Source organism: Curcuma longa, chromosome 11 (assembly GCF_044706935.1).
Source record: "Curcuma longa cultivar G26 ecotype Majalengka, Jawa Barat chromosome 11, ITB_CL_G26_1.1, whole genome shotgun sequence".
Lineage (NCBI taxonomy): Eukaryota > Viridiplantae > Streptophyta > Magnoliopsida > Zingiberales > Zingiberaceae > Curcuma > Curcuma longa.
This window is the reverse complement of record NC_133871.1, coordinates 22,157,828-22,218,775: the sequence shown is the minus strand read 5'-3', so window position 1 is coordinate 22,218,775 and position 60,948 is coordinate 22,157,828. Positions and strand designations below refer to the sequence as shown.

The following is a 60,948-nucleotide window of genomic DNA, read 5'->3' as shown; positions in this document are numbered from 1 at the left end:
ATTAATAGAGTAATAAGAGATGAATATTTTAGAGTTTGATTTTTGAACGTGCATAAATATTAACCTGACTGTTGGATCCTCTTAGAGCATCTGCAACGCGCTGTTAATTGCGCGTTAACAGCGGACGTGGAGGAGCGAGGAAAAGACGTGGAGGAGTGAGGGAAGAGCGAGGGAGGAGTGAGGTATTTAACGCGTTCAGAGTTCTGAACGCGTTAATCGGTGGGCCATAATTTTTTTTTTATTTTTTTAATGTTAACGTCAATCGTCAAATGCCAAACCTGAGTGGTGGTCGACCACATGGTCGATCACCATATAGTGGTCGACCACTGGTCGACCACCACTGCCAACCACGTGGCAGTGGACCCGACCATGCGCATTAACACTGCGATTAATGCCAGCTGCGTTGCAGCTGCTCTTAAGGTGGAATTCTTTTCTATTCTTAATGAATGTAATCAACTAAGGTAAAAGTTTTTTTGTGTGTGTTCTTAATGAATTAAAGCAATTATTAAAAATCAAATAAACATTTTCAGTTTCAATTAAAACATAGTTATCTATTTTCGAAATAAGTAAGTTATAAAAGTAAAAAATTCAGAAAATAATTCCCAAGTGAATTTTGATTCTTAAATCCCATGTAAAAGGACGTGATCGAGATAACGCTTTTAAGGAGGGCTTCGCCGTAAAAAAGAACAAAAATAGCAACGATTAAAAGGAGCGTAATTTTTACAGTTCGCTTCGGTGTGGTGGAGATCATAAACCCTCGCAGGTGGAGGTGCTCGAGCGCCGGACCGGAGCTCCGTTCTCCGCCGCCCGAGACTTCTCTTGAGGCCCTCGCTGCGCTCTCACTTCTGGTCGCGGCGATCTCCCTTCGCCTGCACCGCGAGGGGCTCAAACCGTGATCGCCTTCGAGCGCAGCCCAAGCACCGCAGCCCCGTTCCACGCGTGGGCGCTGCGCCTAGATCTTCCTCTCGTAGGAGGCGCCAACACTTCGGGATCCTTATATACGTCTTCCGGTGGAGTAGGTGATAGATAGAGTTTGGGAGATGGAGGAAGTCTCCAACCAGAGGAAGCGCGTTCCCCACCTGACATGGATGAGGAACCCAGTGAACATCGACCAATTTGAGGATGGCCCTCTGAGTCTCCTCCCCTTTCTGGATCCAAGGTTTTTAGTATTTCATCTCCTGCCTCTTAATATCTTACTTCTCAACAGTAAACTTTGTGTTTGATTTTATAAAGAAGTTTGTAGGATGCATATGCAAAAGCTCATTCAAGATTGTGATTCACGGAGAATTAGAGTATACAGGATGCTTGATGTTTAGATCATAATGCAAGTGAACATAGTGATTATAACAATAAATAAAAAGATTAGTCATGAGTGGTAAACTATCCATAAGAGGATTTCACAATTTGGGAGTATATTATTATGGATCATGAAATACAAGATCAATGACTATGGCTATATGATAAGTGGAAGTTTGAATAGGTTGGTTTGTTGGTTTTAGATAATTTGTATTGTAGTGTGATGCATAACATGCATTCTTTATAGAGAATATTGGCATTATCAAACCAATCTTGTCATTTCATTGTTAAAATGTCTTCTTATTCTAGATTGGAAGAGGCCCTGAAGAAGATGGGTATACAATCACTTTTTCCAGTTCAAGTAGCTGTGTGGAATGAGACAATTGGACCTGGTGCATTTGAACGTGATATTTGTGTAAACTCTCCAACAGGGAGCGGCAAGACACTTGCATATGCTTTACCAATTGTTCAAACACTTGCACTGAGGAAGATAAGGTGCCTGCGTGCTTTAGTAGTCTTGCCTACACGGGACTTAGCCTTGCAGGTCTGTCATGAAACTTTTGTCTAACTCTAAATTGCTGCAGTTGTAAATTTTGTTATTGTTTCTTTGCCTTTAAATTGGGCCATTGAAATTATAAATGAAAGGACAAACCCTCAAGACTAGGTAAGAGCGTAACCATGGTCTTCAAGTAGTTCTGAATTAGGACATAAGCAAGACTCTATACTTCATGTATGTACATGCTCCTCATTGAATATACAAGTTGAACCAAACAAGGTGTCTTCAAATAGTTTTGTAGTTAGGACATAAGAAACATACTGTAGTTCATGTGTCACATGCTTCCCATTGAATATACAAGTTGCAATGAACAAGGTTTATCATGCAGATTTGAGTATAACATGTGCTTCTTGGTCCATTTCCATGTGGGTAAAATGCTAGAAAGTTAGGCATTTATTTCTCCTGCTATTGTTGCTACAGATTTATATCTATGTGACCTTTCTGTTTGAAATAAGCGAGTTCCATCTGTACAATCTTGTTTTATAATGAGGTTATGCATAAAGACCCAGATATCAATTGTTACAATGAATGTTCATTTGAACTCTAATAAAGTTTGATGCTGACCATCAGCATAGTACACTGCAGGTGAGGGTCTTTGTGTTCTAGGCAGCTAGGCAAGCACCTTGTTTAGATAGCTCTTGAAACCCTATTCCATCTTCCATGCGCTAGAATTAACTGCATGTGTTGCCCATGAATTTGCATAACATGTCTACTAAGTGGTTAACTACCATAACAACTTTTCATCATTAGACATTGTTTTGTCTGTGGTGACAAAGGCATAGGTTTTTCATCATTAGAAATTCATCTCCTGTGGTGACAAAGGCAAATTTGTATAGTTGGTGTATGATCATATTGGATTAATGAATTCAGTTCTTATTTATATGCTTTAATTTTGCTAGATTTGTGAAGACACACAATCCCTATACTCATTATGGAAGCCCAATATTATTGTTATCATATTCTCATGTGAAATGATAGTTGTTTCATGTGATTATATTAGCTTTTCTAAATCTTATTTTTGATAATTAAGCAATACACAAGGAAAAAAATCAGTTTATCATTACTATGCATTTTTACTTATTTTATAGATATGATTATATTGTGGTTCAGGTTAAAGATGTGTTTGCTACCATAGCATCCGTAGTGGGTTTACGTGTAGGCTCAGCAATTGGCCAGTCATCAATTGAAGATGAGAGATTGGAACTTATCAAGAGACCTAAGCTGGGGATGTATTCTCCTTTTGATCCAGAAGATGGAGAAATGGAGCTACAGACTGCAGTTGACATATTGGTTGCAACACCTGGAAGGCTAATGGATCACATTAATATGACAAAAGGTTTTAGTTTAGAACATCTTTGTTATCTGGTAATTCAATATTCTCTTATACTAGGACAGTATTTCCTGTTTCTATTATTTTTATATTTACAATGCATTTCCTTCCAAATCCTTTATCATTAAGTTATTTTTCAGTAAGTTATTTCCTAAAGTTTTCAATGATATTTTTGGTATGTCTATTTAAGTTTAAAAAATACGTCTTATTTTTTCTTTTTGCAAACTAGCTAGCCTATCATAACCCAGTAGAACTTGATTGAATTCCTGATCAACTCTTTTTTGGTGAGATTGAGTTCAGGTCCTGTGTTCCTCATGTCATGATACATGAGTAGCAACCAATGCACAATGACAGGCCCGGCTTCTTAAACCCAACATACCTCTCCCTGTTCTTATTGGTTTTTAATTTTCAAGAAGGATCTGACTTTTTTGGTCATTAGATATTTCTTGCAAGATGAGGATACAAAGAGTTTATTAACGTGTATCAAATGTTTTGTTTGGCTTTTGTTTTCATAAGTAGCATTCTATTTGATCATTTGATGCATCCCTTCATCAATGCAGTTCCAGTGCAGTATAAGTGGTTCCAATGTGGTTCTTCACTGGAAGCCTATGCGGCTGCTATATAAAACATTGTTCCAACTGAAGAAAACTAGCCCCCTTTATTTTTTTTCCTCGTCCTCTCACTTCATAAATTACGTTCCCTCGTCCAATCCTTAAAATAAATAGCGTTAATCCTATTTGACAGGGGAAGGGGATTCTTGTGTCCTTATAAAACTTGAAGATATCCCTATTTTCTAACACCTGGTACCAAAAGAGTCAATGCCTTAGTGGACCATGAATTTGAACGTAGGTCAGTGTGTAAAAGTTATCTCATTTGACCTCATTTGTAGAATGACACAAGTGTTCTTCCAACTAGGAACTTGATGAGGGCCATTTGAGGAGGTAAAATTTATGAGAATATCATTCCCAATAATATCTTTGTCGATCAGCAATTCTCCTTTAATGTGCCATTATTCTAATGAGTCCTGATGAGGACTTAAGAGTCCTGATGAGAACTTAAGGGTTTGATTACTTGGATGGAAGATATGAGGAAGAGACCAAAAAAAAAGTGCATAACTGATGGAGCTCCATTTGTAATTTTGTGAACTTTCCCTCCTCTCCCTCATAATTTCTGTTCAAATAATGGGGACTCTAAAAGTGCTACATTATCCGAGGATGGATAGCCTCATAACTTATTTAAGGCTTTGGTTACTTAACTATTTGATATAGCTTTCAAGAATGGAAAATTTTCTGGGTCTCATTCTCATTGCCATAGTGGATAATACCTTGGCTGATCTGTAGGTGTAGACCAATGTGAAAACAAATGAACTCCTCATGGAGTAACTTGAGTCTGTATCACCAATTTTACTTATTAATTTCAGCTTGTCTAATGCTACATTGAATTACCTAATTATCCATTAAGTTAAGCTGCAAGCTTCAAAATAATTTTCTTAAAGATCAAATCTCATTTGTAAGTGTAAATTGTGCATTTATATTCGTATCTTCAGGTAATTGATGAAACAGATAAGTTATTACGAGATGCATATCAATCCTGGTTGCCAACTGTGCTTCAGCTCACCCAATCAGATTATCAAGCTGGCCGTTCAAGCAACATTTGTGCTTTACGTGGTTCATTAACTACCCTTAGAAGATGGTAATTTCATCACTTTCTGCATTGTTCTTAACAAGGTTTAAGTACCTGCCCAATATTATGTTAGACTTTTGACATTCAGCAAGCATGGAAAAAAAGTAATTCTAACAACTGTTGGAATCTTTTGGTCCCTACTAGAAACTAAACCCATGATTCCTAATATTGAATGTAAAAGAGCCCTGAATCAACAACTAACTCCACTGAAATTTTTGTCGACAGTTTCTTTCTGATATCTTTTATTTTTCTTTTGTAGTGGTGTTGAAAGAGGGTTTAAAGGTAAATTTTATCCAAGGCTTGTGAAGTTTATTCTATCTGCTACACTGACTCAAGATCCTAGCAAGATTTCTCAGCTTTATCTACATCATCCTTTATTGTTGACTAGCGGTGATAAGCGTTACAAACTACCTAAAAGTCTCGAGTCATTCAAGCTGGTACATTGCATTCAAAGTTTTGTAATTTGAACTTTCAAATAATTGATTTGTTTGCCAATAAAATATCTTTGATGTTCAAACTGCTTGGGAGTCTTGATACAAACATTTTTCTACTGTTGAATGGATGTCTCTAAGGTTTGAATAAAATTGTTTTATTTTTTGCTTTGCTTACAGTCATTAGGTATATAACAACAAACTGTTTCAATTGTAGAAATACATACCATATTAGACTATTAGTTGTAAGACCAGTTCTTTTGTTTGATATAAGGGTGTAGGCTGAATTTGACTTGTACAAATAGTTGATATTAATTTACTTGATCACTTGAGAATACCATTTAAAGATGAACGTGTGGGTGTCAAATAGAATAGAAACTGTAAAGTAAGTGTACTGCTAGTATGGATGGACGGGGAGGAGTTATCTAAGGGAGCCTGTAGCAATTCTGTTCTCAGGAAACCAATAGGTGTATTGTTAGATATAGTAATTTGATTATTACTTCTTTAAAGAGTTAGAGGAGAGTTAAGAACACATCATTGAGAAGTTGTAACAATAGGGTGCATACCATAGTTATCAAATGATTCACAATTTGTATCGTATAATACAGTACAATTCACATATAAAATAATACAATTCTTACATATATATCATAAGTGAAAAAAGAACCGTGATGATCCTATTCAATACAAATCTTCTTCTATGCGATTCTTAAAGTAATGATGAAAACTTAAATCTAACCAACTAAAAGTAAATCTAACCCATTAAGAAATTTAATTAAATCCAATATACTAAAAATTAAACTGAATTTATTTTAAAAGAAGAAAAAATGATTATGTTTATATCAATAGAAGCACAATGGTCAGATAAAGTGAAATTTCAAAGTTCACAATGATATAGAAGAGAAAAATCTTGTTAGGTGGAAATACAATGTGAACTTAACACAAGAATAGATCTTGTCATGTTATATATAGAATGATAATAAGGGTGAAATAGATATGGGCTTAGAAGCATGCCATGAATACATTCTTCCATTTCATGGCAATGATTTTTCATGTTAAAAGCATTTGTTATGGAAGTTTGCTATTGCTCATATAATTTCAATTCTTAATGAAAAGAAATGGAGAATTTTTTTTTTATTGTTAACAATGGAGGATATGAACTTATATATTATATTATGAATCAACATCAACTTACTCTACTTATTCTATTTTGTTATTAAATTGAATATTATATTATTTTACATACTTTTAGATACCAAACCTATTCTAAATAAAGTAGAATTATTTTAAAAATATTTTATAATTTTATTTGAACCTTATGATTTGTGGTTCGATACAATTCATGATTTGTTAATGCATCAGCCTCAATTTGTCAAGTGCATGTACTTTGTTTAACTAATATCTAGCGACATAAACCTCAATGGTAGCAAAGACCATGTGACCAGCCCAAAAATTGGTATTCACCCCTTTTTGTTGTTCAAATCATCTATCAATCTGTTTAACTTATGCCAGGTAATTAGTAATTGTGGATAGATGGATAAATATAGTTGTCTTACTCTTTCTCTTCTGTCTGGATTGTGAATATTTGCAGGTCTGCAGGTCTAAATTGAAGCCGCTCTATTTGGTTGCTCTATTGCAAAATTTGGTAGGAGAGAAGTCCATAGTTTTTACATCATCCGTGGAGACTACTCACAGGCTAAGCAATTTATTGAAGTTCTTTGGTGATTTGCCATTTAAAATTAGCGAATATTCACGTAATCAGCATCAGGCCATGCGAAGGTAAATCATGAATATTAATTTCTATGATAAGCTTTCTTATATGTAAACTTAAATAGTAATGTATCCCGTCATTGTACTGATAATATTTTATTTATTCAAGGTGATTAAGCATGTAATGATCTCACTCTCTAAATGAACCATAGGGAGCCTAGCCCAGTTTGTCTTGGACATCTTGGTTTACTGGAGAGTACCTGTATCTGCATTGGAAATGATTGAATGCATATTTATAAGGGAATACTTATGTCTTTGATAAAAAATTATTGTTTGCTAATCTATGCAACATTTATGAGCCTGAGTTGTATAGTAGTGTCTACTATCTAGTGACAGATTATGTTTGGATGTTTTCTTTTAATCTTGCCCTACCTGTGCTAATTATTAGTTATTTTCATTTCAATTTGTCTGATCACATGTGCACATCCTAATTCTTTTCTTAATTGTTTTTAGCATAAGAATTTGAATAAATGATTTGTTATTTTTGGTAACTTCATTTAAATTGGTATTTGAAGTCATGTTCTATTTCTCAGTGACAGTATATCTATCTTGCAGCAAGAAACTGAAGTCTTTCAAGGAAGGAAAAACACATGTGCTGATTGCAACTGATGCAATGACACGTGGAATGGATGTTGAAGGAATTAGAAATGTTATAAATTATGATATCCCTGCTTATATTAAGACATTTATCCATCGAGCAGGTCGAACTGCAAGAGCAGGTCAATCAGGGTGTTGCTTTACATTACTGAGACAAAATGAGGTAATGAGATCAAACTTTGTATAGCTGATGCTAGGAATTAATTGTTGTGTGAGTATTTTTTTTTAAGCATGCTTATTTATTTGGAACTTGGAAGAAAAATTGGATGCTTACATGTTTGTTTTCTTGTAAGCATTCACATTCAATCTGCAGCACCTGAAGTTTAATTTACTGTACTTGCCTGAAGCACACTGCAAGGAATATCATTTAGTTTACTGATTTTGCAAACAATTGTCTTATTGAATTTTCTCATCCTTTTCATTATAGAATTTTGTTAATTTGATATTACAATAAGTCTTACCATGGATTGTTGTTAGATCAAGACATTTTTATGGACTATGGAATGCTATCGATCTTAGAAAGTCAGTAACAAATCACATGAGCATCATGATGAGTGATTCCTTTTATTCACAGGTGATTGTACTTTGTATAAGGTTGGATGAGAATTTTTAAAAAAATCATTGAACTGAAGAAATGTAATTAACTACACTGGTTTCGGTTTCATAGGCGACTGTGCTTTAGGTATTCAACTTATAATTGTAATGTTTGCTAAGATTGTAGGGACTGGGAAAAAATGGTGTGCAGAAGTATGGGCTTTGGTGGGTATATATAGAGTAGTCAAAGTGGTCAAATATCACTACAGTTTCCTTCATGGATTGTTTACATGTAAATTTGCATAGGTCAGGATCTCTGTAGGAATGAAAATACATAAGAGCTACCATCAGAATGTTACCATTTCCTGTTTGACTGAGGTGGTATGGAATGTGAGAGGGATTTGCATCTGGTTCTGGTGGATTATATGGGATGAGAAACCTTGATTCTTTCTAGGTTTGGTTCTCTTACCAATCCATTAGAGTATCAGGTCAGGTACATGAAAAAAAAAATATCATCATCCTGAAGTAGTTTCAAGACAAAATACTTTTTTGAGAAAAGTTGCCCTTGTTGTCAAGCTTCTTCTAGCTTAAATTTTCCTAATGTTCTTCATATGCTAGTTATGTTATTCACATGCTATGTATTATTTAATTTCATTTGAGTTGCTTAATCTGCAACTGCTCGATAACAAGCATGCTTCCCTCTTCATGATGAACACCTGATGTTTCAGGTCAAGCGATTTGAAAAGATGCTTGAGAAGGCTGATGCCAATTCTTGTCCATCTTACTCTTTACCTAAAGATTCTGTGGAAAACTTCCATCCACTGTACTTATCTGGTAAACGTTTTAACTCCTATTGTTCATACCTTGGTCTCTCATGAGGTTCAAAACTCATTTTGTTTGGTTCTCCTGAAATCTTAGCCCTGGAGAAGCTGAAGGAATGTGAGGAAACAAGAAAAGGAAAGAGAACCAGTAGCAGTTTTGGATCAGCTCGAGCAAGTAAGAGACAGAAGTCAAGAACAGAAGAACTGAAGGCATAGTGTGTTTTAACTTGGTGCGACAATTGCAACACGCGACGTGACTGTAGACTGTCTAACATTAACACTCCTGTTTTCCCACTCCTGATTACTTTCACTTATTGCAATTTTGTTGTGGCTACTACTTATCATAGATGTAGTAAAGGTGAACTTGTCGTATCAATGTGCCTACTGTAACCTTAGTTTTTTTTAATGTTACTTAAAGGGTTAAGTTGCCATGTTGCTGAGTTTTCATGTTTCTTTCTACTAACATGATTAGTTTACAGCCTTAATTATGATCATGTTGCCTGAATTAATTGATGTTGAAGCCGAAGTTCTTGCAGAAGCAAAATGTTAAATCCTAAAATAGTGTATGCCACAATTACTGAACAGGCAATGAGACACACTCCCTGCCAACATTGCGCATAAGCTGAAAGGAAATACAAAATCTCAGTCCAAGGTTAATTTAGCGGAAACAGGAACCATTTTGCACATTTTGGCTGCATCTGCCACAAGCTTGTACGGTTCTTTGTTTAGATTGCAGGTTTGATTGTCATGGGTTATACCCCACATTTGTTGCATCTTAATCTCTTATATCCCAGGACAAAAGTTTCATTTATCTACCATGCTAAACTTTGCTAGTTCATCAGTTAACATTTCCACAACTGTAGATTTACTTGATTCAAGAATTGTCATATGTTCTTTTTGTGTGTTACTATTAGTTCCATAGAAGATTTTTCAACCAAGGATGGACTTCCTTTAGTTCCATACTTCACATGTAAGCCTCTACTTAGTTTTGCATAGAACTAAATAAATTTGTCTACCATTTTCTCTTATTATATAACTTTTTTTTATTAAAATACAAGATATGGGGCAGTAGTTTTTCATATAACTTAATCAGTATCGCTTTCTGGAGATTGGATTTCATGTTGGTGCTTGAACAAGTATACGATGACAGGGAGAGAACATGCAACTCTGTTTAAATCCTGAAGGAAAACGTCTCCAACTACTAAGAAAAACGAATAACTAATAAATATTTTTGAGTGCGCATCAAACCTACGAACATTATATTTGTATCAGTTCATAACATTTCACCTGAATAGGCATTGTTTTGTGGCCAAAAAGTAAGCGAAAGATCTTCTCAACTGTAGTGGCAGAACACACTGGTTAACTAACCATACGTTCTTCTATTCACAATTACTCTGATAACAAACCAATGTAACATGGATAAAGCATGTCAATGCTACAACACAGCTATGCAATTGAATAAGATAGATTGTAGCACATTTAATTCAAGAATCGGAGTTTGGCTGCTCTTTCCATATCCGTCCAGTAACCCGCAGCTTCAGCTCCTTCCGGTCACCACCGGAGAAGAAGAGTGCCATGTTCCTTTGTATAATAAGGCCATCATGACTGTCACGTACTTTACGGTGACTATCACGAATGTTCCGCGGAGTACCTTCCCATATTAGTTTCCTGCCATTACCCCCAACCTCAAGGCTGTAACTGAAGTTTCTCGCCTCGTTCTCATCGCCCATGAACCGAAGAAAGGCCATGTAAACAGGAGCCATTCCTAACTGAAAGGCCTCAAAGTGCAAGCAGAAATACTGGCCAAAACAATAAAAAACCTATATAACAAAAGATATCAGTGAGAAAATTGCTTCAGAGTTGTCTAAAATTTACTCTGATGATACTATTGTAGGAACACTTCCTTATCTTGGATGTCCAATTTTAAGATCTAAGATTGGGCTCTTAATATAAGGGTAAATAAGGAAGTCCATGAAGTTCCATTTCAAGCAAGAATTGACTAAAACAAAGTAAGTTTCTTTCACCATATGGTTCTGGCGTTTAACAATCAAGATGAAGCACAAAGTAATAAGAAATTACAAGCAGTTCGTGAATACTTACAGTTAACATCCATGTCGCATTTTCAACCTCGCGTGGATTAGACTTCACATAACGGTGATTGAAAGTACATCCTGTGTGCATATCCACCTTATGGTCATCTCTCAAATGTGCAACCAAGGAAGGAATATCACCAACAACTAAGCACTCTGATCCTGCATATGGGCAGTTGTAAGGTCTGAAGTTGCACTGTGCTTCATGCTTGATCTTGCTGTAGTAAGGGATGATTTCAGAACATCCCAAGTTGTTGTACTTGCAAGGAAGCTGAAGTGATTCTGCTACTTTTTCCAGGGCTAGACACCTTATATCCCCAAGCTCTTGTCTACATGTAGGGCAACGATTGTGCACCCTTGATTTACAAGTAGAGCACAGTGTATGGCCATTACGACACTGCAAAATTATTAGGCGTGATTATGTTAATATTGTAAGAGCAATGAAAACTACATAATCATTTTAAGTCCGTGTTTGCAAAATTTCCCCCATCAAATGTAAGTCCTCTTAGTCTTAGGTTACTGATGCAATTTGCTTGTTTACCAGCCACAACAAAAAGCCAACTACATAACTGGGAGCATTCTACCAAATAGGGATTAAGAATACAGCAGTCTATCATCTGAACAAGGTAACAAAAATAAGGTAAACAGATATGCCTCTCATTGGATAAGACTGACATTAGTAGTATGTGATGATGATTAAGCATATAAAACCTCCAATATATAGTCCTCATCTTGTATGCTCTTGCTGATACATTATTTGTCAATATATTTCTTGATTATGATATTGTTACATTTGATATTTGAATATGATATCGTATGGTCTCATGCTTATCGAACTCTTATGTAATACTTGCATCACACGTGCAGTGTCGGGGGTTATTGAAACATGTCATCTACAATTGATGTTTGTAGCTTGTTAGTTGAACTCTTAATTTATAATGTCCTATGCTTGACCTTATGACACAGAATCCTACTTAATAGTTGCTAATTTATAGTTAAAATGTTATGAACTTTAGCAATATTTGATATGAAGAAATTTTATATTCAATTGGTGTTAACAAGGGCAATCAAGAATTTGGTGAGTTTCTAGTTAGGTAGATACTCTATTAGTCTATCGGATAAAGAAACATATTGCTACTCTGTCAGATGGATTTTGCAAGAAAAATTTATACAGTGCGATTCATAATGTTAAATTGTATTATGGAAAAGGTTGGAAGTGGTTGCCAAGGTCCTGGTTCAGAAACCCACCTTCACTGAAATGGGAGCTTGTGAAGGAAAGTGGGCACTTGTGAAGGAATGGTTAAAGGAGACTGACTATTCTTATAGGCTAACAAAAAATGTCTAACTTCCCTAGTTAAGATGCTTAGAAGGAAAAAATACCAAATGCATGAACAAGACTATCAGCGACATCTTTTTTCTCTTAGCATGGCAGTGTCATCCCTTTTTTGATCAATTAAAAGAGTTGACAGACTGCAAACTACTAAAAATTATAGGATAACACAAAAAGAACTAAACGCACCATCGTGTTTCATATCGATAATCTGTGTCAATTCAATTCAAAGTATTATCCAAGATCTATATATCCGTTATTTATGTCTGAATAAGGACAATAAAAATTAATCGATCCATAGAAATCCCACGCACATTGAATGCTAGGTTTCACTGAAGCGAAACTAACCAAATAAATACGAAAATTGAAGCATAGAGAAACAAGGAAAAGGATTAAAATCCTCAATTCTAGCGTTTAACCAAATCGACGCATGCTTTCACATCGCAGCGAATTGCAGCATGATCTTAATATTTGTAACTCAAAAAAGGCATTTTTTTCGCAAACAGGGATCGTAATACTACAAAAAAGTATCGAAAAAAAATACCACATCAATCCATCCATATACCAGAGAGAGAAAAAAAACAGAACTTCGATCCACCAACCCCTCAGAAAATCACGAAATCACCAGATCTCAATTAGCGAAGGACAACCCACGGATCCAGGAATCGAAGTACCAACCTGATGGATCGGGGGATACATAGAGTTGGCGCAGACGGGGCACTCAAGCAACTCGTGGACGCTAGTGGCCGGCGAACCCCCGGGAACGGCAGCGCCTCCGGCATGCGGCTTGGACGAGACGTGCTGAGCGATCTCCTCCTCATCCAACCCGTCCGCCAAAGAAACGCACTCTAGGCTATCGGATTCCATCGACGGCGAACCAAAAGAGCGGGATCCGAACGGCCGAGCTCTGATTTGCCGATCGAGAGCGAAGTTAGGGATAAAAAGAGGATCTTTGGGAGGAAGATCAACGCGGGAGGGTGATTGAAGTAAATAAGGAAGAACGAAAGGGAAAAAAGGAAACAAATTTGAAACAGCAGTTCCTCATCTTGCAATTTATTTTCCTTATTTTTTTATTGTGCAAAAATACATATTTAATATTTTAAAATATTTATTTTCTTTTATAATTATTTAATAATAATAATATTATTATTATTATTGATAATTTAATAATTCAATTTAAAGTTACATATTATCATTTTTTATTTATTTATTTTCACATTTAAAGACTTTTGAGTTTTATATAATTTTGATACTAAATTTTAATGGCTTGATTTTTTTATATTAATTTTACACAAATATCTATCGAAATTAAATCTATAATATAATCAATCCAATTTGATTTCTATAAATGCCTCTCCCGTAGCTCATAAACCCTAATGGCGGCGAACTCCAAACCCTAACCAGCTCTTGCTCTTCCTTTCTCCTCTGTGATGGGGCGGCGCAAGAGCAAGGCCTTCGCCCAGGAGAACCAAAGCCTCGTTCCGTGCTCCTCCGGGACCGACAGCGTCCGAGTGGAGGTGGAGGACGAGGCGATGGAGGAAAGGGGCGAGAGTGTCAGTCTCGACGATTCGCCTTTGATTGGCGCGGACAACACTAGCGCCGACTACTACTTCGACTCGTACTCCCACTTCGGTACTGCTCACTCTCTCTTCGGCCTTGAAGCTCTGTTTTAATTCCGGTTGTTAGATATCGGTGAAAATTTTGAAAGTAGGATATTAAAAAGAAGAGAGTTTTCGACGGATGAAATTGTTTCGCACGTATTCTCTCTGGATTTGGATTACAAAATGTGATTTTCTGCCCTTGTCTGTTCTTTAGCTATGTTGGATCACTATGCATTTTGGTTTCAAAGTGCAAGTCGTGGAGCTTTCGTTTTCAATATTTCTTACTCGGGATATAGGCAATGAGTATTGAGGTTTCTGAACTCGTTGCCTTTCCCCGATGATATATTGCCATATTGATTTCATATTCCAATTTAAGTCTTTTTTTTTCGTTGTCTTTCTCTCATTATTTCAAATTCGTTTCTTTTGTTTTCCCTCTCACCGCTGCTTTAATTATCGTAGCCTCTGGAATAAAATTTTTCAAGTCGGCCCTTGTCTATAGGACTATGAATTGTTTTGCTTTAATAAACATAAAATCATTTCAATGAATAGTGAATCAAAACTCACAGCCTGATTTGTCTTTCTTTTGCAGGTATTCATGAAGTAAGTTCTTGAGGCAGTGGTGACAATATGAGTAGCGTTGTTATGTTTCTAGTTTAATGACAATTTATAAATTAATCTTGTTTCAAGATTCTACTTGTTTTTTTTTTATCTTAATGGATTCAGCCAACAATTATGTGTATGAGAAGCTAGTTTATACATCGTCTTCACTTGTTTCTGTATGTTTTTTAATGGCCGCTAGCCTAAAGTAACAGTAAAGTACAGAGCTTATAAATATTCTCTGCTTTCTCTTGCTCTGTCCTGTGCAGTACTTCCTGTCTAAAGTTCATTGCCAAACTTAGACATCAATACCCAATTCTTATTTATTAATTAATTGCTAGCAACATTGCTTGACTGGTCTGATGCCTGTGCTATTTTGTTGCCTTTTTTGTACCTCTTTGTTTGTGAAGTTTTACACTCTGATGCGTTACTTGTGATTTTTTTTTTAGTACACTACAAACTTGGGAAGCTTACATGGGACATGATAAACATTTGTTTTGCATATTTTATGAAACACCACTTTATCTGCACAAACCCCATACTTACATTTACATTTCATATAGTTGTTTAATAATTTATTCAAAGCATTTTGGCTCATATAAGACTTTTTTAGAAGCACATGAGTTGTTTGTTTATAATGTACGATTTAAGTGGTTATTGTTAATAAGAAAAGGTTGGTTCTTTGACTTATTAGTAGTTTTAAATTTAATAGTGCAAGAGTGCACATGTTCAATCTGATCTTTTTGGCCAATATCATACAGTCACACTCGTTGGTATTACTTGCTTTAATGATGAATTGAAGGTCATTTAGGATAATACTTCCTTGGATGATTTACACTTTTACAAATTTCCTAGCACGATTGATTCTTGATTTGTGAGATTTGGATTTCTTTCCTTTTTGAATTATTGCTAATGCATTCCTTTATGTGCTTCTGCAAATCATCGATCTTTATTTACATAGTGAATTCTCTTCATTTCTTTTTTCTGCAGGAAATGTTAAAGGATGTTGTTAGAACAAAAACATACCAAAATGTTATTTACCAGAATAAGTTTCTTTTCAAGAACAAGGTTGTCCTTGATGTGGGTGCAGGAACTGGAATTTTATCTCTATTTTGTGCTAAAGCTGGGGCAAAGCATGTATATGCAGTAAGTAGTTGTCTGAAGGATCTTTTCTTCTCCTTTTCTGATTCAGTATTCCTATTTTGAAATTTTATGAGGCATCAATGAAATGTAAATACAGAACAACCATAGAAATATTTGGAATTCCACTCGTATATGTTATGTGTAACAGGGAATTGGCAGTTATTAAATTTTGGAAATCTAAAAGTTCCGCAGCAATATTCAGTCTATTTGCTAATCTGAAACGGCTCAATTTTTCAGTGGTAGCTTATGTTTTTAATATTGTTCTCTGAGAATCTCTAGACCGTGTGACTAGCACATATGTGAGAACCTATATTTATATTGATCTTATATATATACACTAGCATTAATATAGGAATCATAAGTATAAGATCTAATGTGAAACTGAAATTTCCTTCTTGATGTTGTTGTGTCCTGTCTTTGACTTGGTTAGTTTTTAATTGTAACATTTCAAGCCAGATAACATGTAACAAGCACTGAGTTTTAATTATTTGTGATTGAATTTCTAAAATACTTTGGTATCAATATTGTTTTTTTATTCATTTGAAGTAAACCAAATTTACAGGTGGAATGCTCCCAGATGGCTGACATGGCAAAAGAGATTGTTCAGACAAATGGATATTCTGATGGTCAGTAGTGCTCATATATGTGGACTGTGTTTAGAAATGGATACTCTGTTGCTCAAATTTACTGTTTGGCCTATTGTGCTTGTAACTTCTTTTCACTTTTATTTTATCTGAAAAAACAGTGATAACAGTTCTAAAAGGAAAAGTGGAAGAAATTGAGCTTCCAGTGGCTCGTGTAGATGTTATCATCTCTGAGTGGATGGGTTATTTCCTGCTATTCGAGAACATGCTAAACACAGTTCTTTATGCACGTGATAAATGGCTTGTAAGTGGTTTTCGAGTTGATTTTCCTTTCTAACATCTCATACAGTTCTTACCATCTGCACAACCTGTTTAGTTCTTTAACTGTTTCTTGATGTCCCAATTGGTGACTACCGAGCCCATTAGTATTTAAACATCCGCCAATGGGCTTGTGACTTGATTTGGATTTTCTAGTGTTTAATTACAAATTTGATGGCATAACTTGTATAGAATTGGAGTTCAAGTCAGATGCCTATTTCATATATGCTACATAATTTTTCTTATATGATGATGCCAAATCATTCACTTAAGAATTCATTTGTGATATTTTTTTATTTCTTCTTTTTCAGTAATTGTGTTTGTTACTTAAGACTCCTTGTCTTCCTTTTGTTGTGTGGGACACTAATTGACATTTGACACCCTAGTGATTGCATAATAAGACTACCATGGAATGCTAGATAATTTTCTGATTTAAGGCAAGGGCACAAATGATATCAGCTTTATGCTGTTTTTTTTTTTTTGTTTTTTTGCAGATCAACAATGGTGTTATCTTACCAGACAAAGCTTTACTATTTTTGACAGCAATTGAGGATGCTGAATACAAAGAAGATAAGATTGAATGTGAGTCTTTGTATTCCTTTTAGTTCGCTTTATTGTTTCAGCAACTGCAATACTCAATGTCAAAAAACCGTTAATAGTGTCTAATGGCATTCAAATTTGTTCAATAATGCTTCTATGATCATACTTAGAAAAGTCTGGTTTTCTTTTCATGGTCAGAGTGCTCTGTTTTTACATAAGCTATTTTATTTTTCCAGTTTGGAATGATGTGTATGGATTTGATATGAGCTGCATTAGGAAGCAAGCAATGGCCGAACCACTTGTTGATACTGTTGACCCCAAGCAAATTGTTACCTCTGACATTATGATCAAGGTGATTTCTGTTATCATATTTCTTCCTTTCTGATCAGCAGCACCTTATTTTTGGTTGATTTTTTGTAGATGATGGATATTTCTGAAATGACTTCTGGTGATGTCTCATTCACGGCACCTTTCAAACTAGTAGCAGAACGCAATGATTTCATACATGCATTTGTTGCGTACTTTAATGTTCAATTCACCCAGTGTCACAGGGAGATAAGCTTTTCTACTGGTTAGTTTTCTTCTTGAAAGCAATTATTATCAATTTTTGAGATAATGCTAATTTTGTTTCCTATACACAAGTGGCTGAACAAGTTAGTTATGTTTGTATGCAAGTTTATCTTATTCAAAAGCATATATAATTGTTTACATATAAATGTTCGGAAGCCAGTTTCACTCTGTTCCCTAAAAGGAAGGAAACAATTAAGGGAAGAAAAAGAGGGCAGGCAAAAAAGATTATGAAGAGTGTTTCTCTGTACATTTTCTTTGATGGAAGGAAAGAGGGGATTTCAAAAAGTTTACTTGTCAAAGATAAAAAAGAAAAATATTAATAAAATATATTAAAAAAAACTTTTTAAGCTTGGATTTGAGCTCCATTAATGTGAAAGGGAGTTGCTGTTCAAATTAGACGAAAATAATATGGAGGAAAACTAAATCTGTCACATTATTTTGTTGTTTCCTTGCCTCAGAAAACATATAAGCTCAGTTAGATGAGATAGTGAACATTTTTGGAAGCCGATAATGTTGGCCGACTGAGGAAATGTTTGAAATGGTTCATTTGATTTAGTGGTTTGGTATTGTTACTTTGTCTCAAATTCTCCAGACTTATAGCAGCTGCTGGTATTAATGGTTTATTGTGTCTGCTTGATAACACACTCACACTAGCCATATTAACCCCTAGTGTTCTCTTTTAACAAACTCTTGCTTGTCTGTAAGAAATTCCTGTGCATTTCCGAACCCCTAACGTCTACTTGCTCTACTTTGACCTTCCATATTCTCTAATAAAAGCCAAAAAGAAATGAACACCATAGATGGCACCAAGAACGTTGTTGGTGATGTTATTCTTTCCCCCATTCTTTCATCTCTGAGAATAAGAAGATTGATTTCAAATTTTCATTTGCGTGCTTGTCAGTGTTTACGTCACGATTCTGTCAATTTCACATATTCTTTCAATTTGCTTGTTAATAATACAGATCAGGTTTTGAAAGAGGCTAACAAAACATATGATCTTTTTCCTGCAGGCCCAAGATCAAAGGTTACCCACTGGAAACAAACTGTTCTTTACCTTGATGAGGTACTAACAATTTGCGAGGACGAAGTAATTTATGGGAACATGACAGTGGAGCCGAATAAGAAGAATCCACGAGACCTGGAGATAACGATCGACTACACATTAAATGGAAAACGCTGTCAAGTATCATCTAGAACCCAACACTATAAGATGCGATAACCATGGAATTCACAATTTGCAAAAGTTTGTTTATGAGATTATATGGGGTTCTCGCCACAATTTTTTATTCAAAAAATTCTAAGATTTGCAGTGTCTGAAATATTTATTGGCTGGTGACATTTTAGAGGAAAATTAGTGGTGTTCTTGTTAGATGCAGTCGTGGGGGTTAAGTTAATTGTAGTAATTGCATTGCTCCCAGTGGAACGTCAATCTTCCTTGGAATGGATTTGTTTAGCCAGGAATTACTCATGTTTTGGTGAAAATCTGCTGTATTTGTGTAACAGTATATGATTAATTAACCAAACGATTGTTAAAGGACATCTCCTTTGCAACCATTGCTTGGTATTTTGAGCCATTTTTTCCTCTTCATTTTTAATTTTCTTTTATTGCATATGCAGGATGTAAAAATTTTGAAATACGTATGTATTGTGTTTAAACTGTTTCAATTATGGTATGATAAAGAGGTGTTAAATGTAGTTGAAATTAGTAATGAGATGCATGTTATGATCGTCGTCTACCAATTAAAATTTTGTGTGGGTTGTTAAGTTTTACGAAAAAAATCTGATAGTTTCGATTTAAACAGTGAAAAAAATTGAAACTTCGAACCCAAATCTGAAATAAGGACGATTTTTTTCTAAAAAAATGATTATATAATCTATGAATCGGGTCAGTCTGTCCTGATCCATCTACACTTTTCGATTGATTTTAATTGTCAATGAAAACTTTCATCGGATTAGATCAATCACGTTTAAGATTAATTGGATCGTAAAAAAAATTAAATTTGTTTTCACATTATTCCTTGACACCAACCACCACACTTAATCCAACTGCCTATACATTGGGCATCCATTCATTCAAGTTGTTGGATTGAGCTTGAGAATGGTGAGGAAATGATCTCATTGTGGCCACAACTCAAGGACCTGCCTCAGCTCACGAGTCCATGAAGGTGGTGTCGAGTGAGGCTCTTTGGAGTGCAACTTCTCATGCACTCGATCTCCTAACAAAATTCTATTGCTTTATGGAATAAACAAGGATCGAACCATTTCGACAATTTTGCTATTTTAACTTCATTGATAAGGTTTCACATGATGCCTAGTACTTGTTTTGTAGGAGTTCCATGGAGTGAGGAAGAACACAGATCATTTCTACCTGGACTTGAGGAGCTCAGGAGAGGTGATTGGCGAGGTATCTCGCACAAGTTTGTGATCACAAGAACCCCGACCCAAGTCGCTAGTCATGCTCAGAAGTACTTCCTCAGGCAAAGCAGCCTCAACGGTTGAAAGCCGCAAGGTGGTGAACATCTCTTTTTCTTCTTTCAAATTCACAAATGAACTCTGAGTTGATCCAAGCTTAATCTGAATTAGTTGCTTTCAAGTCACAATTTGCCAAAAGGCACCACACAATTCTTTAAGGTTCGAATGGTAGATATGCCAATTCATTGTACATAGTGTCGACAAATGCTAAGCAACTGGGAGATCCACAATTGACAGTATGTAATAGCTGCCGACACGAAATATTGAACTAGGGACCTCAATAAACAAAAAAGATTCAAATTTCATTTAAAACAACACCGTTAGCCTCTTTGAGAAAGAAGTTTGATGAATTTAAATAGTGATCATCGCAATCGATCAACTATAAATTATTGAGCAATGTTATTGCCCCTTCACAAGATGAAAAAGCAGCTCTATCTGCAGCTTCTAAACTGCTAAAGGATTCACTGATGCAAGTAGAACATTCACTTCGAGTGGAATTTGCGGCTGACAGACTCGTAACTTGGAACATGGATTACTAGAAGAAAGTAGGAAGATAATTATGAAATATCAAAGTGAAAACAATATACGTATGAACTTTTTCTATACACTAATTGTTAATTGTAACATACCATCTCCCCAAGATGCCATTGTAAGTGGGGAAGCTATCATCTTCCGAGAAAGGGCGGTAATGTCTTCCAATGTGATTTTGTCGACAGATTCTAAGAAAAACTCTACTGGTTTCCTGCCAAGTCAAGAGAAGAGCCGAAACGAAGATGCATAAGACTCCAGAAAAAATGATTGGATCGGAGACTATGCATGAACTCTACTTCAGTAAGGTTTCCATGCATGCATAAGCAAACCTTACTAAAGTAACTTTACTAGGTGTATGTTAGTTGCAACAGTATGGTACGTGCTAATTGATACGAGTGCCAATAGAATAAATTCAAATCTTGAACTAAGAAAACCTTCGAAAACCAAAAAGTTAGTATTACTAAAATAAAAATATAAAGTTATGATTTCAATAATAAGAAAAATATGGTAGATATCTAAAAAATTATATTGACAAAAATGCAGTTAATAAGATAACGAATTGAAGATTAAAATAGAGAGTTTTCAGACTCTCATGTGATTGCAGTGTCCACTTTAGGCTAAAAGTAAAATAAAGTAATAAGCAAGGAGGAAATAACACATTCAGACGTGTAGCAAAGACTATAATGCTAAGATGTGTGCATAAAGTTGTTAGAAAAATAGAATCAAAAGTCCTACTTGCAAAGTAATTAAATGTAGCTATTTAAATGAAAGGAAATAAGTTAGGATGATATAATATGTTCATCGTGACCAACCAAATCTATAATTAGACAGATTAAATAAATTAGAATTGAAAATGTCATAGCTTAAAGGAAGACTAAAGATTGCCAGCATGAAAAATTCTATAATATTTGTCAGCATGAAAAATATTGAATTTCCAGAACTAATTACAATTTCGGCGCAGAATAATGGTATTAAAACATTCAGAGAAATCATTCAAGTTTCAATCTCCCATGCAAGGAGTTGGCACTAGTTTTTTCTAGTTCTAGAATTCCTTATCATGGACGAGGATCCTTTCTCCAGATACGTTTGGCATGCCATTATACCAAAGTTTAAAATATCATTATGTTTCAGAATTTCAACAGTCAGCTAAAACCAGTATAGTTTGGACACTGTATTGTTGACAATCAGCACAGTTTGACACGCATCAAAATAAGACATATGAGTACATTTGAATCATGTTTAAGATATACCTCTCCCCATAAGTCAAAATCTGTCGGCCAATATCTTCAGATGCCACCATCTGCAGGGGAAAAAAATGTCAAAAAAGGTGAATATAAAAATAAAGTATCAAATCTTGCAAACAGTCAAACAAATGTTACTCTTGATTCCAGATTCATCAATATCGCAGACTTGGTTGACTGTTTAGCTCGATCCAGTTGTACCTGATCAACTTTAGAAAGGAGAAAAACAATTAAACAAATTTAGAATGACTGAGAGAAGTATTAAAATAACAAGAAAAAAAAAAAGAAAACCTTGGCCAGGAGTTGCAATTGCTAGGAGTTCTCGTACGGCCAAATCAATGGCTGTAGAAACAAATTCTGGACTCTGTTGGGCAGAAACAAATTATTAGCAATATTCTCTAATTTCAGGGAAGAAAAATATAAATGTGCAAAAGGGCAACAATTGTGTCATTCTATTTTTAAATCAAGATCAATTTGACATGGAAGCAAAAGCACAAGACTTTCACAGTATTGTACAATACAAGAAATGGAAATGAAAGGATCCCATGTAAGAGGTCACAAGTTCGATTCTCGGAAAGTGTACAATAAACCCTTCCCCAGGACCCTGCATTGACGGAAGTTTCGTGCACCAAACTGCAATTTTTTATTTAGATTGATGAAAGTATGAACCATTATTACATTTAATATAACCTATTTTTTGTTGTCAACTGACTCCTGTAATTTTGATCCTTCAGATTTTTAATTTCCTTTTCTGATGCTTGGTCACGTATTAACATGATACATATCATATTTACTACAATTAAGAGTATTATTCTTAGGAAAATTTGTATGCATGTGCAAAACCTCTGTCAGCACTTCTCCCCACTGATTGAGCAACACATGTTATGGGTTTAATCTTCAATGCCATGAATGTGCTTTCTCCCTTCAGCTCAGTGAAGCTACTCAATTTGCATAGTAAATAGCAAATTCATTTTCACCATACAAATTCAAAATTTTATTCACTAATACATAATAATCAGTGTTCAACATCAACACGTATATTACAAATTCAAGATAACTTTTCAAGATGGCATAAAAAAATTCATACCTATCAGTAACAACATTTTAGCAGTCACAATTCTCGAATATGATGAACAAATTTATTAAAAAAAGATTAGATAAGTCACAGATGTCAATAATTGGAAAGAAAAATGTTGGTGAGTCACTCACAGTGGTGGCATGGATCCCAAAAATTCCAGTATCATTGTAGATACTGTTAAAAGCAGTGAACGATTGAATTTGTTGGTATTCATTTAAGATACGAAGATCTGCAAAAGCAAATTACATCAGAATCATGATGGAAATAAAGGGATAAGAGTAATTTTGGATTGTTTTTCTTGGGTAAAGTGCAATACAAACCAAACCAAAGAAGCCAAGTTAAGCATGATGGAACAGAATCATTGTAGGAAATAACTTACATAGACGAGAGTACATCCCCTTTCCAGGGCCTCCAGCTGAAAAAGAGCCTCCTCCTCCCATAAGCATCTGACGATGAGATGGGAGAATTCTTTTCAGACAATTTCATAAATTGCAGTATCACAATGATACAAAAGCTTTGTTTAACAAAAAGAGGAAAGAAGATGAAGAACAAAAATGGAAAACAGGTTGAGTGTCACTATAACAATCTGAAAACTCAAGTATGTATTTAAACCTGAAGCACAGTAAGTGTTGTTGCATCTTTATCCTGTCGCCAGCCACCAGGTGCTTCGAAAGCAAGTGCAATATGTGTCCTCTGCCCAAGAATGGAACAAACAAATGAGCAACCATATGAAGTAACTCATATAGTAAAAGCCACCACTGCATGAATAAATAAAGCATACATGACAAAATACTAACATCAGAATCTGCTTGACACCGGTAGTCTCCTCCAACATAAACAGATTTTGGTTCTTCATGGTGAAGTACTTTGGGAACGTCTGATAATAGTGGTCTGGCAATGGATACCAACTCTTCATGTTCGACTCCTGAAGCCGCAAGGACAATCCTAGAAGCTGTATAGTTCTCCTATAATTTCCACAAGAGGTAAAAAATAAAGGGTAAAAAGTCAAAGAAATCCATGAGGTTGAAAGATTGGTATGTGAAATCTTAAAAGACTACCAGTATCACCCATGTTTGGCTTGGTAAGGATGGCAATCTATAACAGAATATAACTATCTAATGGTGGTCAATTTACTATGTTCATACTTCATACTAAAATGATTTCCTCCTGTTAAAACAGGTGTTTATCCATATACATAGTATTTTGAACAGGTTTTGTATAGTAGTAAATTTGTATGAGCATTTGCTATAATAGCATACAAAGTTCAGCTTCACTATCAAAATTTTGCAAATTTCAATTCAATCACAGATTTTAGAAATTTTGAATATTAGAACATAAGTTACTCATACTTACTGCAACAAAGTCCTCTAAAATAGCACTATTTAGCCTGTTTATTGCAGATTCTGTAGCCATAAGAGGATTTGCCAATGCACCAGAATAACCAGCAGAGTGAATAGCCTCCAAGAGCAAACCCTGGGGATTGTTAGATATTTCTCCTATCTCTGCTTTGATTTTTTGCAACTGCATTAACAGGCCAAAAACATATCAATATCTTTCACCAAGAAAACAAGAGAAACCTGGAGCATACATTGCTAAGATTAAATACCTGCTCATTAACCTCCCAATCTAGGAACACTGCATTCCTAACACAATCAATTAGCACCTCAACCATTTCAGGCATATAAGTCTTCAGAGCGTCATAAGTGTAACCCATCTGTTCGCGTGAAGCGGAAGCTGTAACATTGCCACCAATTGCCTCTACTTCACGCACAACACGCAAATGGCTCCTGTTTGTTGTGCTCTTAAAAGCCATGCGCTCCAAGAGATGTGTAGAGCCTGATGATAAGGGTGTTTCATACACAGAACCACAATCAACATAGAGCCCTAGTGAGACAGCTGGGTTCTGTCAATCAAAACCATCCAAGTCAAGATAAACTCACGAGCTAAGTAAATCTTAGTGAAAAAACAAAGAAGACATTTGTCATCTCGTTGAACATACTGGTGATGTTTCAGAGGCAATCTTGACACCATTAGGAAGAGTTGTAATTTCTGTCTTCCCTGGCTCTAAATAATCAGGCAAAGCTGGAGGAAGTGCCACATTGGGAAGTGGAAAATCTAGTGGGGGAAGTTGACTAGACTTTTCTCCTGTAAGCCAGCTAAAAAAACCACCAGATGACTTTTTTGCAACAGTTGTGCTTGCATACCTAGCTGCCTGATCAAATAGCACAGTGCCACCTGCATGATTCTGAGAAGCAAGTTTGTTTCCAAATCATTGCAGAATGTAGTAAAATTAATAAAATAAGAGACCTAGATGGTTCTGGTGGAAGATTGCTTAAACTTATTTGGAAGAATAGGAAATTTAACAAAATACTTTGTTATTTAACAGCATGGTGGCATAAAATTAAACCAGAATGCAAGGTGAGAGTTATAAAAATAGAATACTACAGAAAACAAAGAGAAACATAACTGGCATTGAAGTCGAACTAAAAATTTGTAACATTAGTTACTCATCAAATTTTTAAGAGAAGACATCACACCATGGTATCAGTTGTGAAATCTCAGCAAAGAGAGTGAGGCTGCATATATTGGCCCTCGCCAAGACACTGCATTTGAGCAGTCTGACATTTTTCTATTTTTCTACGAAATTCTTGATAGTATAATTTATATATGCTACCCTTGGAGTTTGGAGGGGGAATTTAAGATAAACCTTTCAATTTCATAAACAGCCATTTTTGTCCCTATGAAAAAGAATATGCCATAGAAATTAAGTTGACAAATAGTAGAAATAAAAAATTCTGAAAAAATCATACGACATTTAGTTTAGAAAAAGAAAAACAATCATAAGAACAATGACTTTTTTTGATGATTTATATTTTCTGTACACATTTGAAATGGAATTAAAGAGGGATTAAAGCGGTGTTTTAAACAAATGAAGGACCTGAAATTCCAACGGATACATATAAGCTACCTTAAACTGGTTATGATAACTCTGCATTGAGGCACAGGGGTAGTTGTTATTTGTTCTAATATAGTTCAATTATGAGAGGTACATTTAATATGATCATTGAAAAAATTAAAATAACCAAATGGACAAAGAAATCATCCAGTCTATCTCTTGAATGAATTCCACCATCATACACAAATGCAGCACTGTAGTGAACTCTTTCAGGAACCTTGTTAATTCTTGAAACAAAATCATCAACCAGTGGCAGGAGATTCAAAGAACAAAAAACAAGGGAACATGTTTTGTCATAATTTATCTACTATTCATAGATATATGAATTTGAGTAAATAGTAAATTGTGAAATTATTGAGTGCGAATTAATTTAAACTTATTTCAAATTTGAGATAAATGTGAAGATTATTGAATGGATAATTTTTCTTTCTAATTAGGTTTGCTTGCTATGAGGGTTGATTTAGATCAAAGATGTCATTGAGGTCAAAACCCTAATGAAAGCTAGTGTATAACAAGTGGTTTATTATAAATACACACTAATGAAGGAAAAAGGGCTACTCGGCAATTGAGAGATGAAGATGAAAACAGTGAAGAGGCACTAAGAGGAAATCAAGGCTTCCTAGACAATCCACTAGTCCTTAATGTGTTAATGGAAGCGAGGAACAACGTCAAAGAAAGAATCGCTATGTCAAGCCAAGTTCCAACACCTTTTAATGAGAATCATAATGCAAATAACAAGAACTGGATGTGATCTAGAACATTAGACATCATCAACTGAAATCAGTTTAACGGCCAAATAAAATGTAAAATTAAAATTAAAAAAACAATATAATATCTACTTTCAGTTAGGGTTTTTGCCCAGAAGACCTACCTTGAGAGATCCAAGCCGCAATGAAGCAATTCGGTACATGTTTTTATGGACGTTTTGCCTGATGAACGAGGGCGGCGAGGAGGGAGGGCGGCGAAACGCAGGGAGGGCTGCCGAAGCAGTGGCCAGAACGGAGGCGAGCCGTTTTATACATCTCGAAAATGAAGGGTTAATACTCCTGCACTGATTTGCCATGGAAATGGGCTGGGCCGCCTGCTACAGAACAAGGCCCAGACCGGAGGCATCTACGTGGCCCGCGGCCTGCGGCCCGGATCAGATTAATTACTGATGTAGAGTTTTTACGCACATTTTTGTACCGCACGAGGAGGGGCGACGTGCAACCGGCGACACGGGAGATGCAGACGGGGCACCGGCGAGCGCGACGAAACGCGATGAGGGCGGGGCTGGTAGCGGTTGGAGCTATAGCGTTCGCCTATCTCTCCTTCCAAGTGGGCTTCAAACCCTACATCGAGCGGGTTCAGGAGGCCATGGACCGCCCCCAGCAAGAACGCGGCGGCGAGGCAGATCCACCATCTTCGCCTCCAGATGCTTCTTCTGTTGAATATCCCCGGTGATGAACGGCGGTTTAGAGCCTGTAGCACATGCCCCCGGTGCCATCTTTCATTCTCTCCCTTTTTTTTGTCATGTCACTGTAAACCGTAACTTCATTAGACCAGATCCATTTCGATGTAACTTTTCATTTTCCGGCATATAGGATGGAACTTTTGCTTTCTTCGGATGTCTCTTGCAATATTTATCTTTCTACCGAGAACCACCACGAATGGTTCTATAGCGCCTGCTAGCAAGTAGGATCGTGTACTGAGAATAATCGTAGCAAAACAGAAATTTTGCCACCCGAAATTTCGTTATTTTGTTGCTATAGTACTTTGGAGTTTGTGGAGATGGAATGGTGTATAGTGAGTTGATCTCACTTGTCTTAATGAGCAATAAAGCATCTGAGATTTTATGATCATCCTGCTTTAAATTGGAAATAGTGATCGATTTACTTCAGAAGGCTAAAATCTCGCTTGATTTTTGGTCACATGAGCGACAGACAAGACAATGGAGCTGCAACCAGTTTTGAAATTTTATAGTCGACACTTGACACCCAATAGGGAAAACTTTCACACAATATGTTGATTGCCTCAATTGCTTTAGCCAGTCGTTAATACAATCGAAGTAACCGTATTAGCAACCCAAAGATATTTTTACATACTTTGTTTGCCTTTATGCTGCATGCAGACGTCTGTTGTTCTAAAATCTGAAGGAATTACAATTAAACAATAACGATTTGACTTATGCAGGATGTCCTGGATAGTGTAAACTCATTCAGAACATGTACCTGTTGAGCCTGAGCTGAATAGTAGATGTTCAAGAATCTATATATAGTTGTTGACATTTATTATCTGAGTTTCTAGCTATTAGATTCCTAATTGTCATTTTTGGTGAAAATTTGGCACCATCAAATAAAGATCAATGACATTTTGAATAGGTATCTGAAAACTGAAAGTTCAAACATTCATGTGTAGTTCTTCCCCTTCATTATCTGAATCTGTAACTGTGACGTGCCTAATTTATATGTCTGACGAAAAATCTAAACCATCAAGAGATACTATTGAAAGTGAAATGGCATATAGGCTTCTAAAAAAAACGTCCTACTGTGTAATTGATAACATACTTTGAGTTTTTTTTTTCATTAATGGATTATATACAGAAAATGGAATTAATGTGCAATTAAGCTTTGGAATCTGGATTCTACGTGTAGATTGCAGATGGATTGTATGTGTAAATATCCTCCAGTATATCATTTTTTTCATGAATAATGCCTCTGTCATGCTTTCTTTCTAGAATTACTCTTTCATGTCTGTCTGATCTGTTACAGTATTTGTCTTTCTTAGATTCCTCTTAACATGACTAGACAAATTGAAACTAATGGTTGAAAACCATGTTACTTTCAACTGACCTATTATAAGATAAGAAGTTGAATTAGGTACTCTAGTTTACTGTGTAGACTTTATTTGTTGTCTATTGAATGTTTCCAGTATTAAATTTTTGGAAGGTTTTCTTACATTTTAACTGGAAGAGTAATTTTTCCTACTTTTGTCATCCATTTAGATTCCTTGGCATGTGAAGATGTTTAGATTCATAATTTTACTTGTATTGGTAGAGTCTGAAAAGCTTATTAGGGATTTCGCAGACGCTTTCCTTATTTTTGTGCACTCTAACATTTTTAGTTGATCTCATCCACATCTTTTGATTTATGGTTGAAATAATGTTTTGGGTTACACAGGCTTTTCTTCGAAAAATTGTTTAAGTTGCGTCTTCTAATGCAATGATGTTGAACCAAGAGCTTCAGCATTATTCTTGTAGTTTGTCAGCTAACACAGTGCAATATGAAATCTTAACATCTCATTAACTGAATGGAAACTTGTCTATTTTCGAGGTTATGTGGTTTTCAGTAAAGTTGCTAACCCAATTTAAACAAGCGATTGCTGTTTTCTTTTCACAAATGACGTTGCAAGCTATGCAATCTAAAATAAATTACTTATTACCTGCCAAACATGATGCGTATAACCACAATTGGTCACAAGAGTGCTATGTTTTTTGTTAACTCAGGATCCACTTTCATATGAGTATTTTCCCCTTAATTCCTATAGTTACAAAAAAAAGTCAGATTTTTCATTAAAAAAAAAATCAGAAGTTTGCATTTGTTGTTCTTTTTTTCTCATGAACTCTGAATTTCTGAAATTTCTAGTTCTCCTTTTTTTTCAGTTTTATGGCTAGTCTAAAAATCCTTTGATTTGTAATTCTTCTTTTGGCTATCAAAATATCCATGATCAACAAATCTCCTCTGTTTTCACATGCCATGTATTTCTACAGAGCCTGGGCTTTGACCATTTGTTAAGTTACATGGTGGAAAGAATCTATCTAGCTTAAATAGTTCGTATGAACAAACATTTATCTTATCATTTCCATCCAAACCATGTCTTTGGTACTGAGGCTCAGAATAGCAGATAAACAAGAAAGTTTTAAAAAAAAGTAATCATATATATTGCATTTGTCTTAGACACTGATCGATTGGCTTTGAACTTGTCCAACATTTACAGGCATGCATGTGCTTTAGAGAGTTTGATCAGTAGGGCTATGAACTTGTCTGACATCTATGGGCTTGCATGCGTATGCTTGTATTCATGTGTCCACTTGCTCTCGGCCAATGCCCACAGTCGCCAAGTGGCAAAGTAGACGTTCTACAAAACCAAGGCGGTTGGCAATCTCATGGGCTTGGTGGGCGTGTCTAGACAAAAAATGGTATCATCTTCAATGGAGCTCAGCACACAGGCACCTCTAGAATCTCTGTGATGGGTCTGTCTAACCCATTGGCCATGCATGCAAAAGACAAGGCGGAAAAGGTAGCCTTCTATTTTATTTCTGACGGTTCATCAATATGTTGGATTCCCCCGTTTCCTTGCCATTATATTATGTCATTTTCTCCCTCTCCATCTCCTGAAATGGTGATGACTCCATTACTTATCTTCTAACTTACTTTGATTGTTTTGATCTATCATTATTATACTGTATACTGGTGTCCATATCTGAAGTTGTTTGTTTGTGTAGTGATATAAACTATCATTTTGAATCACCATTTATCCTTAATCCCTATGTATCAGTCGCTTGATAAGAAAAACAACGGTTAGCAGTAGCAAAGAAAAGGACTATTGCTGCACTAGGAAACCTATCGATTGTGTCCTTTAGGCGATCAAAGCACTGTCTTGGTGTTTACCAAGTGAATTTAGGAATAACTATGTCTCTGTCCTTTTCTCTTGTCTTTCTTTATTCTAGAGAACAAGAGTGACTTATTTGTAGGGCTCCAACAGGATTGATTCTTAATCCTCTTAAAGAAGTAATAGCTTTCTTTAGCACAGCAGCCAAGCCAACTATTCTAATGACGGTAGCATCTAAGACATTGCTTTGGAGCATCAAGTGATGTTTCCTTTAATAACAGTAGTCAATCCGAAATATTCTGAGGCTGGATCACGCTGGGAATCCATATCCAACTTTTGACATGTTGAAAAGTTTACAATAAATTAGCAGGTGAGAATCTTTTTTAAGTTGACAAATAAATGGTTGGTTTAGCATTTTACAGGAACTGGTTTGTTGGACAAGGAACCCCATTTGAGACAAGATGTAGCTTGGTTCCTAATTGCAAGGAAATTTTGCTTCAAACGTCATCTCTGTCATTGGCACAGCACCCAAATTTGGGACAGCTTGGAAAACCCCTGCTCAGCATCTCTCAAATAAAAACCCAGATTTTACACCTTGAATGGAGAAGAGAAATGCAACGAACTACAAAATTGCAGGTATGTAATTCCAATTTCCCTATCTAAACGCTACGTCTGAAAGAGACTGGGCGACTAAATAGATGATCAATGTGAGCATGGATTTTTATGTACAGGAATGGGAGGTGGTTTGCTGCTACAGAAAACGCTGCTGCTGCTGCTCTTTGACATCAAAGAAGCACAAGAAGCTACTCTGGGTGCCTTCTTCGATATGGTCTTGCCACAAGGTCCTGGTGTATGGGGAGACCTCTGGTTCGCATCCAGTCCTCCTGCATAGCTCTTGCATGCCTTCATCATCTTTCTCTTGTAAGGACTCTCTTTCTTGGGCAGATCCTCTAAGCTGCTGACAGCAGAGAGTGATGTGTAGGATTGCGATTTCCCTTGATAGTATCTGGACAAGCCTCTCCTGCAACAACCATTTTCAGTTTCAATTCAGAAGGAAAAAAAAATTGTTCGTAGGAAGCTGAACTTAACAATTTATACTTTCTGAAAATCAGTAAATACTTACTTGATAGGCAAATGCTCCATGAGCGCAGATAACTCATATAGAGCTCCATCTGAATTCATGTTTGCTGGTACAGAAGTTGGAGAGGAAGCATCATCATCATCTTCTGAATCGTCATCCTCGTCCGAGTTGCTTAAGAAAGAATCAGAATCAAAGAGCTCTTCATCATCTTTATCAGCTCCATGGCGCCTTTGATGGAGGTCTCTACCCATATCCACACTCTTGAAGTGACTCTCTTTTCTCCTTGTAGCTTATCTATAATCTCCTATTCTGCTCTGCCTCAATATATATAAGCTGACAGCTTTGATGCCTCTGGGCAACATACTTCTACTGGTTGCTATTATTTTAATGATGTGGATGGAAACGGCAGCTCAGATGCCTTATTTTAAGGCCTAGGGAATACAACCTTTCATGTGAAGCGAAGTGAAGATCTCAGTGCTGGCCCCCTCTTGGTTTTGAAGGGTTAAGGTGAGATGCACCTTTTGCCATTGTCTTCTCTCCTTGTTTCAAGGATTCTTTCTTCCACATTATCTTATTAAATGGTTGGTCTTCTAATGGATAAGTTCTTCCTGCAGGATTCATCCATATCTTTGATTGTCGGTCTTTGCTTTTTGACCAATTCACAGCCAAATTTGATGAGGCCAAGCTCAACTAGTTAACCTAGGAACACAAGGTCAGCCCGATTGGTTCCATCGCTACCTAATTCGCGGTAGTTAGGAATTACGGAAGCATCTCGCCGTTGCATCGTAATCCCGAGAGTAAGTGGAATCCATTACTCATCCATTAGATAGTGGAAATTTAGCTTTGGGGATAAGGTGAGATGGGAGGAAACAGGTGGTCAACTCAAATAGGTTGAGCTGTGGAGACAAATTCCCTTGTCCGCTGCTTTAGCTTTCAGAGTCAGACCGGTCTTTTTCTGCCTCTGCCTTTTGCTGCCAATTCTTATTATATTATACGACACTAAACAGCCAGTTGGGCGAGCAATAAGGATTTGTCGTTGATACTCTCTCCACCTTCTGCACGATGCCGCTTGAGTTTTTAAAAAGCCAAATTGCTGTCTGGTTTTTTTAAAGAAATATATATATATTTTCCTTCTTCTTCTATTTATTCTTTAAAAACTCTATCGAGTCAATTAACAAGGGAATTTTTTAATGACAGTTGTCTGTCGACATATTCGATATTTAACTATTAGAGTTTAATTATGCTTCTTCAATATTAAAAGAAAATATAAAATTAGATAAGGATAATACTATTTATTTATATTATTTAGATATCTTAAAATTTTCATAGTTTTAGATTACCTATAATATATAGAAAAATAAGAAAACAATTTAAGTTTTATTTATTGAATAATTTTTAACTACTTTGCGCAGATATTCAATCTCTTGATCGGCGGAAGCATGATAAGCTTTTTAAGAAAATAAAATAAAATAAATGAATTAACTTTAAATGTAATTATGCTCATTTCAAATGGACAAAAATGATGTTTCTTTTTTATTTATTATTAAAACGGCATCTTATCCCACTTTACTCTATTTTTATTTTCAAAAATATTTTTGTTCAATATTATTATAGCTAATTATAATTCATAGTTACTATAATATATAATATGAACACTCCAACGTAATAGTAATAGTAATCATAACTACTATATATTTTAATAAATATGAATCATAATTACTATAATATAAATATTTTATCTTAATTAAAATTGATTAATATATTATAGTAACTATGAGATTTTAACTGTATATTATAGAATTGTAGTTATTACACAGTTGTAGTAATTATGATCTTATAGCTAAAGTCGTCAATTTGAATTAAGGCTATTGGATTAGTCTGCTCCGCCGAACAATTTAAGTGAGTTGGATTAAAATTTTATTAACACATTTTAAGATGAGTTCAAGTGGATCGATCTGCCTAGTCCTACGACCCCCATGGGTTAGTCCGCGATCCGCGTGGATTGAATTGAGAAAATTTATTTATTTTCTTTAAAATTTAAAATTAAAGGAGAAAAATCAATGAATTAGTGAGTTTGGACCCGTCTAAACCGCAATCTAAATTTAAAATCTTCAACTTGATCCGTTTAAACTACAATCTAAACTTAAAAATTTTAATATTTTATATTTTTTGATAGACCCCCGTAGGTTGGCCCGCCTAACTCGCGACTCATCTTAAGTTGGGTTGGATTGGAAATTTTTCAATCCGCCAAATTGGTGAGCTGACTCACCCTGTCCCGTTATATGATGATTTTTTACAGGTTGATCTGTCCCATCATGAGTTGACCCATTTAATAATAAAAATGGAGTAAGACCTGATAAGATGTTATTTTAATAATAAATAATAAAAAAGACACCTTTTGACAATTCTAATTAAAAAAAAGGGACATCTTTGGATTTTTGCCTCTCTTGCTCATTTATATTCTAAAAATGGATAACATATATTTAATTATAGACCGATTTAAAAATGATACCAAAAATTAAGTTGAATGGTTGGTGGAGCCACAATTGAGATCCGCTTCTATCTCCCCCTCACGATCTCCACCATCCCCAAAACAAACTTATTAAAGCACTCGCGAGCAAAGCATTTCACACTGACTGCAACAACAAGAAGAAGAAGGTGATTGATTTGATTATATTGGACGATCATAAATATATATACAAAAGACGACAATGTCGTGGCAAAGCTACGTCGAAGAGCACTTGATGTGCGAGACCGAGGGTCATCACCTCACCGCGGCGGCTATCATTGGCCACGACGGCAGCGTGTGGGCAAAGAGTGCTTCCTTCCCTGAGGTTGTTTTATATCTCAATTTAATTTTGATCTCTGTTTAATTTCCTTACATTCTTCTAATTAATGCACCTACGTTTCTATTTATATATATATGTTTTATAGTTCAAGCCAGAGGAGATCACCAATATCATGAACGATTTCAATGAACCGGGAACACTCGCCCCTATTGGTTTATTTCTCGGATCAGCAAAATATATGGTCATTCAAGGAGAGCCGGGGGTAGTCATCCGCGGAAAGAAGGTTATCTCGCTCTTCCTGTAGTTTAGTATGCGACTAGTTTTTGAATCTCATTTTAATTTACCTTTCTCATGGACACGCAGGGTTCTGGAGGTATTACTGTGAAGAAGACTAACCAGGCACTGATCTTCGGTATCTATGATGAGCCGATGACTCCAGGGCAATGCAATCTAGTCGTGGAGAGGTTGGGCGACTACCTTTCTGACCAAGGCCTGTAATTCGATCACGCTGTTAGGCGCGAGCATTATTTATTATCTCATTTTCCTCCAGGAAATGAAGACTAAAAACTCGCTTCATTTTTAGCTACTTTGAGAAGCCTTCATTTTTCAGCCTATTAATTAATTCATCGATCTGCCCAGCCATGGAGATTTTGGCTAATTCACAAAGAGAGTGTTTGAGGATGAATTTTGTAATGACTGTTTCGTATTCGTACATTTATATCTGCTGTGTTAACTATTCTTTAATAAAGTGGTTCCAGAAGATCTCTGCGAACTTTGAATAATTCATTGGCAAATGAAATAATTATGCATAAAAAAATAAAACCTGGACGCATATCCATGTTCATTCCCTTATTAAAAGCGTACTATATAGAAAAAAGATAATTATGCATAAAACAAAATTCTAACCCTTGCAACTTTAACTTCCACAATCCGAACATGTAACAAGAAATCCATACTTTGCAAATTCTTGTCGCTTTTCGTGATCAATCGCTGAAGGGTTGCATAGGATCCTTTCAAGCTCCATACACGTAAATTACGAAAAGTAGTTAACTTCAGAGGGCAGATAGAAAACTTTAGTAACATATCGTATGATGCAAAATATCAAGAACAAAAGACGGCATCATGGCAGAAGTAACAACAAGTGGTTGGCTTCCATATCTATAAAAATTAATAACATGGAATGACGTGTTACGTATATTACGCGCATGCATTTCTGCTTCCGTCAATTTAGATAACTTGTGCCATGGAAAATGCATCATGCTTGTTCACAACATCGCTTACTACCGAGGTTTTGTAGCCTTCATCGAAGATCTTACGAGACTGCTGTTGCCTGCTGCCTTCCTTGTGCCTGTTACAAGCAGCAGCAAGGTATATTTGTTAACGGAATTAATTGTGTTAATTTATCACTGGGCAAAACCGAGAAATATACATATATCTCAAACGTTGTACTAAACCAAAAAAAAAAATACAGAATCCCGAAGTTTAACCTATAAAATAACTGGCAGAACTACTATCTCAGGAACTTATTAGCTAAGTTAACGACTTTGATTATTTTGAGAGTTACTGGTTCCATCCTCTCCTATTACATCTGCCAAATACACCCTACAAGGATTGAGATGAAGGGCAAATCCCAATTAATGGATTCCAATTAAATTTCTCAGTATGAAGTAACAGGGGAAAACTTCCGAGAAGTTAGATAATATTCTAGTGCCAATGGGTTGGCAATCGATTGTAGAATCTATATTTTTTACCTCTAATGACAGCTTTAAAATGGAGGTTTCCAGTGGAAAAAAATGGAATTAAGAGAATAAGTCAGATTCGTGACATACCCTCAGATTTTGATGGTTCTTTCAATTTCGCCTTGTTAGATATTGATTGCCCTGTTTTCACAGCAGTTCTATTGAGTCTTGACTCGACCCTAGGCCTGCATGCAGAACAAAGGACCAAAAAAGCAATTAGAAAATCTGTTTATCCTTCCTGCTTACGTACTGATGAGATCAAAACATTTGTATGTAAGCAACAAAGAATTCAATAATTTCTTCGGCTTCCCAACAGCAGCTAACAATTAGACATTTAAACCATTTTAACTGAGCATAAAAAAACAAGAGTAATCTTTACCTTAAAAATTGAGAAAAAGACACTTCTAAATTAAAAATTATTGGTGATCCAAGAGATGTTGGAAATATAGGTTAATATCTTTGAATTAACAAAAACAGAAATAATGCACTTAGGATACGTACATCCTTCCTGTTGTCATCTCTGCTGGTTTGCTAGAGTGGGGAAAAACTGCAAAATCAGCGGAACAGCTTACTGAATCATCACTTTCTCTACCCCCTGAGCGTGCACTATCAGATATGTCACTTAATCTGTCTTCTAAATTGGCATCTCTGAAGCCCAGAGGGTCAGCACCAGATTGCAAATTCTGAACTTTATCTACTCCGTTAGTAGTGGAATGGTTTTCAATAAATTGAGAGTGGTCCTCAAAATCTGAAGCAACATTATCTGTAGATACTGTCATATTGTCTCTAAGATGAGCATCTGTAGTGCTAGTTCCACCTAGGAAAGGGATAAAGGTAGAGGATGCTGAGTGTTTTAATACAGAATATTTCTCATCTCTTGCCACATGAGACCGAGTTTTATGGTCCACAACCATCTGCAGCCGTTCAATTTCTTCATCCTTCTTCAATATAGTGTCTTTGAGAAATGCCACCTGCAGCGTGGTAGTGAAAACCAAATAATCAAGCCCACAATGATTTTTTATGGATAACTGGAAATAAACTCTATAGGGCCATAGGCAACAGTAATGGTGTAGTTGATTCTATTAAAGTACAAAATACAGCTCCACCAAAGTTAAGGAATTCTTGAAATTTCCGAATTGTTCAAGCAAAAAATTGTTTAATCATTGTAAGGGGCAATTTAAAAGCATATAAGGGGATACGATAACACAAGCTACATTTATCTTAAAGATATCTAGCTTCAGAAGCAATTACAGTTGCACTTGCAAACACAAACAATTTCTACAGAGCTTCAACATAGCCCCCAGTCAAATTCTAGCAATGATGTTTTCCATATTTCATATTCTTATAAAAATAGATCAATGAAAAAGAGATCTTTTTTTGGGAAAGAAATAACATTGAAATGGAAGACAAAATCCAATACATGTGTTTAGAAGCAGGACAAGAGGGGAAAACCTGTTCTAATAAATCTTTTACATCCCTGCCATCTTTGTTGCTCCGTGCAGCACCTAACTCAACTCCAGACACTCTTTCAGCAAACTTTAGAGTACTAATAGTCTCAGAATATGATTCATTATCTGGATTTATTTGAACAAACATAAGTGTCTTTGCCTGTCCACCTGCAGTGTAAGCGTACAAACATTTGAGTGAGTACCAATAGATGCATAGTCACTGCAGGTCTTCAAGGAAATAAAAAAATTGATACCTAAAGAACTTTGTAGAACTTGGGTTAGTTTACAATTTCTGTATGGGACATGTGTATTTTTTTGTGCTAAAGCAAATATAACATCTCCAAGAGCAGACAAAGATTTGTTTATATGTTGTGCTTCCTTAAGTCTGTCTCCTGTTGCTTCAGAGCGTTCAACTCTTTCACTGCCTGCAAGGTCTATCAAATGAAGACAACCCCTAGATGTAGATCCAGTCTTCAAATCCACACCCCGAACATGGACAGTGAGAATACTGCAATAATTGAAGAAAAAAAATAGCTAACAAAACTAGTCTTAGCTTATATGCCTGAACTGCAAGGAATTAAGAAGACCTGTGAGATCTGCTACTTCGTTCATTGAGAGCAGTTGAACCCACAGCTCGGTTTGTTTGTCCAATATGCATTAATTGCAAAACATCTGAGGTCGAATTGACAGAATGCATGCTAGCATCAGGAACAGCAAGCCCGTTTGGTTGAGTAGTACTCCAAATACCTAGTGTTTGGTAGGTCAAGGTAAATAAAATTCAACAAATTTTCCAAATATTTTTCATATCCACAGATCAAGAGGTACAATTACCTATGAAATAGTAGGTATATAAGGAGTAGGATATCAGCTACAGAAAGTGAATAAATACAGAATTATCTACACCCAAAAGCATGTCTATTATAAAAATTTGAACTGAGGTATTCTTAAAGGATATCTCTTTTGGGGACCATCATCTGAAAGAAGATCACGCACTTGTTCATTGTAAATTTCAACCATTTGAACTCCAACTTCGTATAAATAACTGTTTCTCCTCCTTTCAGAAATCTCAAAAAGGTCATTCAGAGCTCGGTAATTCACTCCCCAATCCTCAACTGATGCTGAATTAGGTCCACTCTTGGAACAAGAAAGATTTTCAAGTTTCAGAAAACATGTGAAAAATGAAAGTATAATCTAGAAGTAGATACTGATTTAACTTCATTAACAAGAAAGAATAAAACTATACCATTGTGTACGTCTTCCCAGATCCAGTTTGACCATATGCAAAAATGCATACATTATAGCCATCAAGAACAGATCTTATCAATGGTTGAATATCCGAAAATATTTCAGCTGTTATTGAGGAAGCATGATAAATGCATTGAAAGAAGTAATATGAACGGAAACTACCAAGCTAAACCAAATATCACTGTGAATAGACTCGAATATATTAAATGAGACAATAGATCAACAAAATCACAACCTTGAGAAGCAGCAGGACCAAAGACTTTGTTGAACTTGAACATCCTATGTCCATCTTTTCCATGTTTGAAAGGATTTCCAATAAGGAGCTCACCATTGTCACCAAAGTAATCTATTGTCGTTGACTTCATATTTTGACCAGGGAGGAATGGTCTTATGCGGCAATATACCCTTATATTTCCTACAAAATGCAAAAGTTGATTTGAAATCCATAACAGAGCACAAGCTACCTTGTCCCATAATTAGCCATATTATAGCTAAAGAACTACCTTTCAATTCCTGGACCTCATTATACAATCTCTGGTTTTCTGCAAGAACATTATGATAATTATCAGCAGCATCTGCTAGCCCTTTCAGCCTCAAACCTGAAAAATAGAAACAATATGCTAGTAGTGAAAGGGGCCATCAAAAACAAAAGGCAATTAAAGATGAAAACTGAGATACTCGGTACCTAAATTAATCATTTCTTCCTGATAATTCACTTGACAATAAATGATGTCCTGCTTGACTGAGTTAGATGATTCATTTAAGTCCTGAGATACTGAAATTTTTAGCCTAACAAGGAAAGACACATCAAGGGGGAAGGAAAATACAAGATTAAGAAAATCAAACCTGCATTGCCTGCAGCTGAGCATGTATGAAATTTTTAATTTTGTTTTCCTTGTCTAGCCACTTTTTAAATTTAGCTTTTGAAGCTTCCTCAAGTTCCTTTATTTTGTTCTTAGAATCTTCCAAAAGAAATTCAACTTCCTTTGTCTTCTCATCTAATTGGGCTTTGTTTTCCTTTGCTTTATCCTCCAATTCTTGGATGCAATGTGAATACATTTTGTGTGTGGTCTCCAATTCCCTCTTAAGCTCTGCAATTACATTTTCCATATCTTCTTTTTCGTTGGACAACCTAATTATATCTTGTTCACAAATGCTTTTCCTTTCTTCAATCTTAAATTTCTCAGCCTACAGAAAGATATGTTGGTGTCAAAAATAAGAATTATCTTTAGCTTTACTCATAAAAACAACTAAAAAAACATCAAAAATAAAGTCCCATGTGATCTTATCATTTGTATCATTTTTTACACAAAACTTTACAGTATAACAATACTGATCAGCTCCAAATTGCAATGTGGTGTTTGTAATGCAAGATCTCTCATCAAACCATATTACAGTTATAGGAGCAGGCAAAGAGTCATCTAAAGTATTGATTTTGCATTAACCCAATTAATTCAATCTTCTAATTGTAAACTCTCTAGTGCTAGTCCCCCTGTGTTGTTCAAATAACTGTTATACTTTTTTGCACACACCTTTTAAAGTGAACAGATATGAATTATACAGTGTATATTAAACAGACCATAACGAATTGCTGAGAGATAATTTAGAAAAGCTTCAGTGTTCTTTTAGATCATCACATCAAACCCTGTTTTGCACATGAATCATGATAGAACTTTGATAGAGTAGAAATGCTTTGCAGTGTTAAGACTTCAAGTTGATTATTTAGAATAGAGAAGAAACAGAATAACCTCAAATGAACCATATGCGCAAATTATATTGCATCCAAAAAGGAATATGTCATGCAACACCTTCACAGTTAAAAAACACAAGAAACAATAAATCTAAGTGTTATGGTTAAGCATGATAATTCATTATTACAGAATTATTAATTTAATCATTTCCAAGTTGAAACCTCTTAATCAGCTCAGTCACTAGAAGAAGTAAAAGAGAATTTTACTAAATTATTCAGTTCAACTATGCATCTTTTTCCATTTAAAGGATGAAAATAGTGGCCACTTAAATAGTAGGTAATGGATAGTTACATCCCTGCATAGCTATAGAAGAACTGATTCAGGATCCTCAGGATGCAAAAGGAATTAGCTATAATTCTTTTGCAACATATACCAACTATGTAAACAACACTGGTATTTTACCTTCTGACGGAGCTACTAGTATTTGTTTGTGAATGGTAATGTCCCACTAATACTGTGTATCCATCTCAAAATTCTCATCTCACCTTTTTGGATCTAAGATTTCATATCTTACTGTGAAATAATTATAAAATTTCAGAAACCTTCTCCTTTTTGTCTCTTTCATATTAAACTATCTGGACAATCTCATTTTAAGAGTTGCAGAAAATTATTAGGATTTGATCCCACAATAGTCCCTCTCACTGTATTTGTAATTCATCAATGTAGAAAAAACTTTAAAGCTTGAATTACATGGTTTACGTAGGTCTGATGTCGTCCACCTGCTGCAACCACCATGCACCTTCTCCCTTTGGACACAGTCGACTCTACCATGATCACAAACTAATTGATGCAACCATGATCACAAACTACTCAACAGGATCCCTAAGTCAGATTTAATCAGTTTAGTTGAGAAAATTCAAAAGTTTACATTTTCTTTAATATATATATATAGAGAGAGAGAGAGTCAAGTCCATAAAAGTGGTTCAGAATCTTATAGTTTATCATCTTTTTAATAATGATTTTCCAATTCGTTCTTTCTGTGTGAAGTTTGTTATCCTCTTCGTTTTATCAACTTCGTTCTAATCTTGTGTGATTTGGAAGTTCAATTCGATGTTGCATCAATTGAAGGAAGAGCAAAGCCTAAGTTCAAAAATTACCACATGAAATTGCATCTTTAATGCAACTTAAATTCGGATACTAAAGCTCATATCTATGCACTACAAACACCAAAGTTAAAGAGGCCACACAGGTAAAAAAAAGTAAAATTAGACTGTGTTACCTAGCAATGGATAGAAAATGAAATTCTATATTGTTCTCATCATGAAGCAACAATTATTCCTTTGAAAATATAATGATTGTATCCATTGTTAAGATATAAGAAATAACAATTTGGGAGCAAATTAAGGATGAAATTTTATTTCTTTGTGCATAAACATAGGGCAAAATTAAATCACAGAGGATGAAAATTTCCATACAAATATTATTTGATTGGCAAAAGCTACACACCTTTGTCAGTAGGAGTTGGTGCATGATTATCTGTAAGTTATGATAAAGAACATATGTCAAAAAACAGATATTATGTAGTGATTGATGATGAGAACACGAACTGTTTATTGATACCTTGTTTTCTTCATGTGCCCCCTTTGCCAATTCCTCTAGTACCCTAATTCTTGATGAGTACTTCCCTTGTTGAGCTTTAAATAGATTATTTTGCTGCAGATATACAGCTATTAGACAACTATAAAACAGTTTATATTGGATGCCATGTGTTATCATACACTTTTTATATGCTCCATTTGCGTTGCAATACGATGTTGAATCTCTTGCACAACTCTTCTTAATAGATGTGCTACACGCTGAGGATAGATAAGGAGATATACAACCATTAAATCACGAAAATCAAAATAGACTTGGTGAGATATGTGAAGAGTTTGTCAAGTAAACCAACAATTTGCTTTCCCCACAACATACTTGAGGTATCTCTCCATTCCTTCTCTCAATGCTTTCATCAAGAATCCCATTTATGATGATTAAAAGTGATTGAGCTGGGGCACTCTAAATTTTAGGATGAACAGCCATAAGAACAAGAAATGGTTAAATCAATAAAATAAGCATGCATCATGATAAGTATATCTAAAAGCTTACATCTAAACTGTTTGACTTTAGCACCTCTATAATTTTAGCAGATGAAAGATCAGAAAAACGCCCTTGTCCTAATTGGCAAGCTTCGGGAAAATTATGTCCAGAATAATGAAAGGCAAATGATGATTCTGCCAAGTTATTGGAGAAAATACTTGTATTAACTTCTAATAATTATCCATTAAAAGGAAAGAAGAAAACAATGAGTCTTCAAGCATAATACATTCAGCACACAGTCATGAGCCAATGTGCACAAAACAGTCAAAACAAAAGGGAAAAAAGTGACATTATAAGAAAAGGACAACATGTTTCAACTTAGAATTAGCAATATCGAAATATATAACAGGCAAGTTTGCCAATTGCTAAATTTCCAGATTTAAACTGAAAAAAATTATAGCACCAAATTATTTCTATATTTTTTTTTAAAAAATGTATTATCTACATCTGCCTTAAAACACAAATAAAAAGTCATCTCATTCAGGAAACTAGAAGAGAAATTGCAAACATCCATGAGCACTCTTCAATATACCTTATAATGTTTCGTCCTAATTTTTGTTACACTATCCTGTGCACATCAGCAAGCATGAACTGTTGTATATAGGAGATATGGGATAGTGCACATCAGCAAGCATGAACTGTTGTATATAGGAGATATATGTTTGCACCCAATAGCCAAGTAAAAATTGCCTAGTGAAATTTGCATCATTATTTAACTAAAATCCACCTCATGAATGAGATAAAATTTCCGATGGTGATAGTTGGGATATGAACCAAATGAAAACAAAAGCATCTTTAGAACAATATCATAAATTCAACAGATATCAATATTAAATGCTACAAGCATCAATTGATTACATGGTGAAAATAGATATATTATAGGGTCATATTTCTCTGCTGATACATTTACAGTTGGTCCTAAAACTATACATATTAGGACATGATATTTGCATAAATGCAAGCAACCTATAATAAAGGTAAACAACATTTAAAATGGAAATAACTTCATTATCATCCCACTTAAATGTATAACATAATAAACAACATTAAAAAAAGAAAGAAGAGGACTTCCTAAAAACAGTGTCCTTAAGCACTAGGCTGCAGAATAGTATTGACCAAATGTTAGCATCCATGCAAATTCCTTCTCCCTTTGACAAAGAAAGAACCCAATTTTCAGATGAAAGGAAGAATAAAGGAATCATGCAGCCCATGAATCAATAACATCTTCAAGAGATGAATAAGGATTCAAATAAATCTGATAAAAATTTTATCAGCAAACCTTCTAGAAGGTTCCACCTCTTTCTTAGCTGAATCACAGGTTCGTCATAGTTGGCAGCACAATCTTCCATAACTTTTGAATTCAAGTGATCTCTGAGCGACAGAAGACATTCAACAACTCCAGAGATAGATCCCTGAGACAGTTATGATGATCAGCACCAACCAAATGAGCAGAAAATAAAACACATATACGCTTAACTTAATGAAGAAATCTAATTTCGTCTATTGGAGTATGGATTCTATATGTGGTCTTGCAATTAGTTCATGTCCTGATTCACTTAAATTAAACAAAGAAGTGGACCATCACCTGCTCCAGGTCTGCAACTCTAAAACTCGGCAATCCCAGTTCCTCCAAGACTGAAATGAACTTTTTGATGTTGATCAATTGCTTCTCAGAAGAATTATAAGAATCTCTTGGACTCTGTGGAACATGATAATGCCAAACAGCGAACTATTAACTCTCAGAAGACACATATCTATGTCAGATTTACCATAAACATCAACTGGTTTCCAATCATACCACGGAGAAAGATGGGCTGATCCGGCTCAGAACCCGACATAAAACTGTACCATCCAACAGCCACGCTCTCAGTTCTTCTTCGGAGGATTCCACAGGCATATCCAAATCCAGGAACAGACTATTCAACCAGCGAATTACATCCGATTGCTTCTTTGCTGGATTTGCAAAAGAAACAACATAGTAATACTGAAATTACTCAAAATCCGGTAAAGAAATTACTGCAAGCTAGAAGTTTACCTGCATCAGCATCGACATTTAAAGTTCCCATGCTGTTTATTATCCGCCAATCCTCTGACGACTTAAACCGTAAACTTTAGAAGCTGGTTTTCAATGCAACAACCAGCTCGTACCCTAATATCTAATAGGAAAATCTATCATCTTTTAGGCAATGCAGCACTTCTGAGTTCAGATCTCACAAGTTAGCGGATCGGCGAGATACCTGAACAAATGTCACAGGCCTGGATAACCGAAGGACCACTTCTCGCTCCTAGGGCATTGACATGAGCTTCCACGCGAATAATTTGAAATTTGAACTAAACCTAGCCAAGTGGAGATTGTTGGCAGCGCTTTTTCGCCGGCCTCGATGTCGCTTGCTTCCGCTGCGCGTTCCCTTCTCGTCCCAACTCGCTCGGTCTGCTTTCTCTCTCTCTGTCGCTTTCCCTTGCTACTAACTCGACTTGACGGCGTCAAGCTGATCTCTGAGGAAGAAACGCGATCCGTTGTCGAACTTTAACGGGGTACAAGATTAAAAACAAAACCAATCTCTTATCAAACATCCCCGCCTTGCTCGCGCAGGAACCCAAGAGTGTGTCCCACGCCGTCGAACCAATCGCCAACCTGGTCGTCACGTGGGCAATCAATATACTTGACCGAAACAATAAAGCCAGTTCGTGGTGGGATTTCCATTCGAATTTTGGTCCTTTTTGCCTCTGCATTTACCAGATAATTACGATCATGCCACTCTACAAGATAGCGCAGCGATCGCATTGCAGCAAAAAACAATTACTGGTAGAGCAACCACATTGAAACAGCAATCTTTCTAGTAAATGATTCCATCCAATAGATGGTTAATTTTCTACTAAAATTAAGTGCATACAACCTAAAAGATTACGACTATACAGACTTAAATTCACTATGGAAGCTAAAATCAAATATATTTTGATAGCACAAACAAGGTCATCTTCAAAACTTGATACAGAAGGGCGCCACTATGGTGGTTTGGTGCCTTAACCTAGTTATAACTTATGATATAATACGAGCCGATATAACTGATGGTGGTAGTGAAAGGTAGTTAATGATTCTGGAAGAAGACGTCAACTTCACGAGACAGTGCGGCCGTAACAAACAGATGCAATGTACAGATTCTTCGCCCACTTCTCCTGGAAACAAATTGAACGTTCATTTGCTAGGAAAAACATGTTCAAACACATGAAATCTTTTCTCACCTTCACATGTTGACTAGGAAAAGCAGATGTTCGAAGTGTCTCTTGTGTCTCATCCATTGGCTTCCTTCTAGGTACACTGAGCACGAAGGCAGCTTGATCCCATGTAGCAGCAGTTGCCGTTATGCGGAAACCACGATCCCATCTTCGATGAATACCTTCGCTGGGGTAGAGGAAGTCGAGTTCAACAACCTGTATGCAGATGAATAATATGACTAAGTCAAGGTAATTTTTTTTTTCTAAACAGCTCATCTGATTTCCCTTTTAAAAATAAATGGCAAATAACAATAACCTGTTCTGAAAAGCCTGCATTACGAGACATAACAACAGCCCATCTATTTCCAGCTGTTGCCATTGCAGTGATATAAAAACCTTCTCTCCATTTTTTGTTTATCCACTTGAAAGGAAATGACTCGCTAACTTTGTAAGATTGCTGTGCATATGCAGAACCTGCAATAAATAATCAGAGATAAAGCCAGCAGCAAAATATTTTAAAAATAAAATTGAAACGGATAAATATTTGAAGAAGATTACCTTTTGACATTACCACCAAGGAGCTGCCACTATTTGTCCCTGCAAGTGCGCTAATGTAATAGTTTTTCTCCCATTGTTCCATTATCCATTCCTGCAAAAGAAAAGAGGTGTGGTTTAGACACAATTTATTACAAAAGCAGAAATGTATTAGAACATATAATGAATCAGCATATAAACTCACCTTGTGCAGAAAATTCGCAGACAGTTCATAAACTTGAGCAGTGAAGCCAGTGCCTGCATCCATAATCAGGGCCCAAAGATTGGAACAAGATGCAACACAACTGATGAATAAACCATCTTCATTTCCTTTCTCAATATGTTGTGCAAGCCTCATATCAGCCACATTGTAGTGGTACCTAAAATAAAAAACATCAATAATCAAACTCCCCTTATATAATAATTTGACTGCTGAATCAACTATCAAGATAATAAACACCTCTGCTTCATAGGACGCCGTGCATTATAAACACTAATCCATTGTGTTGCAGGCATCCCCACCCTAATCTTCTTTTTGGGTTGATCATCTTCTTCTTCTTCCATCATTAGACGACCTCTCTTTTGGCCAACCTGATAGATAAGCTTTATAAACATGCAACTGATTTTAGACCAACTGATACCTTTTTCTCAAAAATTTGATCTTCTGTTAGCATAAGCATCTGAAAATACAAATACGTAGTAAAGATACAAATACAGCAAATTGAGATACCTTTTGAGCCCCATCAGTGTTGATTGGCCTAATATCTGGATTAGGACCTACTATGCCATCAAAAAGTGAGATGCATTTTGCATAATTAGGTTCTTCATCAAACTTCAGGTTAACCACATACTCAACAAACTGTTTGAAAGGTTGTGGACAAAAGCAACAAAGAGCCTCTGGAGCTGTAGCCATCTTTTTTTTGCAGACAAGAAAACCTTTATTTTCACCCTAACCATCCACGAAAAGCAAGTCATTGAAGAAGATAATAAAGCATCAAGTGAGTCCATTTGAATGCAGAACAAGCTTACCTGATACCCTTGCCAAGGTAGACGGCCACGGAGAAGAAAGATAAGTGTATAGGCAAGGGATTCTAAATCGTCTCTCCTGCTTGCTGTTCTCCCAAGGTGAGCATGAACACTAGCATAGCGCACAGTTCCTCTACAGTACACAACAGGACAATACACTTAAGGATATAATACACCAGCAATCTAATTTATAAAATGGGTGATATTTAAGTATCCTAATGAATAAGTGTTTTGTTGTTTTACAAATTTAGTTAAAAGTAAAGTTTCTGATTATTTTAGGCCCAAAGTACTCAAACTGTATAAATATAATCCATGTCTGACAGACCTGAAATTCTATGTTAGTTGACTGAAGAGGCAGGTAGGCCAGATGTCCAACAATTGTATCCTAACGCTTTTTTTAAGAGAAAATAAAATAAAGAAATAAAAGGGCTTGCAAAACCTTATCTCCATCATCCTCCCTTGCACACTAATTTTCCTCTTATTCATTCCTAGCCCATCTATGTCTTGATGACCCATCAATGATAGGGCCATCCAAGTGGAAGTAAAGCCTAACTCTGAAGTCAATAGCCGCTCACAAAATAGACCCCTTCATTGTTGCTTACAAATCCCAGTTGCCTTCACCCCATTCAACCTCACCACATCAGAATGCCTACTACTTCCATGTGGCACAGAAGAACAAGTGAACTAATTGGGGTATAGCTATTTATAGCTAAGTCAGCAAGCCACATCACAAAAAATTTCATGTTTGTTAAATGGAGGTTTATATTTGTCACAAATTAATAGTTTGTACCTATGTTAGCTATTAACTTGAATCTTGAGGTAAATATATGAAAAAGCCTATACTTCATGTAGAGTTAAATACTACTTTAAGAAATTACAATATTTTTTGTCAACAAAGTGAGGCGACCACTAACCTGAAAACATCTGGACGTTGATCATACTCAACATGCCCACTTGTCGAACTGTCCTTCCACTTAGTGGCTGTCAATTGCAAAGCCAATTAATTAATAAAACATATTATTTAAGATCAGTAACTGAAATGAAATTAAAATACTCCATCCAAAAGCTAAAGCTGATTTATTTCAATTACCTAAACCAAGATCTACAAGAAACAATTTCTTTTCTTCAGGAGTCCCAGGAGGCCCAAGTAAGAAATTCTCAGGCTTCACATCTCCATGTACATAACTGATATTATAAATAGCAGTAGTTAGTGATTGTCAAAAGAAAATATTTTAAACAGGTTTCCTGCTAGCGGAAATGTTGGAACTCAAAATCCTCAGTGAAGTAACTGAAACTGAAAAGCATTTTTAACACAAAAATGAGGTAAATGTATAATGCACAGTAAGCCTCTACCCTTTTGAATGCATCTTCTCTAATATGGAGATTGCTTCAATTGCAATACATGCAACCATTTCCACAGACATTCTGCATAATTAGAGAGATAAAAGTTAGCAAGTTATATTTCAAAACCTTTAACAAAGATTTCATATAGACATACGTGTGTGAGTTGTTATTCCATACATCCCACAGGCTAGGACCCAGTATATCCATAATCTACAGGATTTGTGTTTTTTCTCATTAGTCATACATATCAAACAAATGACCAAGCTATAAATTTGGAGGATCCAAAAACTTTAAGTACCATGACATAGTAGTCCCCTTGTCGGCCCTTATAGTGGACTCGTGGCACCCCATGAATGCCACCAAGAGTGCTACACAAATAGAAGCAGTAGTCAGTCTTCTGACATTATAGCTTACCTTGAAAATTTGAGAGAGAAAAACACTTACTTGTACACTTGCCATTCGTAAGGTGGACCATAGTTACATCCTTTGCTGGTTCTGTGCTCAAATTTCAATGCTACCTGTGATTCAAGGCATTGCATATGAGCCAGAAACTCAGAAAAGCTATATCTATTTCCAATTGTGATAATAAGAATATACCACACCTCTACAGCACTAGAACCAATGGTCCTATCATTTGCATTGGTAAGCGAAATACGACGACCAACATATACTTGTCCAAATCCACCTTTTCCTAGTTTCCTTTCGACTTTGTATAGTGGTGAATTGCTAACTTGTACCTGTTACAATTATGAAATGAACAGTATAACATACAAATTGATAAAACAATATAGGAAGTATCCTGAGTAAAAGGACAAATTGCAGCAAAGATATAAAATCATTATTACTCTACTCTTAAAATAAGCCTCTTTGCTACAAAGTAATGTGTAATAGCTAGCTTCTAGGGTCGAATTGCTAGATTTTAGTTATTGTGAAAAACTGAAGTAACATGAGAATACATAACTTGAAATAATTCAAGATAAAAATCAACTTAGAAAGTAAGCTAAATATATCTTTAATAAATGCTAATAAACAAGTTAGGTTTGCAACGAAGTAACCAATTGCTCTCCTGTATGATATACATAGTTACCAAGCTTTCAGCACAGTCCTATTCTGTGTGCTTTTTGGTTTAAGTGAAACACCATGATTGTGTCCTTAAATGATGTGAACATTAAGCAGATATAGTAAACACAAACTATGGACTTCAGAGAGAGAAAAGTCAAAAACTATTCTATAAGCATATTTCCAAACTTCTTTTTAATCCTTAACATTGCAATTAAAATTTAATTGTCACACAAATCGACTACAAGAAACTAAAAGGATAAATAACTATATATTTCTAACATGAGCTTAAAATATTGACCTAGAAGACAAGAACTAGACTTTGATATGTTTTCAGCCACCATCACTCTTTCTTCCAAAATAATTATTAGATAGCTCATTTAATTTGGCCAACTGATATTACTCTTAACTAAAAGTGGATAAACAATAGAATATCTATGAGCATTCATTCAAAGTTCTAGCCCTTCTTATCTTGGTGTCCCTCCCTTTTAAATGCTTCAGGCCTATTATATCAAGCACTGATATATCACTTCTTTAGATATACAAATGAGTGTACAATGACAACACCCTATTCTACCAGTTATGTTGGCATCACTGGAAACAAACTAAACATGATGCTTCTTCCATTTCCATTTTAGGGAAGTGTACACTAGGGGATGAGGAGTATGATAACAAGAAGGAAGGGACATAAGGTTAGGACATGCGAATGGGCAACTAAAGTCTTCTTTTGTAGAATAACGAACTAGTGTCTCATGTCAGATCATCATATCAGATATTCACCCATACACAAGGGAGAAAATTGTTTATACTTAAATGTCAACCAAGGTCGGAATGGGCTTAAACCTTAAGGTTGTTTGAGATAATCAACCTAAATCAAAACCATACCATGTAAAGTTATCAAATTAACGAAAGAAATTGTAAACAGGAGATATAAACAAGGAATCCATGTTTTCATGAAATAAGTATCTTATAAAAAGGCTAGCAACAAAGTATTTATTTCTCAATAATAGTACATGTAGGAATTAGACAACCTGTGGTTATCCCTGCCCCAAGTAAGCACCAACCTATCCTCATCATAACAGTAAATTTCGTAAAGGTCTCACCTTTTCTGGAAGAGGTGTTGTGTTCCCCTCGTCCTCACCACCAGCGAGCTTATCTGCGCTCTTCGCCCCGCTATCACAATCATTCATCTTCCTCTCTCCCACCTCTTCCTGGTTCTCCTCCCCAGCAAACTCACCGACTTCTCCTCGGCCTTCCACCAGAACGATATCTTCAGAACGCTCAGCAGACTTCCTCAACGGTGGGTTCTCATCCACCGGCTGCTGGTTCCTCGCCAGCCGCCTCCGCCGCGTCTTCGGCCTCTCGGCCTGGACTACTGGATTCACCTGTGCCTGGCCCCTGCGCGCTCCGCTACGCAGCTCCGGCATCATTCATCGACCCGAACCCATGCCTCAAAACCCCAAAACTAACAGAACGGTTCACCGTACCTCGATAGTGCAAGCCCGGTCGACTGAAACACGTCGCAGAGAGCACCAATCTCTCTCGACGACGAATAGATGGCCAGTGAAAGAAAGCGATCCTTACTCTCTCAAACGACGAATCGAATAGATGGCCAGTGAAAGAAAGCGATCCTTACGAATGATCGGCACTAGGGTTTCGAAAGATTTGGGGGGAAAGATGTGGTCGATGATTCAACCATGAGAGAGGAAGAGAGAGAGACAACGGCGAAGTTGCTCGAATGAGGGGTAGTTCCGTAAATGTAGATAAAAATGAGTCTAATTAGGACGGGGAGATTCTCCATTTCTCGCAGCCCCAATGGAATGGGGAAGTTGACCCAGAGCGTTTACTTTGACCAAATTTAATTTTAAAATGCTTGACGTTGGTCAAAAGTCGACTTGAGTTCCGTGGACCTGAGTTTGTCAAAGGCTCTCACAATTCTAGGTTTGTTCCAAATTATGCGAACAATAACTAATTGAAAGAGATGTCCACCATAATTCTTTTGTCACTTAGGAGTTTAATTTCTTTTTAAGCAATCAATCTTATTTAACTATTTGTGCATAAGAAATAACTATTGAGGGGATGAAATTGACGATGACTAAAAAAACTCTTGAAATGTCTATATTCCTTAGACAAGAGTTAGAATAGACATTGAGACAGATTTGACGTGGTCACTCTGACTCTCAAATTAATATAGGAGTTAAGGGATGAGAACAATAAGAAAGAAGAAAAAGGTGAGTGTGCATGTGACAATCTATCTTACACATACTTTTTTTAGGATTTATATATTGACATAAAGAGCGTCTCCATGTTACTTATCTGTAAAATTAACACAGGGGTTGGTGAGGAAATCAAATTCGATAGTTATTAAAGGTCTTTCTAATTACTAAGCATTACTTATCTGTGAAAGGGGCATCTAAAAAACCAAGTTTGACAATCGTATGATTGCCTTTTCATTTGATCATGAAACTGTATTTGAGAATATTGATAATAACTGGGTGTAGGCCCCCAACTATGGACAAGAAAATAAAGTAGATAGGAAGTGTCCTGAAGATTGAACAGTTTGAGTGAGTAGTTGAGTTCCTAGAGTTGGGAGTGGAGTGGCCTTAAAGAATCAAGAAGCTTAAGCCTTCCTCTAGATTTAAGGATGTCGAGTCATTTGGAGTCAAGGATGTCAAGTCCTCTGGAGTTGAGAGTGTTGAATCCTTTGGAATCGAGCTGAAGGATGAGTCGAATGAGCTGAGTTGAAAAAAAATGGATGGTAATTTTGATCTCCATCTATGTTTGACTTTGACATCTACTTATGTTTGATTTGTGAATTTGATTCTATCATTTAGATCCCCTATCCACCATATCATATATGTTAAGTGAATTTTTTTTCCCAACTACGACGTATTTACAGGAATTTTCCTCCAAATGAGGAACGCAATCAAAAGATGTTGGGCATCTGGATTGGCCACCGTATGCGCTTCCCGATTTACCCTGGTAGTCGGTGGGAAATTTCCGTGGGACCGGACCGGCCACCCCAGGGATTGAGTCCATGAGACTGACTGGGATTTATCATTTTTTAAGTGAATTTTTTTTGCCCCCGGGACATAGCTGAGTTGGTTATGACGCAGCAGAGTTGCAGAAGAGAGTAACGGTTCGAATCCTGGCGAAGCCAGACAATACCTCAACTACAGTTTCTTGATTTACCTTCTCACATATGGTCGTGAGGCCGACCGTGTGAGACCGCTAAGGTGGCGGATTCCACCTTTATATAGAAGAGTGAATTTTTTTTATTATAATTCAATTTTTTTAATGATCTTTCTTTATTTATATATAATGATCTTTCTTTAAGGGTGTTTGGAACGTGAAAAAAAAAAAGTTGCCCTAAAACTAAATTGATATCTTGAACTATATAATAGAATTATTATAAATCTATTTAGATATATTTAAAAATAAAATATATAACAAAATTATTAACTATATTTGTTTTTCTAATTTCCTCACCTCTCCCTGCCTCTTCGACTTCCTCGCCCCCTACGACTTCCTTCCCGCATCCTTTTTAAAAATTCTAATTCCTTTTTTACACAGTCGTGCTCCTCGCACGGCTGCCGCCGCGGTCGCCTGGCGCTGCCGTCTCCACCCCATGCGTCTGACTTCTCGGAGCTGGCGCGCGAGGTGTTGCAGGTGCAGAACACCGTGTTCACCAATCGGTCGGCATCTGCCGCAGTTTGGTACCTGACGTACGGCCGCCACGACATGGTGTAAGTCCACCCCTTCAGCGCCGGCGCGGAAGCTGTGCGTTATGAAGTCGTTCAGCAGGAAGCGAACGGCGTCGAGGACCTCGGTGCTGGCAGAGCTAGGAGAGGCGGTGCGGGCGGTGGCAGAGAGAGTTGACGTCGGCGCCACCGTCAACGTCGAGGAGCTCATGCTCGAGATGACGATGAGCATCATCTTCCGGGCGGCCTTCGATCGGAACGCAGAGCTGTGGGGACCACCGGAGAGTTCATCGCCATCATGCAAGAGTAATTCTCCAGGCTCTTGGGCGCATGCATTCAACGTCGGCGACTTCATCTCCACTATCCGGCGACTCGATCCCGGCATCAACCAGAGTCTCAAGGTAAACAATTAAAGGGAAATTAATAGGCGTCGAAGAGTACTGGATCTTTAATAAATTAATATTCAACGTATATATATTCAAATTAATAGGCGGCGATTGTTGGATAAATTAAAATTATTAATCGAATTATCGATGAACACATCGCGAACCCGAAGGCGGAGGACTCAGTGGAGCGCGACGAGATGCTGGTGTTCTGGTAATGTTGGTGGAGGAAGGGAGAAGATGAACTACTACGCTCGATAGCTTAATTATTTGCATAATGTCATTTTAATTTTATTTTACTGGTCATGTATTATTGTACGAATCTTCTTTATGTATTTATTTTTTTAATTATCTATTATTATTTTATAGAAATGATTAATAAATTGATAAAAATAATAATTAAATATATACCTTTTAAATTTAACAGTTAAATGTATTTTGGCTAATAACTCATTCCGTAAACTTTTTAAAAATTTATCGGTCAAATATATATCATATTTTTTAAATATTTATCAACCGTCTATTTGATAGTTATCTTTAAATATTTACCAAGAATATATTTACTATCCATGGATTATCGGCCAAGTTCTAAAGAAATTTTTTTGACTAATAATACATATTATGAACCAAAATAATAAGATTATCAACCATCTTACATCACTGATAAATCTTTAAATTCTGCTTGTAGTGTTTTGTGTTTTATTAATTTTCAATTCCGCTTGTAGTGTTTTATAAAAAAACACTTTTATACTCGGTGGATTTGAATAAATTATATATATATTGAATAATTTTGATTCTTAATCACTCAAAGACTGAGGACTGAGATCAAATTCATTGTAAATCCACATGTACACACAATCAAGCTCAGTGATAAAAGTTGTATTTTTTTTGTGAAAATTTGTTACCTACTTGATGTATACTTTCTTTAATAAAAATCACAAACCTCCCATGTTTTATTGGTGTTGTTTTCCGTATAGACGTGAAACGCTATCGTTATTAATTTTCACGTGAAATTTAATATAACTAATTTCACAACACCAATTTGATATAAATTTAAACAAACAGAACTAATTAATTATGAGTATTATGAATTGGCGATGGAAAATCAAGACGTGTTATCTCGGCATCTATAGCTTAATATATTATATATGAGAGGTACGAAATCGAAGATGTTATCAAGATATTATCCTGAATTTTGATTAGATTTTTTGTAAAGTGCAGGTCCATGTGTATAAGTTTGTAGATCTCAAGCCACGATAGTATCCAAGTTGCCGGTGGCTTTGTTCCTGAGATGTGATTGATTTTGTGGTCTGTGGTGCTTTGTATGACCTGTAGATGAGCATGTACGTGTTGTGATGTATGGGCATGTGGGGCTATGGTGTGTCTAAGTGTTGGTAGTGTCATGAGTTTGATGTAGTTTCTTGTATGATGGATCATATATGCAGAGTGGATAAAATCATTTCTCTTAAGCAGAGTGGATAAAATCATATATCCGAATAGACTTAAGTGTTGGGTAAGATTTTGGATAAAATTATTTCTCCTATGCAGAGTGGATTTGTGACTGGAAGAATAATTTCAGACAATATTTTAATGGCTCAAGAGCTCTATCACAAGTTGAATTATCATATTAGAGGGGGCAATTTAATTTTGAAGCTAGATATGGCCAAGGCTTATGATAGAATCCAATGGGAATTCTTATTTCGGATTATGGGGGCTTTTGGATTCTTAGATGCAGTGATTAATATGGTGAGTAGATGCATAGCTGATTGTTGGTTCTCGGTGCGTATTAATGGGCAATTATCGGGATTTTTCCACTCAAAGAGATGGCTCCGCCAAGGTGATCCGATCTCCCCTCTCTTATTCATCATCGCGGCAGAATATCTCTCTAGAGGGCTGGAGAACCTTTTCAGCAAATTTCCTAAGATGTATTTTTTGCTACAGGTTGTGATTTCAGACTCTCTCATTTAGCATATGCGGATGATGTGATGATTTTCATGAATGGGTCCCTTAATTGTGTTAAAAAGCTTATGGCCTTCCTGAACTCTTATATGCTTTGCTCGGGGCAACTTATAAACACTTTAAAGAGTTCCTTTTACCCTGCAAACCGGATCTCTGCTGACAGAAAAGTGCAAATTTCGATGGAGTCTGGTTTCAGAGAAGGGGGCGGTCCTATATTGTACTTGGGCGTTCCTATTTTTTCTGGGAATAGGAAGGCAATTTATTATCAGCCCTTATTGGAGAAGGCTAGGAGGAAGTTGTTGGGTTGGAATATATCACGGCTCTCCCATGGAGGTAGATTACTTCTGATCCAAAGTGTATTGTGTTCACTTCCTGTTTATTTATTACAGGTGCTACTACCCCCCAAGTCAGTGCTACAACAACTGGAGATGATATGCGCAAATTTTTTATGGGGATCTTCGGAGTCAAAAGGGAAAGCTCATTGGATTTCTTGGGCTACTATATGTGCACCGAAATTAGAAGGAGGTTTGGGTACGCGAAGGTTGTAGGATGTTTCGACTGCGGTCTCCTTGAAGTTGTGGTACAGGTTTCAGAGACAGAGTACTCTTTGGGCAAGATATCTAGTGAAGTAGTATTGCGGTGCGATCTCCCCAACGGTAGTTCCTCTCAAAGGGAGTGCCTCTCCGGGTTGGAAAAGAATGGTGAAGATGCGAGACGTGGCGGAAAGTCAAATAGGATGGCAAATTGGTGATGGTCGGTTGAGCTTTTGGTTTGATGGGTGGTTGGATAGAGGACCACTATACCGATACTATGACGTTATTGGAAATCGAGAGGTGAGGGTTTCGGATTTCATGGGAGTGGACGGTTGGAAGGAAGACGAGTTGAGGGCTGTTTTGCCGCATGACATGGCTGAGGAGGTGGCCGGTTATACATTACAGAGGGGAGAGGCCGCTATGATGATTTGGAAGCTATCGCCGAAGGGGTTATTCTCTATGAAGTCGGCATGGAATTGTGTGCGAGATCATCGTCAGGAGTGGGACATAGGGGCGGCACTATGGAGCAAATTATTGATTCCAAAAATTTCCATTTTTGGTTGGCGATTTCTTTTGAAAAGATTACCAGTGGATTCAATCCTACAGCAAAGAGGAGTGAGTTTGGCTTCTAAATGTCATAATTGTGGGAATGTGGAGTCATGGGAGCATCTTTTTTTCGGTGTCCGGTAGCTATGGAGGTATGGAGCTATTTTGCTCATTGTTTCCGTGTTAATGATTTCAGGAACATTGAAAGATGGAAGGTGGGAGATAGATGGCAGAAACAAGGACATATCAGAGAAGCTCTTCCTTTTCTAATTCTGTGGTTTCTATGGGTGGCGCGTAATGATGTGAAGCACCGTGAGATTACTTGGGCGGCACAGAGACTAATTGACAAAATTTTGCAATATGTGATCTTTGGTATGTCAGCAGGTTTAATAAGAGGAGTGCACTGGAGGGGATTCTCTACGGTGGCGGTGATGTTTGGGTTTGAAGTTAAGCGGAAGATGGTGAATACTGTATCTGTGGTTAGGTGGCTCAAACCTGCAGTGACCACGTATAAGCTTAACTCGGATGGCTACTCAAAAGGAAATCCAGGATGGTCTTCTTATAAGGGATCATGATGGCTTGGTTGTTAAGGCGATGCATGGGGTAATAGGAGTGGGCTCTAATATTATGGCTGAATTGGTAGCGATATGGAAAGGTCTGGAATTGTGTGTATTGCATAATCTTTTCCCATTATGGCTGGAGTCGGACTCTTTGGCGGCGCTTCAGATTATTCAGGCACCTACTTGTGGTTGGGAACTGCGGCATGTGGTCAGCAGGATACAGGAGGTGATTCGGAAGTTTCACGTGAGATACTCCCATACCTATAGAGAGGCGAACATGGCGGCGGATTACTTGGCGAACAAAGCTTTTGATTTTGATGGAGATAGACTTCTGGATGGTGATTCTACTGATAAGGAGTTGTTTGGGATTTGCAAGTTGGATAGACTGGCCTACCTTACATACGACGTTCCTCAAAGCCGGGCTAGTGGTGTTTGATTGCATGGGGCGGTTGGATGGAGCAGCGATGGAGAGGCATTTTAATGGAGGGCCTGGTGGACTTGGCAGAAATGGGAGGCTTTAAAAGGTGTATAGTTATTCCACGTTAAGGTTTTTTTCTTATGTAAAGCTTATAGGAGGTAGTCATGTAAATAAGTCATGCTAGAAGGTAAGATCTGGTCCCCCTTCTAGTATGCTACTCTTTCTTATAATAAGATGCTCCGATTTCTTTAAAAAAAATCCTAAACTTTAAACACTAATCCCTAAACCTTAAACTTAAAATCCTATACCCCTAAAACCCAAAACCCTAACCCTAAACCATAAACCCTAAACCATAAAACCCAAAACCCTAAACTCTAAAATCTAAAACCCTAAACCCTAAACCTAAAAACCGCTTCCTCTTTCTCTTCTTCTCATGCTCTCGGCTCTCCTTTCCCTTCCCTCTTCCTCTCTCCTCGCCTCCCCGATCGTATCCAGTCTCCATGGAGCACCGCCACCCGATCTCTTCCTTGCCTCGCCCCGTCGAAGAGGTGATGACTGCGAAGGGCAAATGGGTAGGTGAGCCGGTCGGATCGGAGGAGGGCTGCGGCGTCTGCGCGATTTGCTTGGCAAGATTGCTCTGCACGAGGTTGCGCTTATAAAAGGCTGTGAACACGCGTACTGTGTAACATGCATTTTGCGATGGGCAACATACAATGAAATACATACTTGTCCTCAGTGCAAGCATCCCTTTGAATTCCTGAATGTTCATCGCTCGCTCGATGCCAGCATTCGGGATTACGTGTTCGAGGAGAGTATTCATCTCCTCCTCATGGCACATTGGTTTGTATCTTCGACGACTATAAATACTCAAGACGTAGCACCGCAGCAAGAGAGTTACGATGAGCTAGAAGAACTTCTTCAAACTGAAGTCGACCAAGAACTCGATGCTATCGAACAAGACGAAAGTGAAACTCGAGTAAGGCTGCGGCGTCTGCGCGATTTGCTTAGCAAGATTGCTCTGCACGAGATGGCGCTTATAAAAGGCTGTGAACACGCGTACTGTGTAACATGCATTTTACGATGGGCAACATACAATGAAATACATACTTGTCCTCAGTGCAAGCATCCCTTTGAATTCCTGAATGTTCATCGCTCGCTCGATGGCAGCATTCGGGATTACATGTTCGAGGAGAGTATTCATCTCCTCCTCAGGGCACATTGGTTTGTATCTTCGACGACTATAAATACCCAAGACGTAGCACCGCAGCAAGAGAGTTACGATGAGCTAGAAGAAATTCTTCAAATTGAAGTCGACCAAGAACTCGATGCTATCGAACAAGACGAAAGTGAAACTCGAGTAAGGCTGCGGCGTCTGCGCGATTTGCTTGGCAAGATTGCTCTGCACGAGATGGCGCTTATAAAAGGCTGTGAACACGCGTACTGTGTAACATGCATTTTGCGATGGGCAACATACAATGAAATACATACTTGTCCTCAGTGCAAGCATCCCTTTGAATTCCTGAATGTTCATCGCTCGCTCGATGGCAGCATTCGGGATTACATGTTCGAGGAGAGTATTCATCTCCTCCTCAGGGCACATTGGTTTGTATCTTCGACGACTATAAATACTCAAGACGTAGCACCGCAGCAAGAGAGTTACGATGAGCTAGAAGAACTTCTTCAAACTGAAGTCGACCAAGAACTCGATGCTATCGAACAAGACGAAAGTGAAACTCGAGTAAGGCTGCGGCGTCTGCGCGATTTGCTTGGCAAGATTGCTCTGCACGAGATGGCGCTTATAAAAGGCTGTGAACACGCGTACTATGTAACATGCATTTTGCGATGGGCAACATACAATGAAATACATACTTGTCCTCAGTGCAAGCATCCCTTTGAATTCCTGAATGTTCATCGCTCGCTCGATGGCAGCATTCGGGATTACATGTTCGAGGAGAGTATTCATCTCCTCCTCAGGGCACATTGGTTTGTATCTTCGACGACTATAAATACTCAAGACGTAGCACCGCAGCAAGAGAGTTACGATGAGCTAGAAGAACTTCTTCAAACTGAAGTCGACCAAGAACTCGATGCTATCGAACAAGACGAAAGTGAAACTCGAGTAAGGCTGCGGCATCTGCGCGATTTGCTTGGCAAGATTGCTCTGCACGAGATGGCGCTTATAAAAGGCTGTGAACACGCGTACTGTGTAACATGCATTTTGCGATGGGCAACATACAATGAAATACATACTTGTCCTCAGTGCAAGCATCCCTTTGAATTCCTGAATGTTCATCGCTCGCTCGATGGCAGCATTCGGGATTACATGTTCGAGGAGAGTATTCATCTCCTCCTCAGGGCACATTGGTTTGTATCTTCGACGACTATAAATACTCAAGACGTAGCACCGCAGCAAGAGAGTTACGATGAGCTAGAAGAACTTCTTCAAACTGAAGTCGACCAAGAACTCGATGCTATCGAACAAGACGAAAGTGAAACTCGAGTAAGGCTGCGGCGTCTGCGCGATTTGCTTGGCAAGATTGCTCTGCACGAGATGGCGCTTATAAAAGGCTGTGAACACGCGTACTGTGTAACATGCATTTTGCGATGGGCAACATACAATGAAATACATACTTGTCCTCAGTGCAAGCATCCCTTTGAATTCCTGAATGTTCATCGCTCGCTCGATGGCAGCATTCGGGATTACATGTTCGAGGAGAGTATTCATCTCCTCCTCAGGGCACATTGGTTTGTATCTTCGACGACTATAAATACTCAAGATGTAGCACCGCAGCAAGAGAGTTACGATGAGCTAGAAGAACTTCTTCAAACTGAAGTCGACCAAGAACTCGATGCTATCGAACAAGACGAAAGTGAAACTCGA

General features: G+C 36.8%; 8 protein-coding genes across 11 annotated transcripts; 3 read left to right on the top strand and 5 right to left on the bottom strand.

Annotated features, from left to right (window-relative positions):
• The first annotated feature begins 747 nt into the window (after positions 1-747).
• Positions 748-9,458, top strand: LOC141840793 (DEAD-box ATP-dependent RNA helicase 1). Its single transcript, XM_074728861.1, has 9 exons — positions 748-1,159; positions 1,606-1,840; positions 2,963-3,217; positions 4,729-4,874; positions 5,125-5,302; positions 6,888-7,075; positions 7,622-7,826; positions 8,926-9,031; positions 9,116-9,458. The coding sequence occupies exons 1-9, from the start codon at positions 1,041-1,043 to the stop codon at positions 9,232-9,234; spliced, it is 1,551 nt and encodes a 516-aa protein (XP_074584962.1). The 5' UTR covers positions 748-1,040; the 3' UTR covers positions 9,235-9,458.
• Positions 9,459-10,299: 841 nt separating this feature from the next.
• Positions 10,300-13,460, bottom strand: LOC141838457 (E3 ubiquitin-protein ligase SINAT5-like). Its single transcript, XM_074725942.1, has 3 exons — positions 13,117-13,460; positions 11,119-11,505; positions 10,300-10,838 (listed from the first exon to the last, which is right to left on the bottom strand). The coding sequence occupies exons 1-3, from the start codon at positions 13,303-13,305 to the stop codon at positions 10,503-10,505; spliced, it is 912 nt and encodes a 303-aa protein (XP_074582043.1). The 5' UTR covers positions 13,306-13,460; the 3' UTR covers positions 10,300-10,502.
• A 346-nt stretch (positions 13,461-13,806) lies between these two features.
• LOC141839787 (protein arginine N-methyltransferase 1-like) lies at positions 13,807-19,328 on the top strand. The gene is made up of 9 exons (XM_074727618.1): positions 13,807-14,070; positions 14,629-14,639; positions 15,627-15,782; positions 16,342-16,405; positions 16,525-16,667; positions 17,176-17,263; positions 17,458-17,573; positions 17,642-17,792; positions 18,802-19,328. The coding sequence occupies exons 1-9, from the start codon at positions 13,869-13,871 to the stop codon at positions 19,008-19,010; spliced, it is 1,140 nt and encodes a 379-aa protein (XP_074583719.1). The 5' UTR covers positions 13,807-13,868; the 3' UTR covers positions 19,011-19,328.
• Positions 19,329-20,479: 1,151 nt separating this feature from the next.
• Positions 20,480-27,019, bottom strand: LOC141838402 (mitochondrial-processing peptidase subunit alpha-like). The gene is made up of 13 exons (XM_074725860.1): positions 26,941-27,019; positions 25,113-25,358; positions 24,720-25,016; positions 24,467-24,634; positions 23,911-24,078; positions 23,726-23,806; positions 23,493-23,559; positions 23,245-23,342; positions 22,327-22,399; positions 22,174-22,244; positions 22,045-22,094; positions 20,893-21,005; positions 20,480-20,798 (listed from the first exon to the last, which is right to left on the bottom strand). The coding sequence occupies exons 1-13, from the start codon at positions 26,977-26,979 to the stop codon at positions 20,746-20,748; spliced, it is 1,524 nt and encodes a 507-aa protein (XP_074581961.1). The 5' UTR covers positions 26,980-27,019; the 3' UTR covers positions 20,480-20,745.
• Positions 27,020-31,203: 4,184 nt separating this feature from the next.
• LOC141840621 (uncharacterized) lies at positions 31,204-32,227 on the bottom strand. The gene is made up of 2 exons (XM_074728660.1): positions 31,783-32,227; positions 31,204-31,680 (listed from the first exon to the last, which is right to left on the bottom strand). The coding sequence occupies exons 1-2, from the start codon at positions 31,989-31,991 to the stop codon at positions 31,362-31,364; spliced, it is 528 nt and encodes a 175-aa protein (XP_074584761.1). The 5' UTR covers positions 31,992-32,227; the 3' UTR covers positions 31,204-31,361.
• A 2,170-nt stretch (positions 32,228-34,397) lies between these two features.
• Positions 34,398-35,250, top strand: LOC141839686 (profilin). The gene is made up of 3 exons (XM_074727491.1): positions 34,398-34,574; positions 34,675-34,812; positions 34,893-35,250. Exons 1-3 carry the CDS (start codon positions 34,452-34,454, stop codon positions 35,025-35,027), a joined length of 396 nt encoding a protein of 131 aa, XP_074583592.1. The 5' UTR covers positions 34,398-34,451; the 3' UTR covers positions 35,028-35,250.
• Positions 35,251-35,504: 254 nt separating this feature from the next.
• On the bottom strand, positions 35,505-45,220 carry LOC141839924 (kinesin-like protein KIN-14C). Of its 2 annotated transcripts, none has more exons than XM_074727779.1 (22): positions 45,026-45,220; positions 44,824-44,944; positions 44,587-44,741; positions 44,374-44,487; positions 44,068-44,200; positions 42,798-42,922; positions 42,624-42,707; positions 42,431-42,508; positions 42,273-42,365; positions 42,159-42,188; positions 39,808-40,149; positions 39,647-39,728; positions 39,465-39,560; positions 39,197-39,376; positions 38,960-39,066; positions 38,672-38,850; positions 38,304-38,468; positions 37,971-38,224; positions 37,721-37,884; positions 36,770-37,239; positions 36,359-36,453; positions 35,505-35,877 (listed from the first exon to the last, which is right to left on the bottom strand). In XM_074727779.1, the coding sequence occupies exons 2-22, from the start codon at positions 44,852-44,854 to the stop codon at positions 35,810-35,812; spliced, it is 3,045 nt and encodes a 1,014-aa protein (XP_074583880.1). In that variant the 5' UTR covers positions 44,855-44,944; positions 45,026-45,220; the 3' UTR covers positions 35,505-35,809. The 2 variants fall into 2 exon arrangements, with proteins under 2 accessions (XP_074583880.1, XP_074583881.1); XM_074727780.1 differs by having other exon boundaries at positions 42,822-42,922.
• A 402-nt stretch (positions 45,221-45,622) lies between these two features.
• Positions 45,623-51,507, bottom strand: LOC141839925 (casein kinase 1-like protein HD16). Of its 3 annotated transcripts, none has more exons than XM_074727781.1 (16): positions 51,071-51,507; positions 49,511-49,645; positions 49,353-49,426; positions 49,207-49,276; positions 49,063-49,118; positions 48,918-48,989; positions 48,655-48,749; positions 48,479-48,545; positions 47,568-47,697; positions 47,269-47,487; positions 46,999-47,141; positions 46,744-46,918; positions 46,563-46,653; positions 46,321-46,478; positions 46,032-46,220; positions 45,623-45,965 (listed from the first exon to the last, which is right to left on the bottom strand). In XM_074727781.1, exons 1-16 carry the CDS (start codon positions 51,395-51,397, stop codon positions 45,906-45,908), a joined length of 2,061 nt encoding a protein of 686 aa, XP_074583882.1. In that variant the 5' UTR covers positions 51,398-51,507; the 3' UTR covers positions 45,623-45,905. The 3 variants fall into 3 exon arrangements, with proteins under 3 accessions (XP_074583882.1, XP_074583883.1, XP_074583884.1); XM_074727782.1 differs by having other exon boundaries at positions 46,999-47,129; XM_074727783.1 differs by lacking the exons at positions 48,479-48,545; positions 48,655-48,749; positions 48,918-48,989; ... (3 more) ...; positions 49,511-49,645; positions 51,071-51,507 and having other exon boundaries at positions 47,269-47,474; positions 47,568-47,634.
• Positions 51,508-60,948: the final 9,441 nt, after the last annotated feature.

Bases quoted from the DNA above. Each gene is read 5' to 3' on its own strand.
- LOC141839924 (XM_074727779.1), bottom strand. From the start codon at position 44,854: ATGGGAACTTTAAATGTCGATGCTGATGCAG. The intron at 39,377-39,464 runs GTAGTTCTTTAG...TGCATTTTGTAG, and splicing joins TGAGGTCCAGGAATTGAAAG to GAAATATAAGGGTATATTGC. The intron at 38,225-38,303 runs GTCTTCTTAATT...CAATTATTGCAG, and splicing joins CGAAGTAGCAGATCTCACAG to TATTCTCACTGTCCATGTTC.
- LOC141838402 (XM_074725860.1), bottom strand. From the start codon at position 26,979: ATGTACCGAATTGCTTCATTGCGGCTTGGATCTCTCAAG. The intron at 22,245-22,326 runs GTTTTCTTTTTT...TCCTTTCTAAAG, and splicing joins AATTGCAACTCCTGGCCAAG to TTGATCAGGTACAACTGGAT. The intron at 20,799-20,892 runs GTATGTTACAAT...ACTTTCTTCTAG, and splicing joins AATGGCATCTTGGGGAGATG to TAATCCATGTTCCAAGTTAC.
- LOC141840621 (XM_074728660.1), bottom strand. From the start codon at position 31,991: ATGGGTAGAGACCTCCATCAAAGGCGCCATGGAGCTGATAAAGATGAT. The intron at 31,681-31,782 runs GTAAGTATTTAC...TGGTTGTTGCAG, and splicing joins ATGGAGCATTTGCCTATCAA to GAGAGGCTTGTCCAGATACT.
- LOC141839925 (XM_074727781.1), bottom strand. From the start codon at position 51,397: ATGATGCCGGAGCTGCGTAGCGGAGCGCGCAGGGGCCAGGCACAGGTG. The intron at 47,488-47,567 runs GTAAGCTTGTTC...GTGGATGGTTAG, and splicing joins TACCTTGGCAAGGGTATCAG to GGTGAAAATAAAGGTTTTCT. The intron at 46,221-46,320 runs GTTATTGTTATT...ATCTGCATACAG, and splicing joins ATGCAGGCTTTTCAGAACAG to GTTGTTGAACTCGACTTCCT.
- LOC141839787 (XM_074727618.1), top strand. From the start codon at position 13,869: ATGGGGCGGCGCAAGAGCAAGGCCTTCGCCCAGGAGAACCAAAGCCTC. The intron at 17,574-17,641 runs GTGATTTCTGTT...GATTTTTTGTAG, and splicing joins CCTCTGACATTATGATCAAG to ATGATGGATATTTCTGAAAT. The intron at 17,793-18,801 runs GTTAGTTTTCTT...TTTTTCCTGCAG, and splicing joins GGAGATAAGCTTTTCTACTG to GCCCAAGATCAAAGGTTACC.
- LOC141840793 (XM_074728861.1), top strand. From the start codon at position 1,041: ATGGAGGAAGTCTCCAACCAGAGGAAGCGCGTTCCCCACCTGACATGG. The intron at 7,076-7,621 runs GTAAATCATGAA...TCTATCTTGCAG, and splicing joins CAGCATCAGGCCATGCGAAG to CAAGAAACTGAAGTCTTTCA. The intron at 9,032-9,115 runs GTAAACGTTTTA...CTGAAATCTTAG, and splicing joins CCATCCACTGTACTTATCTG to CCCTGGAGAAGCTGAAGGAA.
- LOC141838457 (XM_074725942.1), bottom strand. From the start codon at position 13,305: ATGGAATCCGATAGCCTAGAGTGCGTTTCTTTGGCGGACGGGTTGGAT. The intron at 11,506-13,116 runs GTTGGTACTTCG...ATAATTTTGCAG, and splicing joins TGTATCCCCCGATCCATCAG to TGTCGTAATGGCCATACACT. The intron at 10,839-11,118 runs GTAAGTATTCAC...TTTGTTATATAG, and splicing joins ATGCGACATGGATGTTAACT to GTTTTTTATTGTTTTGGCCA.
- LOC141839686 (XM_074727491.1), top strand. From the start codon at position 34,452: ATGTCGTGGCAAAGCTACGTCGAAGAGCACTTGATGTGCGAGACCGAG. The intron at 34,575-34,674 runs GTTGTTTTATAT...TATGTTTTATAG, and splicing joins AGAGTGCTTCCTTCCCTGAG to TTCAAGCCAGAGGAGATCAC. The intron at 34,813-34,892 runs GTTATCTCGCTC...ATGGACACGCAG, and splicing joins TAGTCATCCGCGGAAAGAAG to GGTTCTGGAGGTATTACTGT.